The sequence below is a fragment of the Xenopus tropicalis genome, chromosome 7 (genome assembly GCF_000004195.4).
Source record: "Xenopus tropicalis strain Nigerian chromosome 7, UCB_Xtro_10.0, whole genome shotgun sequence".
NCBI classification, from domain to species: domain Eukaryota; kingdom Metazoa; phylum Chordata; class Amphibia; order Anura; family Pipidae; genus Xenopus; species Xenopus tropicalis.
In genome coordinates, this window is record NC_030683.2 from 44151451 (window position 1) to 44216047 (window position 64597).

The 64597-nt window shown below is 40.1% G+C and overlaps 1 protein-coding gene across 1 annotated transcript; it reads right to left on the reverse strand.

The window, feature by feature from the left end:
* Positions 1–10144: 10144 nt before the first annotated feature.
* synpo2l (synaptopodin 2-like) lies at positions 10145–58983 on the reverse strand. The gene is made up of 4 exons (XM_002935764.5): positions 58703–58983; positions 44700–44851; positions 32568–33262; positions 10145–16240 (listed from the first exon to the last, which is right to left on the reverse strand). Exons 1-4 carry the CDS (start codon positions 58805–58807, stop codon positions 13902–13904), a joined length of 3291 nt encoding a protein of 1096 aa, XP_002935810.2. The 5' UTR covers positions 58808–58983; the 3' UTR covers positions 10145–13901.
* Positions 58984–64597: the final 5614 nt, after the last annotated feature.

A 64597-nucleotide genomic window follows, 5' to 3' on the forward strand; every position in this document is an offset into this window, starting at 1 on the left:
CAGAGGTTAATAGTAAGGCTGCAACATCTCCTTAATCACTTAGATTTCCTTCTCCTCTTGTAACCTACTTGGCCCCTTCCCTCGGGAATTTGCTTTGACTTCTGGCTTGCCAGACATACTCAGTTCTTCTAAACTCAGATTACCAAACACACCCTCCAGTCTAGCAGCCAGTAAAGAGATGGCATTGCTGGTTCCCATAGAAACTCAGCTCTAGCTGTCTGCTTCAGTTTTTTTCTCCTAACTTTCTCTCCTGAGCTCAGCTCAAACAAAGCAGAACTTTTATCAGAGACAGTTCTGCCTGTATTCTTGATTAAATGTACGCTGAATAAGGGTCTGTGTGTGTGTGTATGCTGCTTGCAGATTTAAATGTAACTGATAATGTATCAGAGGAAAAATGGGCACCGGGTGAAAGCTGCTATTTGCTTTAGGAAAATGTGATGGTGCTGGCAAGCGGAAGGGATATGTGCAGTACAAATGATGCCATTTGGGTGGGGAAGACTTGCCCAGCTGATAAACATTGTAGGCAAATGCAGTTCCACTGTGCAGTGCTGGCTCCTTCTGGAAGCTCAGACTCAGGCACAATGCACTGAGATGGCGCCTACACACCAATATTACAACTAAAAAAATTCATTTGTTGGTTCAAGAATAACATTTTAAATGGTAGAGTGAATTATGTGCTAAGAAAACAGTGTCATTCAGTGCACAACAAAAAAAACTCATGTGCTTCAAAAAAAAATTATTGTGTGCGTCATTTTTTTTTTTTGCAGTGCAACATTTTTTGGGCTTGGTAAATTTTTTGCCGTATTACAAATCTTTTCAAAGTTTCACACATTTTTTGCTGAGGCGAAACAGGAAAGATTCTCTCAGCACTAGAGAGTGCTTGTTTTTTTTCTTTCGTGAGCTCTAATCTCCCACTAATCTCCCACTTTGATAAATCTGCCCCTAGACCCTCACATGCACGGTATAGTAAAATCCACAATTGTGCACATGCAAGTGTATATATAAAGCGGCCTGGGAAAGGTAAGATGACTCTGTGGCGTTACGTTCATTTTTTCCCTGGGCCGATTTATTGTAAACAGAACCAGGCAACAAGAGCTGAAGAACGTCAGAGTTTCCAGCTATGGGATTTGCACTGCCCTGAGAAAGGAAGAAAAGACGGAGGTCTGCTAAAGGGCAGAAAAACTTTTAAGCACAGGTAGAGATCTTAAATTGAAAGGTCGTCATAAGTAATGGTCTGCAATATTCTAAATGGAATTTACAGGTAAACTAAAACTATAGTTGTTTTTTATGAAGTAAACAGGACCTGGCAGTGAGAGCTCTTCCCTGCAGATCATTTTTGTGGAACCACTCCTGTGTCAGCCAAACCTTCCTGTAGACCTTTGCAGTTACATTAGGTTTTCCCTTTGCCTACACATTATTAAAATGCTGTACACCAACTTATTCCACTCATATTTTACCAAGGGCAGTTACACTTGTATTCTGATACTGGATTTTGTATTTCCATTTGATGGTTTCCCAGTGACACCTAGTGGGCAATATGGGAAAAATGTTCACTCTATCGTCTATAACAGGGCTGTCCAACTAGCGGCCCGCGACCCCGCTCTGTGTGGCCCCCCACCTGTCTGGCTGCTTTAATGATTTACCTTTGTGGAAGTTTTAAATGGTATCAGTACTGAGATTAAATGGCCCCCTGCATTGCTCACACCTCATATTCAGGCTGCAATCCCCCTGTATTGTTTAAATATGTAATCTCCTGAACTGTTCACACCTTTTAATCCTTGCATTGTTCACCCCCTGCAGTGTTAACACCCCAGGCTCAGGCTGTAATCACCCACATTGTTCCCCTGTTCACACCTCAGACTGTAGAAGCAGTGCCAGCATTATGTCAGTGTATGCTGTCTGTGTGTGCCATACTCTGCCTGCCCTACCCTGCCTGTGTGTGCCATACTCTGCATGCCCTATACTGCCTGCAGGGCCACCATCAGGGGGGCACAGGGGGTACAATCATCCTGGGCCTGGACGATTTTAACTTTAAAAGGGGGCCCGGCCATGCTAAAGTTTTCTTAGTAGCTCGAGCCCCCTTTAATCAGTTCCGGGCCCTGTCATTGGTGGTCAGCGGGTGATCCTATTGGTCGCGCCCCGTGCGTACATGCACGTCAGTACGCACGGGGCGCAACCTTATAAAAGGGCCTGTCTTCTGCCGGCACTCAGAAGTGCAGAGGTTTCGTCCAGGAAGGACCTCGCCGGGGGAGGCCGAATCTACCGCCGCAGAAGACGCTGCCGCTGAAGAAGGAGATGCCGCCGCTGAAGAAAGAAGACAACGCCGCCACTGAAGAAGAAGACGCCGGAGGAGCCGTGCTGTGCTGGCTACCAATGTACTGGGGGGGGGGCACTGCTGGCTACTAGAGGGGACACTGCTGGCTACTAGAGGGGGCACTGCTGGCTACTAGAGGGGGCACTGCTGGCTACTAATGGGGGCCCTGCTGGCTACCAATGCATTAGGGGGACCTGCTGGCTACCAATGAATTAGGGGGGCCCTGCTGGCTACCAATGAACAAGGGGGGGCACTGCTGGCTACCAATGTACTAGGGGGGGCACTGCTGGCTACTAATGGGGGCCCTGCTGGCTACCAATGCATTAGGGGGGCCCTGCTGGCTACCAATGAACAAGGGGGGGCACTGCTGGCTACCAATGTATTAGGGGGGGCACTGCTGGCTACTAATGGGGGCCCTGCTGGCTACCAATGCATTAGGGGGGCCCTGCTGGCTACCAATGAACAAGGGGGGGCACTGCTGGCTACCAATGTACTAGGGGGGGCACTGCTGGCTACCAATGCATTAGGGGGGCCCTGCTAGCTACCAATGCATTAGGGGGGCCTAGCTGGCTACCAACAAACTAGGGGGGGCACTGCTGGCTACCAATGTACTAGGGGGGGGCCCTGCTGGCTACCAATGCATTAGGGGGGCCTAGCTGGCTACCAATGAACTAGGGGGGCCCTGCTGGCTACCAATGTACTAGGGGGGGCCCTGCTGGCTACCAATGCATTAGGGGGGCCCTGCTGGCTACCAATGAACTAGGGGGGCACTGTTGGCTACCAATGCATTAGGGGGGCACTGCTGGCTACCAATTCATTAGGGGGGCCCTGCTGGCTACCAATGAACAAGGGGGGGCACTGCTGGCTACCAATGTACTAGGGGGGGCACTGCTGGCTACCAATGTACTAGGGGGGCACTGCTGGCTACCAATGAACTAGGGGGGGGGCCTGCTGGCTACCATGTATTAGGGGGGCCCTGGTGGCTACCAATGTCTCAAGTCTGTGAGTCCTTTGTACTGGTGGATATTGCACTCCTGGATATTGCTACTTTTAAAGTATCTTTAGTGTCGTTGGTAACATTTGTAGCAACCATATAATTGGTCTGCACAGTATCTCCTGTGTGATTTGTGAAGGGAATCGTGATTCTATTACCCAGGTAAGTATTACGAAATGAGACACTCTTACAAACTCTTCCTTTCCTTTTCCTTTGTAAGAGTGTCTCATTTCGTAATACTTACCTGGGTAATAGAATCACGATTCCCTTCACAAATCACACAGGAGATACTGTGCAGACCAATTATATGGTTGCTACAAATGTTACCAACGACACTAAAGATACTTTAAAAGTAGCAATATCCAGGAGTGCCAGAGCTAGAATTGATACAGAATCAAGGTGTGATTTTGACATTTTAAACTCTTTTCTTTCTTTCCTATCTATTTTAAGCTTTTTAACTATTTAGAAGTAAAAGTTATATTTTAACTATAATAGGTGTGCCAGTTAGTTTCTTTTGTGTCTATAACACGATATACTATATCCGTTATTTCGAAATACTGTGCACCCTAATAATTACTGTAGTGCGAGGTTCTCCACATCCGGTACATGATTTCTCTAGGGACAAGTAAAGGAAAAGTGGGTGTAGCTTTCACTTTGCTATAGACCCATTACATGCGCTGCCAGAACTTACATCACTGGTAAGATTGCAGCTGTATATATTTTATTTTACAACGCCCTATAGACATGAAAGCTTATGGTACATTAGCCCTTTTATTACCACAAACCACACCTTATTTTACCCAGGATGAGACTGTATCCTTCAGGGGTGAACCCTCGCTGACATGGAGGCCAGGTAGATATGTGTTGTATCTCTCAATAAATGGGCGCTAGTGGCTCTTAACGTTAAAACAATGAACTGTTTATTTACACAGCCACTTAGGAGTAATTACAGCACAGAATAGGCAGGTAGTAGCATCTCACAGAACAGGCAGTACTTACAACGAATGGTCACAATGACTCTCTCCCCTCAGGGCAGAATGGGTTAACTCCCAGCTTCCAGTGGAACCTGGATGATCACTATCTAACCCTAGGTCTGTACACTGTTAACTCTACTCTGGGCAGTATTATACCCAAGATAATAATCCCTCTGCAAATCCTTGTCGGAGCCAGAATGCTGCTCACTAAATAGCCCTGCCTGTCTATCATACCTAGGGGGAGATTTATTAAGACATGAATGAACGCTCCGAGCGTATTTTCGCTGATTTTTGCATGACTTTTGTGTACGCCCATGTGACTTTTGCGTACGCCCGCGTGACTTCTTCGTATGCTTGCGTGACTTTTGCGTACGCTTGCGCGCAAATTTCGAAAAGGTTCTGCCACTGTTTACAAATTTAGAGACTTTCGGATCGCCAATACGATATTATCGTGACTAATATGATTTTTTCGTAAGCATTTTCATGATATTTGCGATCTTCAGAAATTATCGTATCCAATCTGAATTTTTCTCATTTGGGATTCGAACTCGTGTTTTAATGAATCGGCCCCTAGTGTGATCTATAACAGGAGCTGCCAATTCTATCTTGACCTACCTTTTCCGAGATTTCACAATCTCTCTGCCTGTGTGCTCAGGCAGAGAACTTCACAAAATGGCCTCCAGCCTCATGGCTGCTCAGCCTTTTATACCACAGTGCCACCTTATGGCCAAACTGTGGAACTGCAAAAGGTCATGCTATTGTAACCCTTTCTTGGCACGCTCACTTATTTTGGGCTGTATATATATGCTTAAAACTGGGGAAATTGGTCCCCTAATACAGATAAAAGGCACTGGGAACTGGGATTCTAGCGCAGTGCCTCCACCTAGTGGACACTGAGGAGCACACCTCAAGGGGATTTCCACTAGGAAAATAATCACACACAGTTTGCATCAAATATCAACTTTATATAACTGGGTGTAAAGTTAATATGATTATAACATGCAAACAGTATTAAACCCTGCTCTGGAAACCCGTGGGGTTTTAGCCACTACTGGCTCAGTCTCTATGAAGACACAGTTCCACACTCCACTCCCAGAGGAAATACCCTTTCCCAGTTCTGTCCTGGCAAAGTCCCTTCCCCAGAGCTCTTTCAATTTCCCCAGGTAGCGCTACCTGCCCCAAAGTACCTCTCCCTTTGGAATGGCAGTTGCTTCCACGTAGCAGGTCACGAAAAACATACGTCCTCACACAGGGGACACGCACAGGAGACTTTCAATAGCTTTAGCTCATATGGATCACTCCTTGGAATTCGCAGGGTTAAGGCATCTAAGAGCAGTGTAGCAGATCTCTCTTTACAGCTGGTACAGTCTTACAGTCACTGCCTACTGGATCTCTTTGTCTCAACTGCTGGCAGGTACTCGGCACCTTGGTCTCAATAACATATGTTCACTTATTTTAGGGAAATTCTAACAATCCTGGCATTTGTTATATTAAATTCCTGGGACATGGGGTTTTCTAGATAAGGGGTCTCTTCTTAATTTGAATCTCTGTACCTTAAGGCAGCTAAAAAAAAATTAAACATTTTAAACCCAACAGGATTGTTTGGCCACCAATATGGATTTATGTAGCTTTTGTTTGAGCAAAAAGGAAATGAATATAGAAATATTTGTAGTTCCTTAAATAGAATGTATTGGAAATTGCATTTACGTATTTTGGAATTTTATGGATAATAGGTCCCATTTTGTACAGGTATGGGGCCTGTTATGCAGAATGCTCGGGACCTGGGGTTTTCCATTTAAGTGATCTTTCTGTTATTTGGATCTCCATACCTTAAGTCTACTAACAATTTATTAAGGATTAATTATATTTTATTTTATTTATTATTACAGAGTAAAAGGAAATACTTTATGTAAGGGTTGCCACCTGCCCGGTTTTGACCCGGACAGCCAGGTTTTCGGAAGGGCTGCCCAAGTCAAAACCTTCTGCCTGGTTTCCCAAATTAGGAAAACCAGGCAGGACTCAGTAACCAATCGCCGCGTCATTACCCATCCCTGTGATGTTACAGCCCCGCCTCCTCCTCTCCCCCTTGTGACTTAGCTTTACCCCTGCCCGGCTAAGAATGCCTTCAGAGGTGCAAACCCTACTTTATGTACTTGTAAAAGTATGGGAAAATTTAAAGTACAGTTTATATTTCATACTGTACCATTGTATGCTGTGCAATTATTCACAAATATGTTCCCTGAATGCCTTCCAGTCAAATTTCTTGACCATTTGCCTTTTATATGGCTGGTCTGTTTCATAATCCCTATTTCCATAATCAGATTGGGTTTTCTGTGGAAATGGAAAGTGATGGAGTTTGGAGAAGATGGCTTTTTAAATGCAGGCAGATGACACTGTTTGGCTTCTTTTACTGTTTCACTGAGGGTAGATTGTGGGAAGTTATACTATTTCCCCAATACTCTGCAAATTAATATCAGTTGTAACAATGATAAAATCTAATGTAGGTTTTTGTAATATTTATTGGACAAATATTAAATATATACAGGGTGATGATCCCTTCTCTGGTTTTAAGTCATAGATGAGGATGTTTTAGTTTTTATTATAGAACACCCTATCTCACTGGCATTTCTAAGCACAGAGTCAATGATAGCAAGAATATTCTGTAAAAGCCACACATAAGGAAAATTCCATGTGGGCCCTTATGTTGACCAATGTTGGTCTTTTATGTCTTCTATGGGCATTCTATTTCTTGTTCTGCAACACAGAACAAAATGTAGAATGTAAAGAGACGAGACTAGAGCAAAGAAGGTTAATGGAGAGAGGAGGACATTTTTTGTAATGAGCGTGTGATTACCTGTATGATGCCTGGCACCCATCGGTGTAAAGGAAAAGGGATCAGTGGCCTTTCCGGGGTTCTGACTGCTAGCCAAGTACCTATTACATAGTTACATAGTTACATAGGGTTGAAAAAAGACCAGTGTCCATCAAGTTCAACCCATCCAAGTAAACCCAGCACACCTAACCCACACCTACCAATCTATACACTCACATACATAAACTATAAATACAACCACTAGTACTAACTGTAGATATTAGTATCACAATAGCCTTGGATATTCTGATTGATCAAGAACTCATCCAGGCCCCTCTTAAAGGCATTAACAGAATCTGCCATTACCACATCACTAGGAAGGGCATTCCACAACCTCACTGCCCTCACCGTGAAAAACCACCTACGCTGCTTCAAATGGAAGCTCCTTTCCTCTAATCTAAAGGGGTGACCTCTGGTGCGTTGATTGTTTTTATGGGAAAAAAGAACATCCCCCAACTGCCTATAATCCCCTCTAATGTACTTGTACAGAGTAATCATGTCCCCTCGCAAGCGCCTCTTTTCCAGAGAAAACAACCTCAACCTCGACAGTCTAACCTCATAGCTTAAATCTTCCATCCCCTTTACCAGTTTAGTTGCACGTCTCTGCACTCTCTCCAGCTCATTAATATCCTTCTTAAGGACTGGAGCCCAAAACTGCACCGCATACTCAAGGTGAGGCCTTACCAGGGACCTATAAAGGGGCAAAATTATGTTTTCATCCCTTGAGTCAATGCCCTTTTTTATACAAGACAGCACTTTATTTGCTTTAGTAGCCCCAGAATGACACTGCCTGGAATTAGACAACTTGTTATCTACAAAAATCCCTAGATCCTTCTCCATTAAGGAAACCCCCAACACACTACCATTCAGTAGATAGTTTGCGTTTATATTATTTCTACCAAAGTGCATAACTTTGCACTTATCAACATTTGCTCTTGTCCTACTAGGTTAGGTGAGTCAACAGGCCATTTGCCCCTCTTCACAGGGTAAATAACCTATACCCTCTAGCATGATTAGCCCTCTAGCCCAACTGCAATGGTTTAGGAGGAAAAGAATCCCCAGGAATTTCCAAGGAAGTTACATTCATTATTACCTCATCGAAAACACAAGAAATGGGAGAAAGTGAGTGCTATATACAACACCTTGATGCCAAAATCTAATACATACAAGGCTTCGATCCGTTATCCGGAAACCCATTATCCAGAAAGCTCTGAATTACGGAAAGCCCGTCTCCCATAGACTCCATTTTAATAAAATAATTCAGATTTTTTAAATCAATTTCCTTTTTATCTGTAATAATAAAACAGTACCTTGTAATTGATCCCAACTAAGATATAATTAATCCTTATTGGATGCAAAACAATCCTATTGGGTTTATTAATGTTTTACTGATTTTTTAGTAGACTTAAGGTATGGAGATCCCAAATACGGAAAGACCCCCTATCTGGAATACCCTTGCTCCTGAGCATTCTGGATAATGGGTCCCATACCTGTATAATAAATAGTCCCCCAAGTATGCGTAAATGACAAATAATGATAATTAATGTGTTTTTATTGTAAAATTTCCATAATTAAATTAGGGTGATGTAGGCAATGGTTTTGTAATACAGTCTGTAGTTGGTCTAATGTTTTGTGTTTTCACTTAGTTCTATAGCAATCTGGTTGTTAAGGTGCCAATTACCCTAGCAACCAGGTAGTGGTTGGAAAGTCAGAATTAAATATAAATAGGAGAGGGCTTGTAAAGAAAAATAAGCCATAAAAAGTACAAATAAGTATGTACTAGAGCACTAGTTTTCTGTTTGCCAGGCTCACTTCCCCTCCAAAGGGCCACTGCAACTTCAAAGTTCAGACTGTATACTCAATATCCTTGTTGGGCCACTATTTTGTAATACAAAATTTAGTATCAGACTATTAATACACAAATATGTACATATTTACATCTCATTCATGGACACCCACAGTGCTAAAACTAAACTTCAGGTAGGTGAACATAAAAATAATAAGATATGATCTGTGCTTACTGAAGTAGATTTGACATGGGTTGCCCAACCATAGACAAAGCCATGGGAGCAGATAAACCCAGGTCCCACCAGGTCCTGGTAGGACCTGGGCAAATGCTCCTTTTGAATATTTATTAAAACAACCTAAAATGATGGGAGCTGTTCATAAATTAAAAATATATAGTTCTTGGTTCCAAAAGAAACCAATTAAGCTACATAGCTCATGTGTTGTGTTGCAAAATCTTAGTGCGATAAATGTAATTTATGAATAACCATATCAATCGTGTTGTCATCTCTGTGTTAGACTGCATAGTTATCCAGTTACAGTCTTCAGTCTTCATTCTTGCTTTCAGGTCTGCATGAATGAGCCAATGTCGTCCCCGACCTGATGAAAACTCAAAATTTGCCTGAATCGGTCTAAAAGACCCAAAACTGCAGCTTAAATCTTCCTGTATATGTTCACCTTTAGATCCTCTGCTGTCTGAGCTTGTCTGCTGTCAGATCCTGTTCTGTCAGATCACCAATACTGAGCATTTGTAGATTGTAAGCTCTTTTGGGCAGGGCTCTTTTCACCTCTTGTATCGGTTATTGATTGCTTTAGATGTTACTCTGTATGTCCAATGTATGAAACCCACTTATTGTACAGCGCTGCAGAATATGTGGCGCTTTATAAATAAATGTTAATAATGTTAATAATTTAGGACCATGCTCATTTAAAGCCAGTCTGGACCTAGCTTTAATTTGTTAGCTGCGCAAGCTCCTGCATGCTCAGTATTGGAGATCTGACAGAAGATCTGAAGTTCTGCAAGATGGGCCTGCTAACCCCACTGTGCATTTTTACACCAGGGACAAAGATAGGGGCACTTTGACAGTAACAGGTGGTGCAGGGAGGCAACCAGAAGGGGTCCCAATGGGAAAATATCACTGCAAAGTGACGCTGCCAAAAAATAAGCTTGTTATTTGCTATTACCATTTGGAAGAGACTGGAGATTATAAGAAGCACCACACAAGTTTATTTCAGCACATAAACAAAATAAAAATCTTGCTTCCAAAGCAACTGAATGTAAATTGGTTTAGGGAGTAAAGTATATAAATGTGGATTTTTTTTTAGCAGAATGCTTTCATTTATTGCCATTTCCAAACCTGATCCCATCGATACAGTGGTATTTTTTATTGCATAATACTTGTGAGTTAAGGAACAATAGGATTTACATCATTATAAACATAAAGATAAAAACACGCGTTCAGTGATGACATCCTCACTTTGTTGTTTTCTTGGCACTTCCTCTGTTGAGCAGTTGCCAACCTATTCCAGCTGGAGAGGTGAGCACTGACACAGACACATTCCCAGAACCTGTATGCATAACCATACAGAACCTTAAGGGTCCATTGAGGATGCATTTATAAACATATTTGTTCAGAAATGCAGTTTTATCAAACTGAATTACTATCTGCCCCACGCATACTCATTCGGGGTCATTCTGTAATCTTACCCTACTAAGCCTGAGATTTGTGCATCTTTGTCCTATAAGCATCTCAGCAACTATTCAAATTATAGTTGTGGGTAGATTACTGAATACTGTTTTTTTATTGGGTGAGTTTATTTCCTCTGTTTGGATTCATGCTTTGGACACTGAGGAGCACTAAAAACAAGAAGGAGGACATCAAGTTAAAAGGGTTGTGTGGGATACTTCTATACATGGATATACACAAAACATCACAAAATACGATTTTGATTTGAAACACTTTATAAAACTCCATACTGACCTGGGACACGAATGCACTGCTTTTTAAAGCGTTTCATATTATTCTGTTCTATGTTCTAAGGGTTATGGCACATATTTTTAGACCTATTTTATGTACTTTTATTAAGTAGCCCAAATACATGGCATTAAAGCTCCTGAAAAGCCTCCAGTAGACTCATGTCATAAGGCAGTCTTGTGTGCTTTTGGGCTACTTAAAAATGCAGAACTTAAAGTGCCCATTGTGTGCCATTACTCTAACAGTTGTTTACTTTGTTTTTCCTAAAAACTATAATAAATTAGTAATCCTAAACTACTGGCAGGATATTCATCTTGCATGTTCTAAATCCACACCCTGCCACTAAAGCTTTTAGTAACCTTTGATAGTAAAAAATATATATATCTAACTAGCCAAGCCTTATAAATCAGGACTTATTGTGTTAGTTGCTTGAGACTTTTGAACATAATTAAAGCATGAAATAATCTTCTGCCTTGTATGTTTAATTGTTTTATTCTAATTGCAACAACACATTCACAACCTTCTCATCTATATCTAACAATACTTTCCTTCCCTTAACCAATTAAGGAATCCCAATACCAATTTTTTATCATCCCATTCTGCAGATTGGAGGCTGATAATATTGTTCGCTGTTGCTGAGGAAACCCCTCTAGCGGGACATGCAGTTACTGAGAAGTTGACTTGGCGGAAACATTTTATATTGTGTTTTACTAATGCAAGCAATTTTTTAGTTGAGGACATAGGATATGGGAACATTTCCTGTGGGTTATTAGGCCTGGTGCAAATGTTTGGCCTTTTATTACCTCTTCAGGTTAAAAGTTTTTTTATGGGATCTTTATTTCTACTGTTAGTTCCAGAACTTTATTTCCTGGTTGGTGATCCCTTGGTTTGTCCAGTAGCACAGTACCAAATGCACCGAAAGAGAAAAGAAACCCACGCATAGATTTCAGCTGATATTGGGGGATAAAATCCTGCAATTATAAATTTTATGAGGTTTTCCCCCAAGGTGCCCTTTTGATGGCACCTACGATGCCAGGGACCTAGCCTTCATGCAGTACCCCTTGTTCCTAAAGTCCTTAGTTATCCCATGTTAGCTTGCAGTGTCTCAGAAGTCATTTATATACTGTTCATACCAACATTAAAATATATTTCATATATTTATACCTGGTATTGCAGATTGGCCAAACAGATGAAATGCTAGAGGGCTGGGCTATGATGCTGCCATCCATCCCATTGATATTTATGATAGGCCGATGTTGAGGTGCATGTTTCATTTACAAACCTCAGTGAATATAAGCAAATAGTTGCTTATATTATTTGAAATCAGAAACATACTTATTTCAGAATCTGGGGAGTGGGGAACTTTGATACTACAAAAGATCCTTACTTAATAATATATCTCACCAATGCCACATAAAATGTGATTTATGAAAGACATATAAAGCGCAGGTCATTCAGTTCAGTAGCTTCTGGAGAAGGACTATGGAAAAGCATGCAGCATGATGTAAAACAGAGCAACACTAGCACATTACTAATAACTATGGGGCCAAGTGCGTTGAGTCTCATGTCACCATGTAAAGAAAGAAGCCTAATTTGTTTTTCCCCTATATCAGGGTTTTTTACTGGCTAATAATTAAATTAGATAAAATATGTACATTTTTTCATACTTATGAGGTACACTTTGTGCTTGCCCTTAGCTAACTATGAGATATGCCATACTGATTTTGCTGTTTACAGGGTAGCAGGGTGACATTACTGTTTGGGTTGGGTAGGTCTCATTTTTGGGAAGGCACTATGCACTATGGCCCATCGTTAATTCAGTGGAAAAAAGCATTATTCACTCTAAATTGTCTCATTGAAGACAATTCAATGTATAGTAAAATATTCTCACCATCTTTCTTTTAGGAGCTTGCCTGCAGAATACAACAAACTCCAAACAATCATTATAGTTGATGTTCTGCATAATGAAATTCATTAAAGAGGACACTTCCATAAATAATTATCAATATAGTATATAGTAGAGAGCAGTGATCTCAGCACATACTATAGGCATTACACATGCTTTGTAGTGTCCCCTTTAAATCAGAAGTCAAGCACAATGTTCTTGCTAACACATGAATGCAAACATTCATGCATAAACTACCACACATATTACCATATGCATTTGTATAATGTACATCAGATGCATCCTGTGAAATCTTCACTAAATGATTTGATGCCATGTGGTTCACATAATTCTTTTAGAAGCAAAACAAAACAGCCATGCACACAGCAAATGCAACTTCTCCAGTATACAACACACTCTGGTTAAATATCATGGCAATTTGTGAAATGGGCTCCACAGGAGGAAAATGCTTCTGTGTTGTATAATAAGGCACGACAGTCACTTCATGCACATTTATGTGGCTGAGGAAAGAAGGATACTAAGACGATCACAGTATATTATAATGCACTTCTGTGTCTCTTTCAAAGATTATCTGAAACCTCAATGAGAGCTTGAGGTTGAAGGTTTTAGTGGATCCTGTTGAACCTTAGGATGGAAGCAGCTGCACATTATTTACACTCATCCTTTATTCAGCTCCAACAGTTTTTGTGTTTATTACAGCACCAACCTGCAGCCAACGTCCGCACAAAATCCATGTCATATAAGCCTTTTTGTGTACATCCTCGTTACAAAACCAAGCAATAAAAGTTTTGTTCATTTAAATCACACTGATTCCTTTTTATTACTTTAACTTTTCTGACTAGTTCATCATAACTTGTCTTTAGCTGGCCAATCAAGAAACATTTCATTCCTTTCTTTTCTTCTTCATTTAATTGTTGCATTTTCTTTTGTTTTTAAGGCAGCTGGCACATTATAGTCTTTACCTACTAAGCATGTGTCCTGTAGTAACTACACAAGGAGCCTGATGCTCATTGTTTAAGCAATACACAAAATAAATAAGCAAACTATTTTTCCATTAACCTTTTCAGGCTACATTCCTGGTTAGAACTTTACTTTGGCTGGCCTCCAAACATTAGCCTGCATCCCTGTTTTGGCTGCACAGAACTTTGGCTTTGCAACTTGGAAAGTTGAACTTGATGATCTGGGAGAAGTAATGGAACTAGTTGGGCTAAGTATACCATAACTCTGGTAGCTAGAAGGGATGAAATTCTGTGGAGTCTTCTGTTCAGGAACTTGACATTGATTAGGCACTGTAACCACTGATGGCATAGGTTGGCAGGTAAGATCTGTTCTCCATACTGGCTCTGCAAGAGTAGTTGCAGATCGAGGAGTTATCACAGTTGGTGTCATACTGATTGATGCTGTCATTGGAACTGGAGTTGAAAAACGTTTTATCTCATGAGCCCTAGCAGTTTTCACAGGAACTTGTCTAGCTGGTGATGCCAATACATTTGATTTTTGTGTGTCTCTTTTTGTTGGAGTCTGGTTTGGGCTGTTGGAAGAATCATCAAAAACAAACATTGCAGAATTTAGCTGATATGGCTGATGCCGCATAAAATCTATTGCCTGCATTCTGGGTTTGCCACTGGGACCTTTCTTAACTTTGCTTGCAACTTTGCTAGCTTGAGTTTTTGATGCCGCTAATGGATAAAATGGAGAGCAAAGGGGATTATAGGCAATAGGTGGTGGAGCACGAATATTTGATGAGTATTTCCAAGAAGAGGGAAGAGAAGGGGTAGGAGATGGTGTTCTTGGTCTGGAATTAGGCCTAGAGCTGGATGTAGGAGTTGAATCCACAACAAACTTGTCCATACGGCTTTGACGTTTAGCAAAGAGTTCTGCTCCTTTACCTCCTAGATGTGGAATATCTTGACCTCCATTTAAAATTTCATCTACTGGTGTTCTGCGTTGAGGTTTCGGAGCTACTGGAGGGGGGAGCTTGAACTTGCGTGCTGAGGGCTGCATAAAATTACAAGCTTCAGCTCCTAGGCTAAGGAAATCCTCTTCGGGCCCAGACTCAAAACCTGCACCTGTTTGCTCTTGTTTTGATTTCCCATCTGTTCTCTGCACCATAGACAAAAGTTCAGGGCTTGGTAAGCACTTCTTTTCTTCTACTTTAGCAAACATTTGTTTTTTTCCACCTCTCTTACGTGCTTCATTTAAGATACCAGAACGACCAACAGGAACTGAAATCCTCTGTTCTCTTGTGTTCACAGAATCTAGTGACTGGTTTGCAGAAATTTTTGGGGTGAAATATGGAGATGCATCCACCTGCCCAGTTGATGGTAAACCTATTACATTTGAAGTAGGTGTCATTGGAGTACAATCAGTTAATTTGGTGACATTGGCGTGTGTAACTGATGCTTGAGGTCCAGATGGGCGTGAAGGGGTTGACAGATATATGGAAGCAGTGGTGGTCCGTGGTGTTGTTTGATTTGATAGATTTTCAGGAACTCTTTCACATTGTACCTGGTTAGTAGTTGATGGCATATCTGCTCTTCCAGGTGCTGGGATATAAAGGGATGCAACAGAACAAATTGGAACCTTTTCAGCATTTAAAGGTGTTTCTGGGATGAATGATGGGATGGGTGAAGGAGTTATGATTTGAGATGGTGGAATTTCACTTGTTTTCTTTGGGGAACTGGGCTTGAATACAACTGATGATGCCACAAGACGTTGGCCAGTTTGACCTGGGGTAAATGGTCGTGCTGATCTATTAAAGATTTCAGAACTGGCTTGAACACCATCTACTTGAGTGGGTTGTGACTGAGGAGGAGTTATTGATATATTAGTACTTGCTACTTTGGGGCTTTCAGAAACACCCATTTCTTGGGTTTTATTTACAATAGCTGAAGAGTTTGCATTTCCATTTAACATCTTTTTCCGGACTGGAGCTACTGGAGCTGTTTGATTCTCTTTACGTTGTTGTAAAGGAACAGGGATTGGTAAAGGAACAGAATCAACAGGGGACTGTTCTGATCGCTGTCTCTGTAGCTCAAATAACTCAGCTCCTTTCCCTGATGCCTCAGTCAATCCCTTTTCGACCTGCTGCTCATCCATTTTTGGCTTCTCAATATCTAAATAGGTACTGTCCCAGTCTGAGTGATTTGTTAGACTACGGGCATCTGAGAACCCTTCCTCATCAAATTCTGATTCACTTGTAGGAAATACACCGTCTTCGTCCTCGATGTAACGGTCTTCATCCACACTTCCGTAACTCACTAGGGTATACTTTTTTGCTCGCTGCCGTCTCTTCTTAAACATAAGCACACCCTTGGAATGAGGATTTGGTGCATCTGTCAACAAAGATGCAATGGTTCTGCACTTAGTTCTGGCCTCTTTAACGTTCTTCTCTTGTACACTTTCACTTCGGTGCAGCTCTGAAAAAACAAAAACAAGAGCAACACAGTTACAACAATATGCAGTTTAACTTTATTGTTTAAAATTGTGTTGCTTTATATTATGTGATGCATTTCTAATATTAAAGGAGAAGTTTACCCACAGACATTGTGAGACCACTGGTCTCTTTCTGTTTTTGTGGTTCTTTGTCTATTCTGTCCCTCTTCTTTCAAACCCATAATATAAAATGTTTTCTGATGGCTTTTATAAATTAGATTGTTACAGCTATTTTCTATTCGCCTTCCAGCATGTTATTAAAACCACTACTTGGTTGCTTGGGTCGGACAACTGACATTGCTTATTTCCTGTCTGCATAACTTTTTGAAAGCAATATGAAAATCTTGCAAAGTACACTATAAAAATGTATGAGATTTTATAGGCGGTCTTGGTCTTCTGCATGGTCTACACTTCAAATAAAATAAGATTATAATAAGATTACTAATAAAATTCATCCTGACAGAGACCTATGTCCACTCAGATGCTTCTAAACCTTGGGGTAGACTCAGTGCAAAAAAAAGTGTGCTTCCCATTAAGTCAAAGGCTGAAACTTTAGCAGATCTACCACCATGTCAGTGGCTCCACCCGGAGCGCCTGGCAGATATCCCATAGAAAGCTTACGGTTGCTGGTGTTTCATACTCTGAATAAAACACTACCAGTACTATTTATATATAGACACCCAAGGGCCTGTGCCTTGGGTGGCAGATTTTTGGGGGGCCCCAGATGCCAATATTTTTTTTAAAAAAATGAAAATCCCCCCAGCTGGAAAGTTTCTTCAGAAACCAGACACCGGACCTAAATACAGCCCTGAAGAAGATCCGGTCGTTTGGTAATCTCGTAGATCTCAATGGGTATGGCCATCTTTACTCTTACCAAGATCTTGATACTATATCACAAAACAAAGGATAAATAATGCTATATTTGAGAAGCTTGTTTAAGTTTATTATACTGTTGCCTACAAAGTATCTGGAATACAGTGGAAGGTATACAAAGCTTATGTAAAATACATTTATGAAATAGAAAAATTCAAAACAAAATATCATTCAATGCCTTTTTAGTGCCATATACCTAGCTTCTCATCATGTACAGGTAGAGGATCTATTATCTAGAATGTTTGAGACCTGTGGTTTTCCGATTAAGGGATCTCCATACCTCAAGTCTGCTAAAAATCCTTTCAACATTTAATAATGCAGCTTAGGTAGGATCAGGTATCAAGGACTGAGTGCAAGGTAAGAAGTAAAGGGGAATTTTTTACATTTTTTTGGCTTAAAATGCACTGCATGGGATAAGGCCTTTCCGTTACTAAGAGCTGGATAGCAGATCCCATACCTGTGCTATAGTGTATTTCCTTTCCATTTTTCACACACGGCTATAACTGAACAATATACATTCTTATATATATTTAATACTCTACTACCTTCCCTGTAATGCAGCTGTTGTCCACTACTGAATGCTATTATATGAAAGGTTTACCTGGAACTGTTAGAATTAGACTAAGCAGTTTAGAGGCGACCATTATTTTTTATTTTTTTCCTTTTTAAAAACATCTATTATCCTGTTGTGAGAGTGACTGACCATGTGGAGCAGGCAGATTTATTGGGTAAAAATTGGTGGCACATAACCTTGTATTTATGCACTTTTTAAACACCTCTTTTTACCCCAGGACTGTACACTTTTCCATACCCATTTACATCACATCCTTACACAGCTTTTACTAAGAATGCTTTTACATGGTGCACTATAATGCTGACACCCCATTATTAATACAGCGCTCTGGCTCCATAGCGTGTCTTACCACCAATATTAATGCTGATTATGGATATAATGAAACCAGTTATTAATAGTCACGCAACTGTTGCAGAACAGGCCTTTATGGGAAGTCTGTTACTGTGCCCCACTGTTTGTATCTGTTGCTTCACACACTGACTATTCTAGTGATATTTTACTTTGATACAAACATAAGACTGTAAGTGTTTATGTGTATAATGCATAGTGCTTAAAGCAAGTTAAGCAAAACTTATTTAAACAAGAAGTTAAATGTAAAAGTATATTCATATTAGCAGATATATATATATATACATCTAGCAATTTGCAGTAAACTAAATATAACACACCAAATGAAAATGTTCCAATAAATCATATATACATATTTATATCATATATATATATATATATATATATATATATATATAATAGAAAGAGTGCCGCACACACAGGGACTTGATACAAAAGAAAAAGTGTTTTTACTGAAAAAATTCCAATGTTTTGAGCACAACCAGTGCACTTCTAGTTCTGAAGTCTATTAAAGAGATAAATACAAAAAAGACTTTGGGGTAAATTTATCAAATGTTTAGAGCTTAATACATAAAAACTCACCCATGTTCTATTCATTCGTATGGGATTTTAAGAAGCATATTTATCAATGGGTGAACTCTAACTTTCACCTTTTGATAAAAATACTCTAGACATTTTAATAAACCTGCCCCTTAAACTAAGAGCCCACAAAGGAAACACTGATAGATCAAGCAAGGAGAAGTAAAAAGGAAGTTCATTACCTGCATATAGATTATCTGTGCTGTGGTAGCAAGGGGCTGGCGAATCAGGCATGACACAGACACCATTAAAGTTACAATGTTCCATAAAGAGAGACTGAAAGGTAAATCCACTCCAGGCTGGAGCCAACAAAGTACAAAAATCTCCCTCGGTCTGGGCTGCCCTTTCCACAAGTCTTTTTAAGTCTCTACTTTTGTCTCCTCTGGCATTGCTGCTAGGGGACAGTGGCTCTCGGAAACCAATGAGATCATCTAGTCTATTTTTACTGGCCACGGCTTATCACTAGACCATGCTATGGACATTGTCACCTGTCACTTAAGCTCTGTCCCCTTTGCCGGTGGCTGAGCTTAAGAAAAATAGATTTTCCTCCAGCCGTAAATTTTTTCCCAACCCTGTAATATGAGTTTGAAACAATGTTATGTATGCCAGTCTCACAACATGTAGTCACTGCACTTAAAATACCACTGTTATCCACAGAATAAAGCTATACAGTTAGATTACTATACCCCTATGTTCCCCAAGAAATATAAGGTAAAAATATTTGTTCAATGAATGATTAAACCAATGGAACCTTAGATATAAATATTATAAATGCCCCATTATATATATATTTTCTATAAAATATTATAGGACACCTGTCTGTACAGGATAAAAAATGGTTTGGAAAGATTCTGTAGTGGTACTGGTATCTCAGAACACAATGTTTTGTACTACAGCAGCAACAATTTACCTACCATACATTCAAGCCATACACAACTCAAAATATGCCCACAAACCAATAATGGTAAATTTGGGGATCCTTACATATATGATCAAGTTGCTTAATGCAACTGGAATGAATGGAATAGATAATGAAAAAGGTTATTATTTTTGAGTCTTTTTACTAACATAACTGCATGTTTTATTCAGTGCAGTATCCTATGATAGTCAAATCATTCCTCCCGCTGAACTACCCAAGTCACAGTTGACTATGAATTATGGACAGTGCCCTGAGACTACATTATTTTTACAATGCCCATACATTACACAACATTACACATTACATTATACAACAATGTATAATAAGTCAATAAGATATATTTAATATGTTGCTGGATGTAATGTTTTTCCATCCATTCCTGCAAGAAAGTTAAATGTTTATTTTGAATATGCATTAGCAGCTTAGCACTGAGTGGAGTAGAGAGGTTGTGCACACAGGAAGGGGAAGTAAAGGGGAGGAGCACAGTGTGTAAAGAGAACAGCCAATAATAAAGCTAAGCTCTACCCTGCAGTCTCACTATCTCTATATACTATCTCTATATCTCTATATTTTTTTTTCCAAAAAAGTTTATTTTTTGTTTAGCATATAAGCATCCTAGGGCCACCCCCTAAAGATCATGCCTATATGGTATATACACATCTGATTAGTGCTAATACCAAGTCAGGCTTAGTAAATATAGGAAGCAGACTAATTCCTGTAAATATCTTTTATATTTTTTTTTGCTTTTCCAGGTATTTTCAGCTCCCCCTTTACTTGATATTTTTGCATAAACCAAAACAGATATATTCAAAAAAGCAACGATAATGAAATGTCGCTAAATTTGACATAAGTAGATCTAGCAGAACTAGCACTGCCTAAAATCAGATAAGTGCCCAAAATACATGATAAATGCTATTGCTTTCTTGAACAATTTTTCTGCCAAGGTCATTATTTGCTTTTTAACACAAAGTATATTTATATTGGTCTAGAACACCACCTTGAACTGTATATATGTCCTGGGAGTGCCATTTACAGTATCTTAGGAACCTAAGTATGCTGGAAAGTAAATGATATTTAGTAACGTTCCCAGAGTCACACATGGGAAGAAGGCAGTTTGAGAAGTATATTTAGGTGAAATAAGACGCATTATTGGGTTATGTGTATGTAATCATTGCAGAAACTGTACTATTTGCGTAATGCAGCTATGGGACCTGTAGTTTTCTGGGTAATTCCATCATTTGGGTCTCCCCATCTTATGTCTACTAAAAAATAATTTAAACACAAACATTAAAGGAGAAAGAAAGACATTTTGGCATTTTATTGGCAATAGATTAGCCACATTAGTGCCACCTAGAATGCTATATTTATTCTGTAGAAAGCTTTAACATATGTGAGTTAATAGCCCTATAAACTCCCTCTGTTTAAGTTAGCAGCTGCAATTCAGCTCGCAATAACTTCCATGCTGCAGCTCTAGCTGCTGGTAGCTCAGATTACAGCAGAGAGGGGATAGGGAGGACAGAGAAGGGAGGAGGAGAGAGGAGCAAGCTGCGCAGACTCATGCTGTACTCTGAAGGTTTTTTGAGAGAAGAAGTCTGATTTTCTGTGAGTGTTTATTTATTTATTTACATAGACCTTTTTGATAAAACTTACTTAGTTTTAATCTTTCCTTCTCCTTTAAATAAACCCAATAGGATTGTTTTGTCTTTGGTAAGGATTAATTATATCTTAGTTAGGATCAAGTACAAGGCACTGTTTTATCATTACAGAGAAAAAGGAAATCATTTTGAAAAATTAGAATTATTTGCTTATAATAGAGTCTGTTGGAGATGGCCCCTGTAATTTGAAACTTTCTGGATAATGGGTTTCCAAAAAATAAGTCCTATACATGTATTTGCAAAACAGTATGCATCAGTTTACTATGCTTTCTAATAAGGCTTTTAAATAAGTCTAGATAATAATCATTATGCAAATATTTCATGATTATCAGTTTGGCATGACCTCAGATCGTGTGAGTTTATCTTTACTCATTAACACGTTTACTTGCATCCTGCTGTTTATATAATGGGCCAAATAATTCACTGACCAACAAAAGAAACATCTGAACGACTGGAACTAATGTTTATTTTCAGTGGATCACACTATAATCCTAGCTGAATGACTGTATGTATATATAGTATACAGGTATAGGACCCGTTATCCAGAATGCTCGGGACCAAGGGTATTCTGGATAAGGGGTCTTTCCGTAATTTGGATCTCTATAAATTAAATCTACTAAAGAATCAATAAAACATTAATTAAACCCTATGGGATTGTTTTGCATCCAATAAGGATTATTTATATCTTAGTTGGGATTAATTACAAGGTACTGTTTTATTATTACAGAGAAAAAGGAAATCCGTTTTAAAATTCTGAATTATTTGATTAAAATGGAGTCTATGGGAGACGGGCATTCCGTAATTCGGAGCTTTCTGGATAACGGGTTTCCGGATAAGGGATCCCATACCTGTATATGTAAAATGCAAAAAATAGCTGCGCTCACTTACTAGAGTGAGTGCCTGGGTGCACACCGCAAAAGAGTTATTATAAAATGTCATATAAAGCAGGGCACTCACTGAACTTAAAAGTATGGTGACAAAGGTCTCAAGGAAGACCAAAACATTGGAATAACAAATAATCTTTATTTCTTTCTGTGAGAGCCCTGCTTTATATGACATAACTTTTTATATGACATATCTATATATTTATATATATAAAAAATAGTGACAGTAGATGTTTAGATGTTTGTGAGGAGGAACAAAGTAGAAATACAGTATGGTAAATGACTGCACCACCAGTTTATTTGGTTAAAATGATACTTCTGCCATGAATTGGAATGCTTTGTCAGCCATCAGTGTTAGTGTCTGCTACAGCCCTATGGACTATGGTTTAGAATGGCACTGGAATATTAGTATATTCAATTGAACTTTTTTTCATGAAGTTTATCCCAAATACCATCCCAAGGAATGTCTCCCACCTTCACCTTCATGATGCCGCAAAGCAGTAAATGTTTATTTTTTTATATTCATTAGTCATTGTTCTTTAAACCAAAATAACTACAATGCACATTAGGTAGTGAGGCTATTTGGCATGTACACCACCTTCCTTTAAAAGAATGGGCTTGGTACAAGTGAAGCTTGAGAGCCTTCAAAACTTATCTTTAACACTTACACCTCCCACATTATATAAAAGCTTTTGTAACAGTTACAGTAAGTACAGTTATGTTTAGCTAAATGAAGTGTAAGACACACAAGGTTATTTGTCCAATTTATAAAACCAGTTAAGGAGAGAAAATAATGACCTTCTCAGCCCTTGGCCATAACCTTTATTGCACATACCCTTCCCACTGGTCTTAATATTCCATCCTGCTCTGGAAAAACTTAGATTAGTACAAGTGCTTAAGTCCTGGAATGTGGCATTAACAATGTGCAGATACTGCTTTTTTCCTGTACCGCTTAACTTCTAGATAATATTGAATGGATGAATTAGTTGAAAGCAAGAAAATTATCCCTAGTACCCCCAGAGCCAGAAGCCTTGATAAAAATGCAGTTTTAATATGTGTTAGCAAACAAGTTATGGTCTCAAATGTAAGGGGTCCTTAATAAGATTTTACTATGGGGTCTATGTTTATATTTCTTTTCAGGCTCTCCTTTTTTATTTTATCAACAACTTTAAAGGAACAGTAACACCAAAAAATGAAAGTGTATTAAACTAATTAAAAATATGTACTTTTGCCCTGCACTGGTAAAAGTTATGTGTTTGCTTCAGGAATGCTAATATAGTTAATATAGACAATGTTGCTGTGTAACCATGGGGCAGCCATTGTATTCTACAGAGCTTATCTGTCATCTACTGTGTAACCTGTGCCTTTTCTCCTTTTTCCGGCTTCAATGGCTGCCCCCATTGCTGCACAGCAGCTTGTTTATATAAACTAAAGTAGTGTTTCTGACACAAACACACAGTTTTACCAGTGCAGCAGTACATTATATTTTAATTACTTTAAAACACTTTCATTTGTAGTGTTCCTTTCACAAACTGGCAAATTGCACATGTGCAAAACAAAGAAAGGAAAAAAGGGAGAAAACACACAAAAAAACAACTAATTGCCGAATGTTCTACAGTCTACAAATGATAACCTTTACATTTAAGCATAGAATATATTAAGTAATTATAGTCTTATGTTATTCAAGTAACCTAGGCAATCTGTTTTATAGGCTAAATGTAACTCTTCGCACCTCGTAGATACTGATAAAAGGAAAGGCTTGTACTTACACAAAGAATTCAAATATCGGACTCCAGCAGGCTTGCCTTTCCTTGGGCATTCTATTCATGGATCTTATGTACCATGAGCTCAGATTTACACAAACCCTTCTGTGAATGCTTGGCTAAATGGTGAAGTGTAGTAGTGCAACTGACTGGAAGCGATCTGGATGTATAATAGATGACGTTTATTTTTTTTATCATGAAGCCTAGAAAAAACATTGTAGAACCATTTTGCAATTGCCAGCTGTTGTGTGGCAATCCTGCATGAATAATATCTCCATAAGCAAATATAAAAGTAATACTTGCCATTACATCATATCTAGTTATAAGCTAACCATTTGGCAGAAGCTGCTTGGTGTATAGGGACCTCAAACAGCTTTACAGAGATCAGAAAATGACCCCTACAGCTGTCATTGTTGGGAATGCAGACCCAGAGAAATGCATTAAGGACGGAGACAAAAAACCACAGCTATGCAACCTGCATCACAAAATGAAAACTCCAAGCACATCCTATAACTCTGGCCAACATGCTGGGAATAACCCCTTACAACTGAAGAACCACAGCAAATGTCCTGTCTACCCAACCTTGCCACCTGTCAGTATGTTCTTGTACAATCATAACATAGCATGAGTTTTACAGTGCTGATAATCACAGTAAGAAGTGCACCCCTCTCATAATCACTTTATGCAGACTAAATGTGGAATATATACTATAGGACAATTACTGCAATAGTGGTGCCAATAATTCTGTTTGTCCCATTGTCCTCTGCCCACTGCATATGCATAAGAGCATTTGGGTCTTGTGTTCGATTTGTCTGGGTACTGTTTGCATTTTTTCCTCCACTATAAGGTCAGTGACACACAGGAAGATTAGTTGCCGCGCGACAAATCTTCGTTGTCGCAGGTGACTAATCTCCCCGCAATGCCATCCCACTGGCTAGAATGTAAATCGCCGGTGGGATGGCAAACGCGGCACTGCGATTTGCTGTAGTCACCTTTGAGAGGAAACTACGGGCAATTTCGGCAAACCGCGCCGCCACATATGCCATCCCACTGGCGATTTACATTCTAGATGGTGGGATGGCATTGCTGGGAGATTAGTCGCCGTGACAATGAAGATTTGTCGCGCGGCGATTAGTCTCCCCGTGTGTCACTGCCCTAAGGAGCAGAGGTTAAACCACTCCTATCTGCTAAAGAGAGTTTTTTCTGAGCAGCGTTACACTAACCCCCTCCCCCCTAAAATAGGCCTAAATCTCTATGATATAAAACTTAAGAATAATGCAAGTACTGGGGCTGGCCTGTGAATATTGTAGCACTGTGTGCATTCCTTCCTAATATCCCTGCATTGGCAGTAACACCAAATATGAACCTTTATTTTATTTTACATACTCTTTATTTCTCTCCAGTACATATAAACATTCTTTATTTACAGCAAAAGTTCTGGATTTTTATTGCAATTTATAAAATAAAGTTAACTTAGTGTGATGCAGAGAGTAATATTCTGAGACAATATGCAATTGGTCTTCATTTTTAATTATTTGTGTTTTTTAAATATTTTCAGTTTTTGTTCAGCAACTTTCCAGTTTGGATCAGCTATCTGTTTGCTAGGGTTTAAATTACCTTAGCAACCAGGGAGTGGTTTGAATGAAAGATTGGGATATGAAAATAGGAGGGTCTAAATAGTAAAATAAGTAATAAAAAGTAACAATAACAATACAATTGTAGCAATAGTTTATTTGCTGCTGGGGTCAGGGACCCCCATTTGAAAGTTGGAAAGAGTCATAAGAAGAAGGAAAATAAAAAAATAAATAAAATAGACCAGTTAAAAAATGCTTAGAATTGTCCATCCTATAACTTAAAGGTGAATTACCCCTTTAAGGAAGATTCAATCAAAGTTCTGACAAAATGGTGCCCACAAGTCTGGAAGACCACTCAGTGGCTGACAGTTTATTTCAATACAAAAGAAAGGAGACCTCAAAGAAACTTAATGCTATTGTACAATTGCCCTTATACCATAAAGATTATACTAAAGATCATCAACATTAACTACACCTCTAGACTCAAAATAAAATTGTCAAAAGAACAAGCTGGATTCAGGACAGGCCAATGGAACAAGATATTGTATTGCTTACGCTCACTGGATAATTTAAGAAAAGCCAATGAATACAAAAAGTAGGTCAACATGTTCTTCATTGACTACTATGGAATGCTCTCAGGATAATGAAGTTAGCCAGGCTTGTCATGGAGAAATTGTTACACTAGACAAGACACCATATGGGTTAGAAGAGGTGTTAGACAAGATACGGTGTTGTAACTATCACACAACAGACCCTGCAACCACGGGGGAGGTGGTGGGGTTGGGCCTGGATGGTTGTGGGGGGTCTGCTGCATTTTTTCAGCTCCCCTGCCTCTCTCTGCCTGCCACTGCCAGCTAGATATTTTAGAAAATATTGGGAAATCACAAGTACCGTATTACTGGCAGTGCAGGAAAGCCCCTTATCAGTTATTATATCATTAAATCTCAGTTGGTAATTGATGATGTTTTCACTATATAGGGTTACCTTTTCCATCATGAGGGCTGGAATCTTAGGGTAGGCCATAGAGGCGCCTTCCTGGGCACAACCATTCGGAAAAATGGGGGGTACAATTCCAGATAATATATTTATTACAGTTATATTGTTCAAATCCAATTAACTAATAATTCACACTTTTAGAAATGTCTTACTATGCATCTATGGCCTTAAAACAGCTTCAGTGGAGTCCCATAGATTTGCCTGCGCCTGCATCTCCCTTAATATTTTACTTTTGTCAGCCCTCTGGCTGCAGTTACACTGTTCAACACAGGAGCACACTTTATCTAAACACATTAGATCATGTAAGCTGGAAGCAGAAGGTGTTACTATAGGGGTGGGGGGGGGGATAAGGGCCTTGTAAGGATTGGTGGGGTCATGGGTGACTGTAAGTGCAGTCAAGCTAATGAAAAGTTATAGTTTTGTTGAGCTTTAGGTGTGTGTGGGGTGGCCATTAGAATGCCTTCCTTGCATTGGTTGCCAAAGCTACATAGTCCCCCTATAACATACAAAAGTAAACACACAAACGTATGGGGACAAATGTCTAAAACTATATTTTGTAATATAAACAGTAGAATGCACTGTAATGCCAAATTCCTTTTTTAGGGTAATTACATTTTTCTCACATAGGAGTTGTTGTGTTATGTGAGCACGTTGCATGTGTCCTTTCATTATGAGCACATACACCTTTTTCTGCAACCTCACAATGAAATGGGATTTTTACTATATCTCACAGACATTGGAGTTCAGATCCACTGATCCAGTTACAGGATTGCTTCACTTCTGCTTGAAATATCAGATAGCCGAGAGCAGCTGAGCATGCCTTTCTAAGTACTGATCTCATCCAACATACCTCAGTTACTGGCACAGCAGAAAATAGCTCACACACAAGCAGTGTGTAAAATGGAGAAAGGGTAAAAACGTGTCAAAACTTATGGTTGAATTTATTATATTGAATTAATCACAAATGGAGAACATTCCATTTCTGCAATGAAATTGTGGAAGAAGCCATGAAATGTCCACAACTTGCATAACATTAAGGCAGAATAACACATTTGTTCACAACACCTATGGAGTGTGAACACTATTGCCTATTATGAGGAATAAGGACAATTCACCAACATACACTTCTCTGCTAATAAACAAGAATTTACCTATAGATGCACAAATCTAAGATTTCTAATCCCAAGGTACGCTAAAGATAAGTGTTTAAATGCCTCCTACCAGATTAATAGAATGAGCTGTCCTCCAACTCACTAAACCAGTGGATGTGAAGGCCTGCACTGGCAGTTGCAAGGATATATAAATAATTTTGCCTATTATTGGCTGATTGAACTGCATTCATTTTCTGTATCCCTTACTCTCAATCAGCTTGTATGGTGTTTCTACTGTTGAGTGGATAGAGACAGAGTTTCAGGAGAAAAGGTATTGGTATGAGGGGAGGAGTATGAGATTTTGGTGGGGGGGGCTACAAGTAGAAGGCTTTCCGTTGGAGAACTAATAATTATATATTATAGTAGTACTAAGCCACACAAAATCGTCTTTATTTTCCACCTATGGTATACAGCACACATGCAATGCCACTTTATGGTACCAGTGCCCAGGGCAAAAATCTTATCAGTGGGCCCCCACAGCTGCCCCCAAAATGTTCTGGTAGTATAATACTACCCTCAACCAGTTGATCTTGAATATAAAGAATATAAAGTAAGTGTCTGTGCTCACGTGCAGCGTAGGAAAGCAAAATCGCTTTTCTCAGTCTGATGGAAAAACGCAAGACTGAGAGAAGCTGATCTACGCTACGTGTGACCTTGCCCTAAATCTTTTATTTAAACATGGCAAGGAAGGTTTTACAGAGGCTGCTGTTTCACTTTTTCCTTGTGTGCCTCATTTTTGCAGTTCCTGTACTACCTTAACCTCTCACCTGTCCAAATAGAAAATTTTAAATTTTATTTGGGGCTGAATACTATTTTTACTTTTATTTCTTTCCATTCTGTAATGAAGACAAGAACAATTCCTTTATAAAAAAAAGTAAAGGATATATATATATATATCTCAATTTGTTAACAAATGAAATATATTGTAGGTGTAAAGACTGGCAGATTTGAATGGCCAACTACTGTTTCCTCAACACCAGAGAGCGAAAGCAACCAAAAGTTCTGATCTTGTTTTCATTGCTGGAATAAAGGGTTCTGCCAATATTTAATCAAATGTTACTTTAAATTAAAAGTGATGGGGGCACCCCCTGTCCTGATAGGCCCTGGTCAAATATTATTTTCTAGCCATTTATTAAACATGAACATTTACTCCATTACATAGATTTAAGTTGCATCTTGATGTGAATCAGTCCATGTGTGGGATCAGTTTATCAACAAAATGATGTGTCTTACTACTGTATATACTGTATATATTCTTCTTCCACTAAGTTCATTTTTAAGAAGCTCTCACATTCAATATAAAATATTAATTAGTATGAGCATGGATATGGAAGAAAACACTATTTCTGCTGTGATTATATCAGGAATTTGAAGAGTTGGGTTACAAGTACCAACGGGATAGTCGGTGTACATTTGCCACAACTGTTGTAATTCTACACTACTAAATATGTACAATGAAACGCAGATGACCAAAGAAAGAGGCTACACTCTGACAAAACAACAGAATGGAACTGCTACAGTCTAGGAGCAAGAATCAAGACAACTCTGAATGAATAACTTCCACAACTTTTAGGGGGTGATTTATCAATGTTCAAATTCAAATTTATTTTTTGATTATTCTAGTTATTTGGGCTAAAAATCCCAAAATTAGAATTATGGTTCAAAAACTCTAAAGTCTGATATGTATTAAGTGCAAAACCCCTGAAAACTCAAATGTAAAACTTTGGCATCTAAAAGCTAAAAGCAAATTTATGTAGAAGTCAATGGGAGTTGTCCTAGGCAAAGTCAAGCCATATTTTTAATTTAAGTTTTTCGAGTCTTTTTTAAATTTGTAAACTCACAAATTGGAGGGATTTGATCTTTTTTGTTCAAACAAGTTTTCCATATTATAATAAATAAGAAAACATTCAAGCTTTTTTATAATGTGAGTTTCATCGTTTTTGGCATGGTTAGAAATGTATTTGTGCTAGTACCTTGCATATTGACATATTTACCCTGGGGCATATGTAGGCTCTATAAAACATCATGTAGAAATATGAGCACAGGACAGAATTTAATCATACTTATCTTATTTACATTTAATAATGGGGTGGGGATATGTGCAATACACATTTTACAAAGGTTCTTGTTGACCTTGAAAATGCAATGGCTTTTGACAGTAAAACTAGAGTAGTGTAATCTGGGTTTCTGGGGTTTCTGGTGAGATTCTTATTGGTGTAAATGTGGAAATCTACAGGGGCTATGTAATAAATGGTGCAACGTGTCTACTCAGGTCTAACTGCATATGTCATCTGATAAATTGAGGACCTTAATGTCAAGGATGAAGAGCTATGTTCATATGAATGTTCTCAAGAGGAACTTCCCTCCTATAGCTATGTGACATTATCTTTCAAATTATATTAATAGGAACCACACTGAAAATAGCTATCATGCAACATCCCTATCTGCACTTCCTGTTTTAGCTATTTGGTTTAAGGTTCAGCAGATAGGAATGCTGTTGACTTTTATAGACACAACAAATTGCTGAGTTATTTGTATCCCTAAGATCTATGCATTGCTATTTTTTTCCCATTATTGAATTTAAATTTGTTGAGAGGGATGAAAGACTGCAGGGCACCCCCATGCAAAACCTCCAAACTTCTAAGCCTTCCATTGTGTCTTAGGTCTTTATAACATATAAACAGAATGGGGGTTTAATATGGGAGGTCAGCAATTCCCTGTAACAAACACCAGGCATTTTTGATTCTTAGTTTGCTTGGCTCAACTGGTAGGGAGTGCTTTACCTTTGATAACCTCCTCCCAATGGGGATATACTAAACAAAATAGTAAGAGGTTACCTAATCTGAAACTCACAAGGCCTTTAGAGTTTTAAAGTTTTCTGCCAGGTTTATTATTACATTGATATTTATTTATCTAGAATTCTTTGTAGAACTCTTCTTTACTACATCATTGCATACGACTGGTATCAAACTGTTTGGGACAGGCTATAGTGGACCATAAGCTCCAAGATTTGGTCAGCAGGTTTGGAAGATTCTGACTATCTGGGCATGTAGGGCAGGTCAGGGTGGTTTTCAACAGATTATTCTGCAATCTTGTCAGGTTGCAGATGACTTGTATGGTGTGAATGCCTGTCAGTGGGTGCATTGTACATGGGCAGATGATGAATAAGGAGGAGCCTCAATTCCAACCTGTGGTCTGGGGACCAATAGGTCTGTTGAAAATCTCTTAAAAGTTATACAGTTGTCACATAATTAACCCTCCTAGATGTAATACTATGTACACTTCCATAGGCCACTATGTGGTCATGGGGGCAGATGTGCTTATGTCAGATTCAAGCCTTGCATGCCTCAGGCCATAGAGGCTCTTAATTTGTATATTTATATAGCTAAAGATTGAGTTCTTCTGCTTACCCTACCTCCAAATGAGGTGTACATCAGCCAACATTTTCAGCTAAAAAGATGCTAAAATATCCTTTAACTTTAATAAGAAATGCCTGAAAGCCTGGCACTTTCAGGCTCCTCCCACTTCCAGAAAAGTGGCAGGGGAAATTTTAAGGATTTCTTGTTCTTGTTCGTCACTTTCCATTGTGCTTTTCATTTTACTTCGCCATTTATAATCTCTCCCCTGTTCTCTTTTTTCTCGTTTATTATTTATTTCCTTCTTCCCTGTTGTTTCTATCTCATATTAAAGTGCTGTTCATCTTTATCTTTGTCCATTTACCAACCTGTTCTATATTGTAGTTTCTCCTCTCATGTACTTGTAACTCATCTGTTTTCTAATGTACTTATACCTTGCACAATTCTCCCCTTCTACTCTTTATTTGCTTTTCTACCTTTAAACAATTCTATACCTTTCCCATTTTAACTTCTCCCCTCACTATACCATCTCACCTTTACCCTATGTTGCAATCTCTTCTACATTAAATGTTTTCATATAGTTCTACCCATATGCCCTGTCTAATTTTACCTTCTCCTGTTCCACTCCAATCTATTTGGCGTTCTGTCCTTTCTCTGCTCTCTTCCTCAAAACATTATCTGATTGTGCCCTTACCCCCCCCACCACCACCACCTCTGTATCTCTATATGCTACTTGTGAAAATTATATTTATTGTATCAGGGGTAAAGGGTGCAGGCCCTGCCCTTCTAGACGAAGTCAGCATCTTATTGGTCTGTGTAGATCCCCTCACGATAGCCTACCAGACAAATATATGGCCAAAAATCAGTTATCAGATATGCAAGACAATGTATTGTTGTGGTCCTCTCCTTATGGGTCTCTGTAGGTTTGCACTATGGTACAACTGCTGGCCCTGGGGACAAACTATTGTTATTAGTTATTATTAAAGCAGTTTACCCCTAGACTGTGCCCTGCATCCCATTTCCTAGTCCTGGCACTGTCTATAAGACCCTACTCCTGGTAGGCATTTAATAATAGGTCAGTATGAGTGCTCAAGGCCAAGGCCTTAAGGCCTTGATCGATGTGGAGTTTAATTTATGTACATGAAACCTATCATTGAGATTTGGAAGGTCCTAGTTAGATTTAGCATTTCTTCTAGCAAGTAATAGTATTAAGATAAGGGTATATTGGCCATATGTTTTAAAGCAGGAATGTTCTTTTCTTTGTAAATACTGCGCTATCTAGTGTGCATCTAAAATCTGGATTTTTAGGAAGAAGATGAAGTAGCACTGCCATATTTTATGGCTGTGAGGATTATTGTTTCTGAAATTCAATCTGGTCTACATATAAAAAATAGAGGGACTGCAGACTCCATGTCATGTCACAGCCAATGTTGATACTAGTCTGTCAGATACCTAAGAAAAAGTTGGTATGTGGAAATAGAGCTTTCTCTGATGATCTCTGATGTGGACAACTTGGTAGCATTATAGAGATGTAAAAATGAGTTCTGGTAAATGATGCAGTGAGAACCAACCAGCAATTTATGAAGCAGAGCTGAAAGTAGAGCAGGTCAGAAAGTACCAAATGTGAGGGAGTACTTACTTGCTTCTCTGGCTTTATCTGAGTAGGTAGTTGTCAAATCATCATCTACCGGATGCTCCACTGGTCCTATCATGGGAATGAGATGCCTCTCAGCTCGGATGCTTTTGGTAACATGTGGGAGCAGCAGAGACTCAGGTGAAGGAGAAGTAACACTAGGCAATTGTTCCACATCATCTGATGGCAGGAAGCCTTCCACATCTGAGAAAGGGGTTTCAGCCCTGCTTCCCCCAGGTTGATATATGATTTCACGTTTAGCCACCCCTATAGTGGGCTGTAAAGCACATTCAGCAACACCACCAGGTCCACTTTCATATCCACTCATCTCAGACAAAGACTTCTGCTCAGATTCAGTCTTGTTGCTACTCCCTGGTGGGGATCTGGGACTCTTTTTACGTGCCCTGCGGTGCTTCTCTGGAGCAGAAGGTTGCAGGCTGTGATGCTGTTGATTACTAGGTGGATGAGCTGAGGATGCTTGGATGTCTGCGTCACTATCAGTTTCGCCGTAGTATGCTTCGCTGTCTGGAGGAGAAGTAATGCTCTCCAGGTGCAGCAGTCTTGGCTGAGCAGATGTTAGTACCGTTGACTGTGTTGCTGCCCATGAACTGGGGGGGTCTGGACTTCTGATGCGGTTCGGGCTGCTTGGGGAAGGAAGGACTCTCTGGGTTCGTGGTGCAGTCTGTGCTCCAGCTGCTGCCCTGTGTAGGACCAAAAAAAAAACAGAGTCACATTACATGCAGTCAGCTTTTAGGTGAGAGGTGGGAACATAAGGGGTGACTGTAATGAAATGAGGGAGACAGTTTCAAAATATAGAGGGCTGATGAGCCAGTCCTCACTTTATATTGTGATGTTAGGTCTTTTGTTTTCCAAGGAAACCTACAGTGCCAACAATGAGCTTAATTGCTTATGACTGATATGTGTTGGCAGATTCAGTCTCATAATCTAGGGAGTTTATAATGGCAAAAATGAAATTCTATAACCAATGAATACTTCAAGCGCTTGTTAGTTAGAACATTGCCAAGGAAAAAATAATTATGGACCGGTATTTTATTGTGCTATAAAAATAAATGGAAAAGTTGAAACAAACAAAAACATTTCAATCAAAAACACAATGCTTGCGCTGTTTGTATAAGTATTCTTTATGCACACTTTAATGTTTTATAGAGTAACCTTTTGCATTAATAACAGCTCTCAATCTTTTGGGGTAAAAAGACAACTCAACCAGAATTTATAGAAGTCACACACCCCCTCACCCGCTCATCTGATGTCAGTAATCTGCACCAAAAACCTTTGCTTACCCAGCTATTGAAAAGCATAAAAGTTGCACCCCAGAAGCAGCCAGAACAGGAAGTATAATCGTGGGACTTAGGGTGGGCCTGGGCAGATAGGGGTGTGTGGCTGGGGTGGATAGGGACATGGTTGCGGATAGGGTATGCCATGCAGGCCTGATGCACCAAGGGATCCCTTGTGGTTCAGGTTGGCATTTCTGGGTAAGGATGAACCAGCTTGGCATACTGATGTATGGTGGTAACAGTATCATGCTGTGAGAGTGACATTATTATCAGGGACGTGCCCTGGTGAAGATGCGTTATTTATTTGTCAGTGCCAATACAGGTGCAATGCTAAGCCCAGTGATGCCGATGCCTTTGCCTAATTGTAAGTCATCATTTCATATTATTTCTGAGCTTTCCTGGACTTTACCCTGCCTGTTCCTGAATTTGTGTTGTTGGACTCCTGGCCTATATTCTAAACTGTGTTCTGAATTCTGACTGCCCTGCGCTGTGCCTAACTTTGCACTTGAACTCTGCTTACACTTTAGTATCAGCTATCAGCCTTGCCTGTCTTTCCAGTTCTCCAATTTACCAGTGCCAACCTTGCCTATCCTGCCAGCTGCCAGTGTCAGCTTTCCCTATCCTACATGCACCCAATACTAGGGAGGGGTGTCTGTGCCGTCTGTTCCTTGGTACCTGCTTCCTCCTAAATCAATCCTTTACCAATTCTGTGCTTATGACCAATAGCCCTGACACTTGTTAGCAGAGAAGAAACAGTGGATAGTCCAAATACAGAAAAAAAACTAAAACAGAATCTGTTTTAAGCTGCTAAAAAACTGAAGATTCCAGCAGTACAGTGAGCCCAACTACAAAGCCAGTGAAACAACAGAGTGGAATCATTGTCCTACACTGGCCCAGGCAAATCTCAATCCAGAAGCGCTGTCTGATAAACCTGAACAAACTGGAGCAAGCCCTTCTAGAATATGCATCAAAATTACAAATTGTGTGCAAAACTGGATTATACATACCCCATATTACTTAAAGCTGTCATTTCTGCAAAAGGTGAGTGTAAAAATACTAGTTTGGTGACTGAAAACAAATTTTATCAATAAGTTTAATGTTTAAGCTTTGGCTTTCCGAAGTCAAAGTTTCCTCTTGCAGGTAACTTAGTGCAACTTAGGAAAGCCAAAGTGACGCATAGGCCTTTCCACCCGCGACTCCTATTGTTACTGGTGGAAAGGCATTTCAGAGCGGTTAGTTGCCAGCGGTAGCAGAGATCTATAGCGGGCAACAAAGACGCTCTGTAGGACATTAGGATAAAGGGGCCTCTAATTTTTAAAGGTTTTAAAGCTTTTTGTAAACCAAAAGCAGTGACTGTCTACATTCTCTGCACTCTTGGCTCTGAATCCTGAAACAACATTGCAAGCCAGCTGGCTTTAAGATTTAAGATTAACAGACCTGGAGAAGACCTGACTCCTGTTACATTGAGAGGCTGATCATTTACTGATTATTTCTATGTGTGTTTTAGCAGAGGCAATTCTCAGTATTGTCTATGGCAGGGTAATTTCTGGCATTTAGTAGCCGTTACATGTAGCTGCTACTAACTAGCTCCAGGTGTCTTCGCCCCAAAGGCTAAACACACGCTGCTTTCCACTGCACTTACATTTACAAATAACTTTAAATCAATGAATATACTTAATGAATGTATATTAGAGAGATGTTCAGACCTAAATTTTCTTTCACCATTACACAAAAATAATTTTTGGCTGAAGGCCTTTAATAAGGCCTTAATAATTAATAAAAGACATTTTGCAGATATATTTCCATTTGATGCACTAATAAATTAATCCCTTGGTGTCTTCAGACAGTAACAATACGCTTTTTGTTACAAACATATGTAATGAAATGCCCGGCCACAGTCTATGGAAACTACTGATTTACTCCTATATAATAGGATTTTATAAAGTTACCTTGGCAGTGGCATAACTAGATTTTACTGGGTCCCAAAACATTGGTCAGTTCATCTGTTCTACCAAGATGTATTAAAATTTCTCATTAATAAGATCGTTAAAGGGCCCCCTACACTCATGAGCAACTGCGGGGTCTGCTTTGTCTGTATTTATGCCCCTGCTCCTTGGAACTTTAAACTTAAAGCTTGGTTGTGGGTATTTTGAGAACCATTACTAGCACTTTACTAGTACTTATTACATCCTTGCCATTTGGGTGCCTCTCTATCTCCAATCTAGTCCCCACCAGACAGAGCAAGCTCTTTAGTGTCAATGAACTAGACCACAGACCCCCAGCCCTTTTTTTACTCATGAGCCACACGCAGATGGAAAAAGTGTTGGTGAGCCACACAAGCTTGAAAAAAGTGTTTGGGGGATGCCAAGTATGATGAGCAGGGCTCCTACTATCCATCGTTTTATCTCCCTTACAACCCAGACTGGGGTATGAAAGTAACTCCTAAGAGAATCCCTGAACTGCCCATTCCAGCTTATTCAGCAACTTAGTAGAAATAAAATGCACGCATGCTGGACATCTAATGATGGACCCCCGTGGCTCCTTCCATGGAAAACTTCTGCAGCATAACAGAAACTCTTCCTGGCTGACACTAATTTATATATACTGTGTTATGATATTATCATGGCTACAAATAAATCTACAGATTAGCATGACCTTTGTTAACGTTTCTCTCTGTCACTTTCCCTAACAGACAGGCAACTGTGTCTGTTAAAAATAATTTTGACTTCACGAAGGCATCCTTGTGCTCTTCTTTCAGGGCTCAAAAGAACATTATGATATCAAAATAAGATTTCTCATAAATAAGAGTTTGCCACCCCCTGCTGGCATAGTTGCTGAACTACAAGCAGAATCTATAAGGTTTTTTTTTCTTCCATTGGTGCACTTATCACCAAAAATCTTTGTACTCAAGTAAGGTCCCCATACACGGGCCAATCCGCTAGCTATCTTCTCCCGATATCCCCACCTAAGGGTGGGCGATATTGGGAGAATCCAGGCTAATTCGATCGTTTGGCCCCAGGGCAAAGGACTGGTATAGGAAAAGTCGTTCCGGGGACCGCATCAACGAACCAATGCGGTCCCCAATCCGACTAGATTTTCTAAGCTGCCCGATTGAGATCTGGCCAATTTCAGGCAAGATATTGGTCGGGCAGGCCCGTCGGTAGTCGGTCTAGAATTGGTCTAAGGGACCGATATCGGCAGCTAGAATCAGCCTGTGTATGGGGACCTTAAGATGTGCAGGATCTATGAATATATAAGGATTCTTAGGAAAATGGTAAAAAGTTACACATTTTCAAATAAAAGTCATGTGATAAAATAATCACATTTATAAAATATATTTTTGTAGAATGTGACTTATTATTTGCTCTTACCTTCCCAGGATGGGTCAGTGGGGGTTGGTCTCTTTTTAAATATGGCCACAGTTATTATATTCATTGGTTTGCAGATATCCTTTGGAATAAATGCCTAAAAACTTATGAAGGCTCCAGGCAAGGAAACAAATGGTTTATACCTTCCCTTATTCCTTAATCACGACCAATGGATCCCTAAAAGCTTCAGGCCCAAATGCCACTGTGCTGGCCACATCATTGATAGTAAAACCCCTGAATGCATGTTTGTACCAAAACACCTAATGCTCATTATTAATTAGCTGTAAATCTGTAAGGAGAAGCTTTAGCTACAAGATTATGGGTGATTTGAAAAATGTATAGTGCCAGGAGGATATTGGGAGTGTCTTTTGAATGTAGCACAGATAGGGAGCACCTAAGAAGACACATTCTACCCCTACATGGTACTTCTTGGGTGCTAGATATGGCACCCTTTACAGCAAGTACAAGTGCAAATGAGCCATACTGTATAAATATGGCAAACTGCTGTAAACAGAATAACTTCTGTATTATTGATGTGCATATCAACCTGAAATCTGTGGATCGATCAGGCCAACAAAAACATCATTACTGGTGGGTCACAGGTGGGTTGCAGGCCAAATATCCTGTCTGGCCCCACCCCATTGGTTATCATTATCAACATTATCACTCATTCCTTGCCCCCTCTGGTGATGTATACGTTGTGCATCTGTCTGTCTCTGTCGTCACCAGACGGGGCAGGTGTATAAAATATTTCCAGTGTTTGGTTAAGAGTGAAGTGTGGGTTGTAAGGGGACATGATAGGTCGGGTGTGAGTCAAGTCATTCTTGACCCACAAATCAGTATCTTGCATAAGGGCTTCTTGTATTCATATATCAATTTCCCATTAAAGGGATGGTTTACATTTGAGTAACTTTAGTATGATATAGATAGTAATATTCCAAGACAATTTGCAATTGGTCTTCATTTTTTATTATTTGTAGTTTTTTAATTATTTTAATAATTGTTCAGTAATGCTCGAGTTTGGAGTCTATATGGTTGCTAGGGTCCAAATTACCTTAGCAATCAGGGGATGGTTTGTATGAGAGACTGATATATGAATAGGAGAGGAACTGAATAAAAAAGTTCTAAAAAGTAACAATAACAATAGCGACAATTCTTTTGACAATTTTTGGACGTGCAGCGAATCCATGCCTGTCGAAACAATTCACCCATCACTAATTGTTCATTCTGTAACATACTAAAAGTTAAATTAAAGGTTAACCATCCCTTTAAATGCAGATCCAACATTCTGGAGCAGTTCAAATCTTTTCTCAAGGTAAAATTTCTCCAATGCAAAACTTTGATTTATCAGGGGTGCAATAACAAATTTTCACCAAGAAATATTTTGCCACATCCATGTCATGTCCTCCATGTTATTGTCCCACATGCATCATTTTGGTCAAAACCGGACAGGTGGCAACCCTACTCACCACCAGTGGGGTAACATGAAGTCCCCAGGCTCTCCGGCAAAACCTCCAGTTGGGGCAGGCGCACACCTTCTCATAACCCCCAGCCCCTCCCTTCTCCCCCACAACTTGCTCTCCTTCCTGCTCGTTTTCAGCTCGGCTTGTAGAAAACTTTGACTTTTGGTAGAAAGGATGTCATGCAATCCATCATCTGCATGTGTCCCCATCCTACACAAGAACCTGAAGGCGATAATTCCCCTTAAGACAAACTCCATGCTCCGAGTGACTGTACTGAAAGTACTAGTGTAACTGGAGTGTGAAGTGGCAAATGTTTCCTCCTACAGCACCGATTACTAGAGATTTACACACCCCCTTTTGCTTGTTGTTGTTGTCTTGTCCTTCACTTAATTCCTTTTCATTCAGCTTGTTCTTTTGATGCTAATTCATTTAACAAAATCCTTGTACATTCATTTCCATTCTGAATATATATTTATTTTTTTTATATATTTATTCATTTCCATTCTGACTAATATTTATAATATAAGTATATTTTTTGATGCACAGGCATATTTATCATAGTGTGTAAGCCAACATCACCGGTGATGTTGCCCATATCAAGCAATCAGCAATTGAATTTGAATGGCCACCGACAAGTTAGAAAACAAAAGCAAAGATCTGATTGGTTTCTATGGGCAACATCACTGGTAACATTGGCTTACACACTATAATAAATAAGCCCTTAAAAGTGTTGCTTAGGGGGGCAGTACTTGGCATATAAGTTCAAATGTCCTCAAATAACTGGCAATCTGTGGAGGGAGCACATTAAGAATCACAAAAAATACAAAATATTGCATACAAAAAACATGTAGTCATTTTTTGATGAGATCAGTGCCAGCCAGAGCCTCAGAGCTCAGCACTATGCAATAGCAGCACTATATAGTCATGGCAACATTGGAGGTTTGCAGGAAAACAAATTAAGTCAATATGTAAATGGAATTTGTTTTGTTTTTTATCTTCTGTTGTTAAATAAAGGCATTAGGCTCTTAGATCTGTGACAGGGTCCCCCAACCCTTTTTACCCATGAACTACATTCAAAAGAGTTGGGGAGCAACACAAGCATGAAAAATGTACCCAGTGGTGCCAAATGAGGGCTGTGATTATTTGGTAGCCCCTATGTGGACTGGCAGCCTACAGGAGACTCTGTTTGACATTACACCTGTTTTTTATGCAAACAAAACTTGCCTCCAATTCATAAATTAAAAAATAAGCACTTTCTTTGAGGCCACGGGGTTGGTGAGCAACATGATCAATGAGATGGGTGCTATGGTAGGTTGAACAGAGGATTGCATCCTTATATATCAAGGCAGAAATAAAACGCATAATTAGCAAGAAAACCCAACAGTCCAGTTGATAGAAATGTCATTAGTCTGTAACTAAATCATCTTGTTAGCAATGAAAGGTTGTCCTTCATCCACAATATGGTGGCAATTAAGTTCTCCAGAAAGGGTCTTTCTGACTCTTAATCCCTAAAGGACAAGGGCAGGTTTGTTTTCTCAAGAAGACGGTGTGCATAAACTATTGTAGATGACTGGGAGTGATCCGTTGCAGCCCTGTCTATTTAATACACGCAGTGTAAAATTCTGTAAATAAGTCAAAAGGCTAAAACCTCTGTAATAGGAAACCCTGTAAACAAATACACACACAACTGAGGATTTAGTTTTCCTTGAAAAATAATCTAAACTGCCCTGTACAACTGGAATGGTATTGTGCAACCCCAGTACAACAATGTGCTTACAGCTCTGAAAACTACACAGGATTTATGAATGTACAGAAATCTGAATGGACACTGTGATGATAATATCATTTAGAAGGTTGCCCTGTTCCACTCAGTAACTTACATATTTATATTCTTCAGCTATGCAATGAATGGATCTTTCCCAAGTCATGGATGCTACAGACTAAGCACAACTGGCTAGATCATGAAAGCATTCAAGCTACAAGCACATTACAGTTGGGAGCATTTAATGCCGCATGAAAATTAATAGTTTGTTGCTGAGAGAGATGCTATTTCTTCTCAACAGGTGGGGAGAGTCCTTCATGCTGAGATTAAGTATGGAGGGTGAGGGGAATGCTATTTTAAGAAACATAAGGCTGTTGACTTTGATGCTATTATAAACTATTATGTATTCTGCATGTTGGGTAAACAGCTGTAAACTAGAGAAAAAGGTGCCAAAAGGTTGTATTTCAGCCCTTCTCCGGTATGAGGTAGTTCCATTTAATCCCCCAGGGTGATTCCAAAGGGGATTGCTTACAGACTGGTGCAGGAATACAATCTGTGTATGATATATAGGGCTAAATGCTGCTGAAGGTTTGATGATGAGACGACTTTAGCTGACCACACACCGGTCAATTGTTTTGCATTTCAGACTAAGCTGTGTGATTACTGTTCCATATATGTTTATATTGTATATATTCTGAAATTTGGTCATGTGTCACTAGAGTTTACTAAATGCTTATACCAGAATTTGCCAGTATAAGCATGCATTTGGGGTAGTAGTAACAGTAAGCTACCCATTTTTTTCCCGCGTATACTTTGGTTCATTTGCAAGAAATAGGCTCATGCTGTATAAATGAAGCATGAGGCACTTGACTGGGCCAGGGAGATTTGTTAGGCTGCTGGAATATGTGTTCTTAGTTAATTCTCAGATTTACCAGCGTGACTCATGCTGTTTGTGAGCACCTAAGAATGTGAATTACTCAATGAAATGCCCAGCCGCATTCATATAAGTGAACCATGGAGTCAGTTGCAGACTGAATCATTTGGGTGCACCAATGAAAAAGCTGTGAGAACAGTAATAAAATTGGAATCATTCAATGATTTGCCATGCACATTCTGCAAATAAAACTATAAATTCAGATTTGGGAAGATTACGATGCTAATTAAAGCTACCGAAATGTCAGAAAAGCAATCCATTTACACATATTATTATTGCTATTTGTTTACTTAAGTTGGAATATGGCAATTTGTGCAGAAACCCATCTCTTAGACTTTTGCAGCTGCAAAATGATGGGAAATCATGGGAAAACACAGGAAGTTCACAGTGGAGTTTAAAAAAAGAAAGCCTATTAACAAGGACGGGTCAAATAATAAGGCACCTCGAATTAATTCAATTAGTTAATAGAAGGGGTCTGAAAAAAAGATAAATAATAAAATGTAACACTAATAATTATTAGCATTGCAAGCATTGCAAGCTTACAGGGCGATAGTTTTTAGCTGCTAGGGACAGTGGCCCACATTTGAAAGCTGGAAAGATATGGAGGCAAATAACTATAAAATAAAAAAATGAAAACCAAGTGCAAAGTTGCTAGGAATAGGACATACTATAAAGCATTAAAAGTTAACTTAAGGTGAACCACCCCTTTAACATGAAATAGTAACACAAGTTTGCCAATTTAACTCCATCTTTCTGAATTTTATGTTATAAGAGCACACAAAATGTTGTTAATAACCTAACAATTATTCTAGAGGTGCTGTCCTGCTGTATGCATTATTCCAATGTTGGCATTCCTCATTTCAGTGGTATCCCTGTTCCCCCCCCCCCCCGGGTCGGACTGGGCCGCCAGGACACCGAGAAAAATCCCGGTGGGCCCCAGTTCTTGCCGGTGCTTGTCGACCCTTGCCGGTGCTCCCCCTGCCCGATCGCTCCTCCCCTGACGTTGTAAATGTATGCGTTTAGTTAATAAGCAGAAACTGCAAAAATCCTGAACCCCCAAACATCAACTCACTAGTGAGGAGCGATTTTATTTGCCAGACATGGATTATCTGTGATATTCCGCATTTCACCAATTTGTTTTTCGCAAAACTGCATAGAAAATTTGCCTTGACAAATATGCCTATAGCATAAGAAAAGTCACACACGTAAGACAAATAATCACATGTAAGAAAAATTTATTGTGAGTGAAAAATGTAATGCCTAAGGGCCATGACACACGGGAAGATTAGTCGCGCCGCGACAAATCTCCATTGTCGTGTTTGACTAATCTCCCTGCGATGCCATCCCACCGGCTAGAAAGTAAATCACTGGTGGGATGGCATACACGTCGCCACAATTTGCCTTAAGTTTCCTCTCAAGGCAACTTCGACGACTTCGGAAAATCTCGTGGCTGCGTATGCCATCCCACCGGCGATTTACTTTCTAGCCGGTGGAATGGCATTGCGAGGAGATTAGTCACAGCCATAAAAAGTCATGCTGTAGGAATGAGAATAAACGTCAATTGACTTTAATGCATTTGGAGTAAGAAAAAAAGTCTCAAATGTATGAAGAAATTGTTGCACGTAAAAAAAATTAGGGCCTTACTGAGCCACCTCTGTAGTTACTCTCCATTTCTTTTTCTTTCTTTACCCCTGTCTTCCCCTCACACCCTCACTTTCTTTTGAATAACTGTTGGGTGTTTTAAAAGCATTAAAAGTATTAATAAAAAAAAAAGAAATATCCTTCCCGCCCAACTACAACTGAGCTTGTACAAAGCTATACAAAAACAAGTCCTGTGGGGAAAACATCATAAAAAACATTGCAGTTGGAATCAAAGCGATATTTCTTCCTCTTCAGCTTTTGCAGCCTCTATAAATGTCTTATATTATTTGCCTGCCCTGGAACACACTAGAGAAAACTAGAATGTAGAAAAGCTAAAAAGAGCCCTCTGCTGGTAGGCTGAGATATTGCCTTTCGCAGTTTTGTGTTTCAATACCAGTTATTTTTGTTGCGTTGCCTTATCCTTTAGTTATATAGCGTAGACACATGTACGCAGTACTTTTACAGAGTTGGTTCATGATTCACATCAGTCCCTTTCCCAGTGAGGGAAACACCGGGACTATATTTAGGTGCCACCTTAGGCACCAGACCTAAATACTCTCCTACATCATGGAAGTGATGCCACACACTACACTACAGGTAGTAGGTTGCGACACAGCCTCCTACCACTCATCCCCCCCCCCCATCTCTGTCACCAGATTCCCTTAAGAAATTTGAGGTGGAGGGTGGGGGCATTTTATTTTTAATTATAAACCTAATATAATGGCAACCGAGGGTTGCCCCACAAAAGCCAAGAGACAGAAAGGCATGAGGCTAAATAGGGGAGTGGTAGGTGGCAGTCTGAAGACAGGTTACTAGCACTGCATAAAATAATATAATAGTAAAACGGCAAAACCAGATTAAATTTCCAATTAAACTTATAGGACTATTAGAAGTATTATTATGGATTTTCTGTCCAAAAGCTCTATGATCAAAGTCCCCACAAAGGAACAGTATCCCGAAAATGAAATGTTCATCACTCATATTCTGTAGGGGACATTGTCACATTGCTACCACTCTTACCTTGCTACTCAGAATGACACACAGATTAGGGGTAGGTTGGGGAGGGAGGGAAGGATGCCTATGTGCCTCCCCCACCCACCCCTCACTAATGCAGTGCTAACGCAGTCAGCGCTGTATCAGCAAAGGGAGCCTCAGGTTTCTGTGCTTTTTAACGGAGTAAAGTATGGGCGATTGTGGCTGATGTGAGCTGTGTGTCCTGACGCTCCTACCTTGCTCCTCAGAATGACACCCACCACTCACAAATACAGTTGTATTAGCAAAGGGAGTCTTAGGGCTCTAGCTCCAAAATGCACTCCCAAATGCAAAGTGCAAACAAAATTACAACCTTTTTTTGCACATAGTACTCTGCATTCTGGTTCACAAACGATCCCTTAAAGCTTTAAAAATGAATGCTCTGAAATAGTATCTTAGGGAAAGCAGGGTGCAAAGTGTAAAAAAATGGCAGATAATGGCTATTCTGCCTTTCATATTGTAAATGAGCCTTTGTGTGCAAGGAAAATAAACCCCTGTGCATGTACTAGACTGGATGTACCTTGTGAGAGAAGCAAGTAATATGAGATGTTTCTATGTGTCAGAGGGAAAATAACATAATAGAGTTATGTTTTTCAAACAGCACACTTCAATGACTCTGAGACACTTCATGTACTGTACATACCTTCTGACATGAATGTGAAGACTGCCACCTATTGAATCTATCATGAGCATGGCTTGAGCATGTGTTAGCCCGGCGCAGGCCTTCCCATTGATGGAGACCAGCTCGTCGTTTTCTCTCAATCCTCCTCGACATGCCTTGCTGCGTTTCCGTACCTTCAAATGAAAAAGGAGTCCATTTTACTGTTGTGTGTACCAATACACAAATAAGAATGCACAAATAAGGAAGCAATGAGCCAGTTTGGCATAACATCTTAGTGGGGTAATGTAAAGATCTAAAGTCTGCCCCGGTCCAGTAATTTATCGCAACCAATAAGATGTGTGTTTTCAAACAGCAGACTGTAATGGTAAGAACCCACGGAGTGAGTTAGTTGCCTGCGATAGATCTCTGCGGGTGAGTAACCATTCTGAAACGGCTTCCCACCACAACAATAGAAGTTGCTGGTAGAAAGCCCTTTGCATTGCTTTGGTAATCTTAAATCACGTGGAGTTTCTTCCTGCAGACTTTGCACAACTTTGGATAACGAAGCGATGAAAAGGGCTGGTGGAAAGCCTTTCTGTATGCTCTTATGTTTAGGGCTAAGTTCCTGAAAAACAGGTGGCACAGTAGTGAGTACCTCTGCATTTTATAGCAGATGTCTTTGGATTCCAGGAAGGGCACTATCTGCAAGGAGTTTATAGGGGTCATTTACAACCCTGGGGGGGGGGGGGAGAGCAATAGCACTAAGTGGCCCAAGATTTTCACTCTGTAGTGTTCATTTAGCAGCACATGCGTCCCCCCTGGTTTGTTGCTATTGGCATGGAGTGCGGTGCCTATGGGAATCCTGGGGGAGGTGGTAAGTAGTGTTATTTGTGTATTTACCAACAATGTAGTTGCGGGTAAATCTGTAATACCCTAAAATTAAAGGGGACCTGTCACCCTTAGAAATAACTCCAAATTATTTTCTATGTTGTTCGTTGAGCAAAATAAACTTTACTTCTTCTATATAAATAATATAAATTTTGTTTCCTTCCGTCTTGAAATTACTCAATCAAAGCAAGTAAGCAGGCGCCATTTTGTGGACACTGTTATGAAGGCAAGCTTTGTATCATGCCAAAATCTTGTTTATGTGCCAGAATGGGGGACCAGATGCCCAGGCCCTTGCACTGGCTACACAATTAGATGATAAGGAGGGAGGGGAAAGTGAGATGCAGTGACATCTAGGTAGTGCTGAACGGAAAGCTAAAGTTATTGTCTGCCCCGCCTCTATGCCTAAAGGTGCCCATACACTATAAGATCTTCACCCGATATCCCCACCTATAGGTGGGTTGATATCGGGTAGCAAGGGACTTAAAAAAAAAATAATCCGATCGTTTGGCCCTGGGGCAGTCGGTTCGGGGACCGCATCAACGAGCCGATGCGGTCCCCGATCCGACCAGATTTTCTAACCTGGCCGATCGAGATCTGGCCAATTTCAGGCCAGATATCGGTCGGCCAGGCAGCTCTGTTCTGCCCATACACGGGCCGATTAGCTGCCGAATCGGTTCAAGGGACCGATATCGGCAGCTATAGTCAGCCCGTGTATGGGGACCTTTAGGCATAAAGGTGGGGCAAGCAATACAGTATATGATTGACAGCTGGGATTTTTAAATGCCTTTATAATGGGTATGAATGTGTTAATATAAAAATTAATTTGGGTTTCATGTTTAATTTGAAAAGGACTTTTATTATACAGCTTTTTATGTCTGGGTGACAGGTCCACTTTAAGCCTCTGCATTGCCCTCAATCTGTCACCAATCCACCCACAACTTACCTTTTTTCTTCCCAGAGTAGTTCATAGCCTGTTCTCTGACCATTGTGGTGTCATAGCCCTGCCCCTTTTGCCATAGGCCTGCCCCCTTTTGTTCCCCACCACCAAGGATTTTTTAAAAGATGGCAACCCTAGCTGTAAGTCTTTGCCTCCTTCCACTTCCACTCGATTCTACAGGGACGGGTGGTGGGAGGCATATAGACATCCTTCCTTCCTGCCCCTTAACTTGCACATCATTTGCACGTACAAGTTAGGGGGCAGGAAGAGAGAATGTCTATGTGCCTCTCCCACCCCCCCTTTAGAATCAAGCACAGTCTAACACATCATGTGGATTTTATCATTAATGCACATTAGGTCCAGACTGGGATTTAAAATAGGCCCTGGCATTTCAATGCACAGAGGTCCTAACAGCTTGGCCATAGGTCCAATAAGTAATGGCTGTCTATGGCATCTTACAGTAGCCTCTCTGGCAATTTTTCAGACTGCACAGATTGCCTGTTCTGGCCTGTTGCACATGTATACATGGTGTAACACATTTGAGTACACATCACTGTGTGAAAATCGGCATCAGCAATACACAAGCTTTCATTTGCCATGAACTGCTAAGGTTTCTCAGCAGTTGGTTGCACTTAAATTAGACATTCCTGGTCCCCATCACTAAAGCCTAGAGAGCAGAGTTGGGTGACACCATGTGCCTATTTTAGGCCAGAAGTGAAATTATCACACTAAGGTTAAACAACTGATTGTGATGCCTTGAAAGATGTCAACCAGTATTGATAACATTCAAGTGTGGCAACATATCAGTGTGTGTGCTATTTGCCAAGTGACATCAAACAGAAAATTAATAAATGTTATCATCTGAATACTTCTAAATCCATTTTACAGAAATAGATGGCAAGGTTGAAATGAATACAACTACAATATGTTTAAATGGGGTTTCTTTTATTTCCAGCTTATGTTCCATGCCAGTGTTCTAAGGGCAACTCGCTTTCAGGGTATGTTCTGTTGAGCTGTTTGTGTGGATTAAACAGCCAAGGCAACCAGTACAATAATCTCTGTTCATTAACATCTGTCAGCGATATCAGGTGGCCCTTTGGAAACTTTAATACAGTGGGAAATTAAGCGCACATGCCAGAGAAATGAATGTCAGTCAAGTTCAAATTCTCTAAGCACAGGAATTATAGTGTAAAATACATGGGCACAAATTCTATTAATTATTTTTGGTTGCAGTGGATGACTGTATTGGGGCAAATACCCAATGCCCTTTACACAAAAGCAAAAAACTAATGAATATTGTACATTATTTTTCCCATACTATCATTCATTCTCAAAATCTTCATGTGTACAGTAGAACTATATACTCCACAAGGTCCAGAAATCATACAGCACCCAGGAGCAGTGACTTCATATGCAAGGGCACAGATGACGCACCTGCTATTTAATAGAGCACTGTTGTATATAGCTATGTATAGAACTCTGCTCATTGTGTGCCTATTGCAGAGCCTAAAAATAATGTGCAGCAGGCTGTCCAGCTGTCTGCCCATTCCTGAAAAGAGTTTTTTTTAAGGTTTCTGGGGATGGGACTGTATTTCCAAGCATGCTTCCATTTTGGGAGAGAGATCCTCTGTCAGTATTGGATGGTGAAAGCTACAACTTTAGCTTTAATAATAAGGTAACATGAAAGGATAGACTGCCAAAACAGAGATCATATTAATCAATGCAGGGCCAGAGCTAGGGGTAGGCAGAAGTTGCAAATGCCTAGGGTGCAGTGGGGGGGGGGGGGAGGCATGTACCTCTTCTGCACCCTAGTCTAGTCCCTTGTCCTCCCACTGCTGGCTCCTCAGTTCGGCCCACCCTCCAGTCATCAGTACATCTGTGTTTTTTGTTGGGTGAGGAAGTCAGCTGGGTTGCCTATATTCGCAGCCACCACAAATTGTTCATGTCCACAAGAACATTAGCATTCATGTCCAGCAATGCAAAGCAGCTGCTAAGAAAATTGCCTCTGTCATCGGCACCAAGACAAGCCAGCCGGGCATCTTAGGCAACCTGGCTAGCTTCCTCACCCAACTCCACACACGTGCACTGATGACCACGGGAGTGGGGTGAATTGAGGAGCCAGCGGTGTGAGGACAAGGAACCTGACTAGAGGTATGGAAGCTCCCCACCACTGTGCCCTAAGTATGGGCCTATACTGCCTAACCCTAGTTCCTGCCCTGCTTGTCATGGATGATATGCAAATAAGTTTGTGACTGTGTCACCCTAGAGCAGAATGTACACTGATGGTCTAAATAAAGTCCTATTTTGCTTTAAATCAAATATTTTTTAATATCAGTCTCTGTGCTGCTTGAGAAAATGAACCTTGTGTGTGGTTCCACCCCTCTGACATCCCCTAGAACTGTGGCGTATGCATGTCCTCTTGTTGAAAGCAAGGCTTTTAGCGTCAGTCTCACAGCTACGTGACAGCCTGCTGACAGCCACTAAGGTCAGATTCTTAGAAGTAACCCAGGGCCTGGGAGATCACTGCATCTGTTCCTATAAGAGCAGATTGTTTTCATTATGTCAAGAAGTGTAGGATATTTATAATTTATTAAAAATATAAATACTCGGAAGTTAATAATACAGTCCGAATGATGAATGAAATATTTGCAAGGTTATGGTTGTACAATACAAGAATAAAGCTTGGATTAGTGCCTTAAAACAAAGTGCAATGAGGTCAGCACACTGCTTTGTACCCATGGTGGTAACCGCAAGTTATAGAGGGGAGACAGGAGACAGGCTTGGGCGCTTACTAGTCAAATTACCAGAGCATGTCTCAAGCCCAGGACTGGGCAACATTTGTGCTAAAAGAGCATAAACCCTGCAGATTCTCTTTTATGTAATGCATAGAGATAATATTTCACTGGTTCAATAACATATATAGTATTTAAAGTGCTACTGTATTTAGCTGCTGTGTTTTTCTCTCAATTTTATTGTGAGTTATAAGTTTATGTGATTTAGTACAGGTATAGGACCCTTTATCCGGAATGCTCGGGACCAAGAGTGTTCCAGATAAGGGGTCTTTAGAGACAGGCTTTCCATAATTTGGAGCTCTCTGGATAACAGGTTTCCAGATAACCGATCCCACACCTGTAACATATGAGGGCCCCAGGGGTGCTGCAGCCATGAGGCAAATTGAGAAACTCGCCTCAGCACAAGCACCCCCAAAATTACCAAAATTGCACTCTCTGCACTAGCGATGCAGCCCCCAGACCACTCTGACATAAGAAAAGGATATGCGCTGGGGGGCAGCAGCATTGCGGGAGCCGCATAAGGACAACTCAGGGGCCAGAAATTCCCCTGGAGGGTGCATTAACAATGCCCCAGGCAGTGGGCTAAGTATAAAAAAGGTTTCAATTCGGCATTTATTTGCACTTTGCCCACTTCTTGGGGCATTGTGTAAATAGCCGCAAGCCTCTTCTCAGAGCACAGAGACCTGGGGACCTTGAATGGAGTGAGGCCTGCATTAAGCCATGCCCTATTCTAAAGGGGTGGGCAAGTAGAAGGCATGTAGGCATCCTCCCCTCCTGCTCCTTACTTGCATTTCATTTGCATGCATAAATTGGGGAGCAGTAGGAGCTGCAGCCTGCATCAGTGCCCTGTACTTACCGGCTGCCCACAGAGAGGCAGTAAGGGCAGGGCTGAGCTTCAGTGCCCCTTAGTGTTCTAAAATAACCCATGATACAATATATTTTAATTATAATTAGGGTGAGCAGCCAATTTTATTTTTTTTTTATAACTATTCAAATTTCATGTATTGATTTTATGCTTTCACAGTTAACATCCTACACAGTTTCTGATGTAATGGCAACATTCTACAGTTTACCGTTACGAAAAGTAAAAGTATGTGACAGCAAGCTTAAAAGCACAATCAAACGCAATAATTAAGGTAGTATATGACTGCTATACAATCCGTATATAGATTTTTTTCATGCTCACTTTGCTACCCATAATCCACTGGCAAATTGGATGAGAGGGTCATGGGAAATGTTTCAATAACACTTTCTCCTCTATCACAACCACCTGCTCGCTCGCTAAACACAAGAGGCTGCTGATATTGCTGGGACAAATATAGCACAGGAACCTCAGAGGGGATCCTAGTATACCATAAAAGGTGTATATAGCAGATAGTTATGTGGTTTGCATGACTATAGGAAGAGGTATGAACATACTGTGAGTTCTGACTGCTAAGACCTTAGACAATATTTATCTTATTATAATTAAACCTATCATTAAATGAACAAAAATGCATTATTGAGGGCATCATGCTTCATGTGTATTTTAATAATATAACGTCTAGTATAGTAACACATTCATGCACTAGTGCACTAAACTGTGAGATCCTATTGGTGAGATAAAAACTTGTACTCTTATTTATTTATTTATTTTATAACAGTTTGGTTTTTTAGGTGTAAGAAAGTCACATTATTTCTGCGAAAATGACATCAGAATAAATGACGAGTCTCGCAGAACAGGGAGCACACTGGTGCTTTCAGTCAATTCCATTTCAAATCAGTAAAAGGCACTGAAGGCCTGTGTGCCATGGGCGGACTGAAGCAGCAGCTTATCGGGGCGTATATGGAGCCCTCTGACAGATCTGACATCTGCCCAAATATCTGACAGATAGCAGGTTGCAGGTTTCATTTTCCTGTGAGATCAAGGAATCTGTATATTGATGCCACCCTCTTAGGCCTGCCCTGCATAGCGGAAATTATAATCCAATCATTTGGCCCAAGGGTCAAATGACTGGGTCAACCTGATATTGCCAACCCCAAGGTGTGCATATGAGGGAAAGATCTGATTGTTTGGTGATCTCACTAAACAAACAGATCTTTCAATATATGGCCACCTTTAGCTATTTATCATAGCTGTGTAAAATACATGGCAAATTTATCAAGGTGTGAATTTCTTTTACTCCACCCAAATGCCACCTTATTTTATATCACTTAATACCTTGCTTAAGGAAAATGGAAAAAATTCAAGTGCCAAGTGAGTTCAGCTTACTCTTGCCTCTGACTAGGGCTGAATTTCCTATTGTCCCAATGTGTTAATGTGCAAGACATTACCGAAACGTGTACCAGAGGTCACCCCTTTAGATTAGAGGAACGGAGCTTCCATTTGAAGCAGCGTAGGTGGTTTTTCACGGTGCGGGCAGTGAGGTTGTGGAATGCCCTTCCTAGAGATGTGGTAATGGCAGATTCTGTTAATGCCTTTAAGAGGGGCCTGCGTGAGTTCTTGAACAATCAGAATATCCAAGGCTATTGTGATACTAATATCTACAGTTAGTATTACTGGTTGTATATATAGTTTATGTATGTGAGTGTATAGATTGGTAGGTGTGGGTTGTGTGTGCTGGGTTTACTTGGATGGGTTGAACTTGATGGACACTGGTCTTTTTTCAACCCTATGTAACTATGTAACTATGTGTATCCTGAGCTGAGCCATAAATTTTTTTAATTATACTAGAAGAACAACAAATGGTTAGAAAACTTACCATTGCATCCATTTGTGAACATCTATAAATACCTATGAAAAACTTTATTTTAGCTTTAACACTGCAGACATGCAAGCGACAGCTGGTGGCTGTTATTAGTATACCTTTTGTTCCAGGACTTGCAGTCTATTCTAGTGACTCCTCCTCAACACTTTTTCAGTCTCTATGTGTTTGGCTTTTATATGAGATAATAATATTTCACTTTATAAACATCTGAATATTTTGTATTACATAAAGTACTCATTCATTTTGAAAAGAAAATTCCAGAAAAGTTTTACATTTATCCTGCTATAATAACCCTGTTATAATAACCCTGTAAGGGCTATGGATAGCCTTGGCTGCCACTGTCCTCTCTTTGCTGATTAGAATACCAATTTAGCTGTGCTTCTTATTTGAAACAATGAGAAATACCCAGTTAGGGTAATCTTTTATTTTTGTTTTTGCTCAAGGTAAACACTACTACTATAAAATAAAACAAACATATAGGTGACAATATCATTAATTCACTTCTAAGTTAATGATTTCACCAATGAAAACTCTTGACAAGGCACATTATTACCAAAGAGGATCACTTTTCTAGTGTCATAAAGATAAGTCATCTGTACAAAGCAAGTGCATAAATAAGCATTATCCACTGGTTTTTTTTACCCATAATGCAACATTTTCCCAGGGACACCTGAGACTATTCACAGCACTACACCATTGACAGTATAGATGCAGTATGCAGATAAACGCAAGTAGAGAACCAGCCCCTATGCTAGCATCAGCCTTCTCCTGTGTCTGAATCTGAAGCCACTGCATCGACCTGGGTGCAGGTAGAAACCTCGTGCCCTCTAGCTAAGACTCCAGTTCTCACATTGCCTTACATCATTTTTCATACATCTTTTAATCAGCTGGTTTCTGCTGCATTGAGTTAAGAGTCCAAACCAGCAGTGAACAGACCAAGTCAAAATAGCTTTCAAGAAACTGCTGAGCCGATGTGGCCGAAGGGCTTTTAATGTGTGCTGTGCTACTGTCCGTATTAGAATAAAGTTGCCAACTCCAGGGGAGGAACTATCCACGGTGCAGTGGCCGTGGGGACCCAAATTTTTTAGGGCGGTTATGGGTATGAGATTATGACCAATACTGTAAATTTTAATAAACTGAGGGAAGAGGGATCCAAACCCTAAAATTAGGGCTCTCATTTATCTTGTCCTACCCCAATTCAACTCTCTCTGAACATCAACTTCTTTTCTTCATTAGGCTGCATTAGCTGTTAGGAAAGCCCACTGACGTGTTGGATTGCATGACCAAGCTTCTCAAGCCTCATTTTACTGGCAGAATGTTTCAGATGACAGTAAAGCATCAGAGAGAGACTCAGCCTTACATAAATAGAAATAACACCACATCCCATGGACTTCTGTATCCTTTATATTCCAACCAGGAATGTGACCCAGTAAGAAATTAGCCTACAAAAAGGCTTTAACTAGTGATGGGCGAAATGTTTCGCCAGGCATGGATTCGCGGCGAATTTCCGCATTTCGCCATTGGCGGATTGTTTCGCGAAACGGATGAAAAAATTCACCGCAGAAAAATTCGCCGCACGTCCAAAAATTGTCGCCGGCGTCAAAAAAGAATTGTCGCGGTCGTCAAAAGAATAGCCGCGCGACGAAATAATAGCCGCGTGCGACGAAACAATAGCCGCGCGACGAAATAATAGCCGCGGGCGACTAAACAATAGCCGCGCGACAAAATAATAGCCGCGTGCGACGAAATAATAGCCGCGTGCGACGAAACAATAGCCGCGCGACAAAATAATAGCCGCGGGCGACGAAACAATAGCCGCGCGACAAAATAATAGCCGCGGGCGACGAAACAATAGCCGCGCGACAAAATAATAGCTGCGGGCGACGAAACAATAGCCGCGCGACAAAATAATAGCCGCGGGCGACAATTTTTTTTTGTCGCACAACATTTTTGCCGTTTCGCTAATTTTTCGCCGTTTCGCGGATCTTTTTAAACATTCGCGAATTTTTCGGCGAAGCGAAACGGAACAGATTCGCTCATCACTAGCTTTAACATCACATATGCTGTTGTCATGCTTCCTAGACCTGCAATTGTATAGTACTGGCCATATAGAACAGGGTTTGGTTTGGTATGGGGAATAGATTACCACATTTGGTACACGTTTAGCTAAAGAGTTTGCCTATGAGATTAAACAAATGGTCTTTCTTATAAAAAAAAAAAAAGCTCAAAAGAAGGAGGCTGAAGTGTTTGTGTGCAGAACAATGGCCTTCCCAAAGCAACCAGTGACATGTTGGGCAAAGCACTGCCCAATTAGCATTAACAGAAATGGAGCAAAACAAAAAAAGATAAAATATACCAATGGTCAATCCATTACCTTTACTCATAAGACATATTTACTTGAGTGAAAGTAACCCCTAGTTATTACCAGTGCTAATCAGTTGTTGTAAAATGTAAGAGGTTTTGATGAACAAATTATTTGGTGCTAAGCAATGGACTTGGGGAAAATACCGTAAGTAAATACAGTAGGCCCATCGTACCTCCTGAATGATTTTTTAACTCTGTAATAGGTCTTTACTGGTTAAGTAACATGGTTAGGGTCCACTAGGCAAATGATTCAAGGTCCAAGGTTTTATACAACAGGCCATAACAGGTTCGGAGTCTGCAGTCTTAAATGCTTCTTTTCTCTGTTATGTAATGTAATCTATGCAAATATAACTATTCCTTTAAATCTCAAACTGGATCCAGAGCCAGGCTGGCAATTCAATTGTTATACAGCATCAAATGTGAAGATGCATTTGACCATCAAGTCTAGAAAAGTTATCACTAGTGATTCTATAACCCTTCTTAACCCTTACTTAAAGGGGTTGTTCACCTTTGATTAACTTTTAGTATCATGTAGAAAATGACATTCTAAGACAATTTGCAATTGGTCTTCATTTTTTATTATTTATATTTTTTTAATTATTTCACTTTTGATTCAAAATCTCTCTTTGGAGTTTTATCAGCTATTTGGTTGCTGGGGTCAAAATTAACTTAGCAACCAGGGAGTTATTTGAATAAGAGAGACTGATATATGGATAAGAGAGAACATGAATAGAAACTAAGTACTGTATATACTCAAGTATAAGCCTAGTTTTTCAGCACCCAAAATGTGCTGAAAAAGTCACCCTCAGCTTATACTCGAGTCGGGTGCCATGGGTCCCTCCAGACTAGCACCTTCTGTCCTTTGTGTGCAAATTAGGCCACCCACAACCAGACCCTCAAGTGCCCTGGCCGCTCCCAGTCGCAATAATTATTTCCCCTTACATCTCCTCCGGGACCAGGTCTGCTGCCAGTTTGCCAATGTGCAATGAGGATGGTGTAGTACTCATATTGTTTTTGTTGACCCTCTTCTTCACTTACAGAGCTAGTTTACTGTTTTTCTTTGAAATAAATATTTAAAAACATATACCCCACTGATGCCTCAATTAATGTTATTTTATTGGTATTTATTTTGATTATTGAAACTTAGTAGTAGTTGCTGCATTTCCCACCCTAGGCTTATACTCGAGTCAATAAGTTCTTCTAGTTTTCTTAGGTAAAATTAGGTACCTCAGCTTATATTCGGATCAGCTTATACCCGAGTATATACGGTAAGTGGCTGCTGGGGTCAGTGACACACATTCAAGTTAACATAGGTGAACAACCTCTTCAATTAATTAAGGGACAAGACATGGAGATTACACCTTTATGTCCCTGTGGCCAACTATGCATTCACAACCACTGGTTTCATAGCACATGAATCTCTGTAATTCATAAATCTGAATTTGCAGACAGCCCATTTTGATCTTTTTTGGTCACATCAGTGAAAGATACTGGAACATGGTTTCTGAGGGGTAGGGTTTGGAGAGCAACATCAAGGCTGGGGTAAGAAGGGGTAAGAAGGGCCAAAAAGAGCCAAAGAGTTCTTCCTACTGCTAGATGTGCAGCTTCTGCTCACTTCCTTACCTGCTGATACACAGGGCTGAGTCAGCCTTTCCTACAATGCCCCCTCACACCCCCAGTGCTTACCTTCAAGAGCTTCAGCATTGCTAGTGCACATTGCTAGTGCAGAGAGTGCAAACTAGAACAGTCAAAATTCAAAACCAGAATTTTGGCTCTTAAACTTGCCAGAAGCAGCTTTTTGCCATCCCTGTTAACTTATAGCGAGCTGCCGCCTGAGGCAAGATTCTCATTTTGTCACCTCTGCTGATGCACTGCCCATCATGGTTTATGGGCAGATGTAATTTTCAAACCTGTCTAATCCCTGAACTGACCAATACCCACAATACATGGATATTGGTTGGGATTGACCAGGTTCCATACAGAAGAATGACTGGTAATACAGTCTGTAATGCTCATGTACTACAGCATGTGTTAAAGTGCCGAATGCCATACACAAAGTAAATTGACCTCATTGTGTTCATCTTTACTAACCCAAGGTTTTCTTTTTTGGACTCCACTGGGACCACCTGACTCCACTGGAATGATGGAAGCTACAACAGGAAGCAGGCCAATGCCCCCTGTGTAAATGATAAAATTACCTCATCCTTAAAGGGCACCTATTGGTGAAATGGAGCCCACATTGAGTTGGGGAAAACAATACTGCCCCCCCCAATGCTGTGCTGCCCGCCCCAGGAGAGCTCCTGGAGCAGATGGCCATGTGATTAATGAGTGTGATGTCACACACTTGCATACAATCAGCAATCTGGGGCGCTAAGCCTAATTTACATGCTTGTGTCCCAGAATGCCCACCCGCATCAGGAGCTCCCTCAACCAGACTTTGGGCTCCCTTAGGGTGAAGACATACAGAGCTGCTAGTAGCAGCTACTAGTCACAGCTAGAGAAATAGACAGTGCTGATCATTTACTGATAATTGTCTCTACATATATCTACATATGTTTTAGCGGAAGCAATTCTCAGTATTGTCTATGGCAGGGTATTTTCTGGCATTTAGTAGCCATACTAAGTAGCTCCATGTGTCTTCACCCTTAGCCCACACCTCCTGAGGGGTAAGCAACTTTTCACTGATAGGTGCCCTACACCTATATGTACAAGGCATTGCATCTATAAATTCTGCACCAGTTAAATCACAAACAATAGAAAGGTAAGTATGTGCATGCTCATCAGGATTGGAATTAAACATAGACAGAGGGAAAAATTGCAACTGAGCCCCCTGGCCCATCCCCCCCCCCCTGAAACTACCTACTACTACCTCAATCATTACTGGCTTGCCACCACCACCCCCTCAATGCCCCAGGGAATGCAGACCCACCACTGTCCTCCTGCCCCCTGTAGTTAATGCCCATGTCCCACCTGTGCACTGTCCCTTCCATTGCAGGGACAAATTGTGTCCAAATATGTGCAATTCACTTATAATATCAGCAAAAAAATTGCACTAGTTTGCACATTTTGCAATTTCTTTGCAGTTTTGGGAAATAATGTTGCATTGTAGATTAAAAAATCATTGCCTAATAAGGACCCTTTATATAATGTGCTCCCCTCTCTGCCCCTGCATGTGTTGCCTGCCTTTTATATGCTGAATAAAGATAGATGCGGAGCTTATTATTATTATTATTATTATTATTCTAGAAGAGAGAGTACAGAAGGTGGAGGTAATAGTAAAAAGATTATGCATTCTACTGTGAAAAATTTGAATATTTTGATTAAAGTCCTTAGTACAAACCATATTTTTTGTAGTGGCCCTCCAAAGGATTTTTTTGGCCTCCCAGTCTCTTCAGAGGCTCCCTAAACTTCACTATATGACATCAAAATTGAATTCAGTCCGGCCCTCCAACATGCTGTATGACATATAGTTGGCCAACTACATGTAATAAGTTGGACAGCGCTGTTGTAGATTATTTATGTTACAAGGTCACTTATGCTTGCACAGTCACTTTTTATGTTTTCTTTATTAAAAGAGGAGATTTGTTTAGAAACAACAAATTTCAGTTGAACTATTCTTTAAACTAAAAGTCTAGGCACCTAAGGCAATTGTACAAATAAACAAATTTCCAAAAAACCCTTTTAAGGTTTTTGATTTTTTTCTTAGACCAGCTCAGGCCATGATGTACACAATGGTATTTAAATCTGTATGTGAGATGCAATATATTGCCATTTAATGTAAAGCAAAGTCAGAATAATAGGTATCATCAATGCCCTTGGCATAGTACCCAGGAAAATTCTAAATGCACAAAAAAAACATTAACACCTGCCTATTTTGCTTTCATCATGAACCTGCATCCTGTGAGTACACAGCCATAAGGATCAATAATCTCCACCCCACAGGATACGGTTATCCTAAATACTGTAGGTTTCAAAGACCATGTACTGATACTTTGTTTAAAGGAACGCTTTATGTTTGATGTCTCCAGCATGTAGCACCAAATTTCATTGATTGGGTGAAACATTCACACATTGTACAGCATCCATGCGCCCCTGGACTGTGGCCCCCAGCTCTAGATGCATAAATAAAATAAATAAAAAGTCCATACAAGGAATTACATTTCATTGGAGACAATAATAATTTCCTTTTGAAGTGATTTTTACATTTGCACCCCTCAAATGAAGCAAAGCACTTTTTCAAACCTGCCTGCAACCTCATCAGATGTTTGTATGAACCACCACATGGCATTCGGCTATAAGGCTGCTAGATGACCTTACCTTTGACACTATAAGAGGTAAGTTCTTCTCCGATCCCCCTTGAAGCCTGAAACCCCAGGGACCCTCTCCAGATAAGGTGATGAGGACTTGGTCATCGGTACCCATTGTTGTATCTTTAGTTCTCCAGGGCCAACTATTTGATCTCCATCTCTATAGCCTTCCCCTGCCCCTAGCGTACACAAGCAGTGAGGAGGACAGTAGATCCACGCTACTCTGAACTCTTCTGTTAGCCTCTCCACTTGTTACGATGAGTCAGTTGATTCTAGTTTTGGGAAAGGGCCAGTGGCGTTCCTTTGCACATGGCCTGTCAATCACATTTCTCTGCTTCTCATTCTCCCTCCCTCTTTTAGCCCCTCTAAGGAAACATATCCCTTCAGCCACTCTAAGGAGCATTTGTGCACAAACCATACTCTTTAATTCATTCTATTAATAGCTAGCTCTCTGTGTTGCCTTTCAAGCAGTAAAGACTTAATTCTTTCTTTAACCACCTGTTTGAATTGTTTAAATACCACAATCTACAAAAATGTAACATACGTGTAGAATATCAGTTTAATGTCTGCCATAAATTAGCATTCAGACCAGCTGATATTTGCATCCACTAAAACTTTTAACACATTCGCTATACAGTAGAACCCCTATTTCACAATTTTCAGGGGAACAGTGAAATCCAGGAAAATATTAAATCAGGGAAATACATTAAAGCAACGTATTTTTCAAATACATCAAATATATAAACACAGGAGTCAGTTTTACTTTAAAATACCATATTTACAGTGTTAATGACAAGGGTTGCAGCATTAATATTACACCAGGGGCATAACTTCTGGGGGTGTTACTGCACCTGGGCCAACAATCCAGGCCTTGCTGAGAAGAAGAAATGTGATGTGCCGGTAAAAAATTTGCACCTGTGGGGGGTGGTGGACCAGTTGCAAAGCCTGGGCCGGCCAAGCTTAGTTACATTACTGTTTTCACTAAGGGGGGGAGTATGAGCAAGGCCTCTCTGTCAGTAAGATGCACAATGTAAAGCAAAAGGTGGTTAGTGATTTATAAAATATGCATATAATTAGTATTTTAACCATCTTAATTTTCCCATTTTTGGGACCAGGACAAAATGTTGGTATAAAATCCAGGAAAACATGTAAAAAAAAAAATGCATCAACTGCTAGAAGCACTGACAGCCTGACCCTTCTGCCAAGGTTTAAAAATATATGGCTGTAGCCATAGCAGCGGCAGCATCACTTTAGATTAAGCTGCAAAGAGATCTGTGTTTGGTGTATTCTATCTCCCTACCCATAGCAACAAGGCAACACCAGGCCATCACACATTCCATTGCACAGCTTGGAATACAACAAATGTGCAACAATAGCTACAGTAAAATAGGTATCCGAAAATAAAGGTCACTATCCGTCTAAAATGCAGAAGACATCACATAACTGTTGACATTTTAAACTAAAATATACAAATGTTTTAAATCAAATTTAAAAGTGTATATTGTGTATTAGAGACATTAGATCACTGGTATAATAATGTAAGGAGAAGCATGCATGTGTAATGTTGCATTTAAAGGATATTTGTTCAATGCCCTAAAGACACTCAGTGCCTAAATTAATCTACTGTATTTAAACTCCTACCCTTTTGAAAACCTGCCATCACATTTGGGTTCTGTATAAGATTATGAAAGCATGTGATTACTGCTGTGTGGATACATTTCCCAGCTGCAGACATCCCATATAATTGTCCACATGGGCACTCCATTAGCTACACATGCATAGTCGATAGTCAGGTTGATTTTATGGCCTCTGCTAGGATGGCATAACGTATCACCCCGAATATAGAATGTCTATCCTGGCAGCTATTACAAAGGAAGTGCCAAGCTAGCAAGAAAAAGTATGTCCTTCCTTTTGCTTATGCCACAATTCATCAGTTTGTCACCAGTGCATACACATTAACATTATCTTATAGTTAAATATATATTACTAGTGATAAGCGAAAATTTTTGGCAGGCATGAATTTGTGGCAAGTATGCATGTTGTGCCATGGGCAGATTTTTTCACAAAATGTTTTCACTGGCCACCCCTGCCTTAATTCTACTAAGACATCATTTAAACATTTAATAAACCCAATAGGATTATTTTAACTCCAATAAGGATTAATTATATGTTAGTTGGGATTTCGTACAAGGTACAGTCTTATTATTACAGAGTAAAAGGAAATCATTTTTAAAAATGTAAATTATTTGATTAATATGGAGTCAATAGGACATGGCACTTCCATGATTTGAAACTTTCTGGATAATGGGTTTCCATATAATGATTGCCATACCTGAATCATATTGCCCATGAAGACATCTTTCAAACCTTACCACAGAAACACCTTGACCTCTGCTTGTGCAAAATATGTTCCTACTGAAGTAATGAAGAATATATAAAAATTGTAAATAGTGGGTATGCACAGGCCTCTGCTTGGGCTGGAAACAGTGGTCTTGCATGAACATACATTACAGCAATAAACAAGGCTCTCTGCAACTTGTCCCATCCACATCTTAATGATTTTAACCAAAATAAGGAGGAAATGGAAATCTTTCCAGACCTCATTACCCAATTATATACATGCACTTTTTTTTAACAATCATCCAAACCACTGAGAACATCCACATGAAATCTGAGCTTCTTTGCTTTGTGATTTCAACTGTGAAAATGTCTCGCTTACACTGTGTTTGCAACTGTGGAATCTGCCCAATCCCTGATTTACGCAGCCTACACCTGGGCACCAGGGCACAATTTTAGCATTCATTTAAATATTTTATTGGTCAGATTTTGACAGATGGCAAAAACTAGTAGTATGTTATTATACAGGTATGTAAATACTTATTTGTTATTCACAAAGCTCTGAATAAAGGGGTGGACATCTCCTATAGACTCCATTTTAAGCAAATAATTCAAATGTTTTAAAATATTTTCGTTTTTCTCTGTAATAATAACACAGTAGCTTGTACTGGAACCTAAGTTGCACAAATCCATATTAGTGGCAAAACATGCAAGTCCTTAAAAGGACTTAAGGTACAGAGATCCAAATTAGAAAAGATCCCTTATCAGGAAGCATTCCAGGTAACAGATCCCATTCCTGTCCATCTCTTATACATTCATGATTTCCAAGTGCATACTAAAGCCTCCATGATCATAGTTGGGGAGGATAAATGGGAAGACTCAGAGTATACCTATATTGATGTTTCTTTGCTGATTGTGCACCAGTCACCTTTTGTTGTCTCTGGATAAAAAGAAAAAATATTAACTCTAAACACACAAAAATTCTAGGTCTTACCACTTATTTTCTGCATTAAGCTGTTTGGGATTGTGTGTTATGTTTTGCGTGGCCTTTGTCATCCTTCTTTACATATATTTTATCTTGCACTAAACAGACTTTTTATTATCCTCAATGGGCTAACTTAAGCTGCCCATACACGCACCTTAATTATTGTACAAAACAAGGTTTTGTACGATATTCGGTGCGTGTATGGTGGATTGACAGTATAGCAGAAGCCTTGGATATCGGCTGTCTCAGCGATTGGGCAGGACAGAAAATTTTGATTGGGCGCCGTTGAAGACTCCCGAGAAAAAGCAAGAATTCCTTTTGTTTCTACCTCCATATCTGATGATTCAGCCCTGAACGTTAGTGGAGGGTATGAGCAATCATTCAGTTGCATAAAAGATTGTAATTGTAACATGTGGGGCCACCTTTAGGCAGTTAACCCATCGAGGAACATTCAGCTGTGCAGATAAGGCCAACTAAACCGATTTACACAACTTTTATGAACATTATTAAGTCAGTCCTACTGAGCTTTCCATAGCTATGGAATAAAAATATATACATGCTCCAGACACCAATATTAATAATCATCATCAATTTAAAATAACCTTCTCAATCTTATTGTTGCCTGCATGTGCTCTTGGCAGTTGCCATATTAGTTTTTGCAGCTTATTTCCAGTCATACCTCTGATAAACATGTCTGTGCTTTTCAGGATAAGAAGATGGCCACGCTTAGATTTGTTTGGTCTAGTTTTTTTTTTTTTTTTAGCAGACTTGCATTTGTGAATGATAAAAGAAGCATTGATGTTGTACATATACGACATGATCTTAAAAAGAAGCTCTTGGAGTTGGTTCATTACATTCAACCAATAGTCACTTATTAAAAGACAAAGAAAAGAACATAGCAACGGACAAATTAGACATGCTTATGAATAATATTTGGCACAGCCACAGAATAACCTATTATAACCATAAACTGATAAAGAGAGCAAGCTTTAATCCATCACTTATACGCCTATTTTAAGGTGCATACCTTGTTTGCTTATGGCTGGCAACAGTGTGACTAACACGGAGAGAGTGATAAACAAGAAACACCACCACAATAGAAAGAATGTACAGATACAATGGACCAACAGATGATATTCTGAGTTCCTAATTTTGGAAGTTTTCCGCTGTAATTTAATTGCTAAGCATTTTAACTGTACTGTATAAAAGTTCTTTCTGCCACAGACTGAAAATCTAGCAGCAGTGGTCCTGCACCCTTCTCACACCCCTAGACAATGAGCAGAGTGCACGATATAGTGGGCCCTGAGGCAAGATAACTCCAGGGGCCACAGGCATGTGTTAACCATATGTCTGCTGTTGTCTGAACTTGTCTGAACTTTCTGATCCCCCAGATAAGATCCTGATGACGATCCTGTGGGGATCGAAACGAGTAGATGCGAGGATTCAATAAAAGGACTATGTATATATTTCTTGCCGTGACTGCTTTCTACATATTGTTTTTTTTATTTATATATATATATATATATATATAAAAATATAATATTTATACACTGCTCAAAAAAATAAAGGGAACACAAAAATAAGACATCCTAGATCTGAATGAATTAAATATTCTTATTAAATACTTCGTTCTTTACATAGTTGAATGTGCTGACAACAAAATCACACAAAAATTATCAATGGAAATCAAATTTATCAACCCAGGGAGGTCTGGATTTGGAGTCACACTCAAAATTAAAGTGGAAAAAAACACTACAGGCTGATCCAACTTTGATGTAATGTCCTTAAAACAAGTCAAAATGAGGCTCAGTAGTGTGTGTGGCCACGTGCCTGTATGACCTCCCTACAACGCCTGGGCATGCTCCCACACAAATGGCTCAGGTAGTGCAGCTCATCCAGGATGGCACATCAATGCAAGCTGTGGCAAGAATGTTTGCTGTGTCTGTCAGCGTAGTGTCCAGAGCATGGAGGCGCTACCAGGAGACAGGCCAGTACATCAGGAGAAGTGGAGGAGGCTGTAGGAGGGCAACAACCCAGCAGCAGGACCGCTACCTCTGCCTTTGTGCAAGAAGGAACAGGAGGAGCACTGCCAGAGCCCTGCAAAATGACCTCCAGCAGGCCACAAATGTGCATGTGTCTACTCAAACAGTCAGAAACAGACTCCATGAGGATGGTATGAGGGCCCGACGTCCACAGGTGGGGGTTGTACTTACAGCCCAACACCATGGAGGACGTTTTGCATTTGCCAGAGAACACCAAGATTGGTAAATTTGCCACTGGCACCCTGTGCTCTTCACAGATGAAAGTAGGTTCACACTGAGCATGTGACAGAGTCTGGAGATGCCGTGAACTATCTGCTGCAACATCCTCCAGCATGACTGGTTTTGGCAGTGGGTCAGTAATGGTGTGGGATGGCATTTCTTTGGGGGGCCGCGCAGCCCTCCATGTGCCTGCCAGAGGTAGCCTGACTGCCATTAGGTACAGAGATCCTCAGACCCCTTTTGAGACCATATGCTGGTGCGGTTGGCCCTGGGTTCCCCCTAATGCAAGACAATGCTAGACCTCATGTGGCTGGAGTGTGTC

What these genes read in the sequence shown, in the direction of transcription:
- synpo2l (XM_002935764.5), bottom strand. Translation starts at nt 58,807, where the DNA reads ATGGGTACCGATGACCAAGTCCTCATCACCTTATCTGGAGAGGGTCCC. An exon ending in TACCTCTTATAGTGTCAAAG is followed by an intron (nt 44,852 to 58,702) that starts GTAAGGTCATCT and finishes TTTCATTTGAAG; the next exon opens with GTACGGAAACGCAGCAAGGC. An exon ending in AGATAAAGCCAGAGAAGCAA is followed by an intron (nt 16,241 to 32,567) that starts GTAAGTACTCCC and finishes TTGTTTTTTCAG; the next exon opens with AGCTGCACCGAAGTGAAAGT.